The sequence below is a fragment of the Mytilus edulis genome, chromosome 13 (genome assembly GCF_963676685.1).
Source record: "Mytilus edulis chromosome 13, xbMytEdul2.2, whole genome shotgun sequence".
Taxonomy (NCBI): domain Eukaryota; kingdom Metazoa; phylum Mollusca; class Bivalvia; order Mytilida; family Mytilidae; genus Mytilus; species Mytilus edulis.
Genome location: NC_092356.1, coordinates 12,552,366 through 12,624,454, shown reverse-complemented (window position 1 = coordinate 12,624,454; position 72,089 = coordinate 12,552,366). Strand labels below are relative to the sequence as shown.

The window sequence follows — 72,089 nt, the reverse complement described above, 5'->3', positions numbered from 1 at the left end:
ATGACGACAATTTGGTTACGTCGATGGAACTTATCAGTCGTCATCTGGCGAAACAGATATCTCATAATTGTCAACCAACTCGTAGTGGCGTCCATGAAATTTTCAAAGGGCTGATTTCAACTTTGCATTTGAACTCTGGTTAAGAACCATGTTTAAACCACAATTTTTCTTCAAATGTCCTGTACCAAGTCAGGCATATGACAGTTGATATCGAATAATCTGTTTCTTTGTATGTTGGCGTGTGTTTTTTGTAGCAGTTCAGTGTTTCTGTTATATCGTTGTGTTCCTCTTATAGTTGATGCGTTTCCCTAGTTTTTGCTTTGTTACCCGGATTTATTTCAGTTACTAGTAAATCAATTGATCACTATTGAATAGCGGTAAACTATAGTTGACTTTATTTCAGAGGAGTTGCGGCTCAATAAAATCGGTCTCCTCCTTTAGTAGTATAGATATGCAGGCGTTGCTATAATGTTGTTAGATGGAAATGAGAAGTTTATAATTTTGTAGTAAGGGGTGGTTTTATGGGTTGTTTTATGCACATTTCTATTGTCGTAAAACTTTTTCTCAACCAACCCTCATCATCGATTTCAAGATACGTAATGGAGTAAACTATATCTGTTAAGTCTTTTATTTCCAATTTCAATGGATAATACGAGTCCAACATTGTCACAAATTTTGCACTCTTTAGTGAGATGACATCATCTATATAGTGGAAAGTGAAGTTTCAAGATAATGATAGCTTCTTTTCAGTCTTCATTAGAAACTCTTGCATAAAGTCATCCTTGTATGAAAAATTAACTATTCATTCAAGCTATTCAGGAAGTCTAGTTGTAACTAGAACCTTTGCGTATAAATGGATATTTTTTCTTCAAAATTATTCTTATTTTATGAATAAATACATGTAAACAATGAACAACGCAGTTCAAGCAATCAAGAAATCAAGTTTTATAATGTGTTTACTGGTTTTTTGAAATTCTTTGAAATTGGTCTAAATTTTCAATTCACATAAAATAAATAAAAAGGTCTTTTTACTACATCAATATTGATATAAATGAAGCTATAAATGAGACAATTAGAAAAGTCAAAAATATGTTTATTTCAGACTGGTAGTTACAATGCAGATTGCAATCTCTTAGTTTTACCCCCTTTATTTCAAGCAATAAGATGATTTGCGCACATATTTTTTTACTTTAAATTTTTCAGATTCTTAAGAATTTGTTTATTAAATCTTAAATTGACTACATACAATGTTTAAATAGGAAGAAATTCTTAAAAGCAGTGTTTTCGCAGATGGCGTTTTTTTGGGCAACTGTATGAGTTGTTATGATTTGCTGTTTGATTAGAAGTGAGCATACTTTTAGGAAATTTTATGATGTCAAAAACTTCTTTGTTAGTCATTACAGGGTATCACTTAGTTTTAAGTGATTAGCAGTTGCACCAGAAAGAAAAATTTGGGTTTTCACACATTTTGTTAACTTTTACTCGAATTTCAGGAAACATGTGCTTTCTGTCAAAAACACGCTTTAAATATTAAAAAATGCATTTGAATAATGACTGTTAATCGCTCTGGCTAAAAATTGTTTGCATATGTGAATTAAGTATATAAAAGTCATATAATGCAATCAGGCTGAAATCTTCAAAAATATGCACTTATTCGTCCTTGGCCTTTGATCTCGATTTGACGGAAATTGCACCGTACGATTTTTTTACGACCGGGCAAAACAGATAGTACAGATGTGTAGCTTTAAAATGATATATAATTTAGCCGTGTGTTAGGTAGGTGCATTAAAAATTTAATTTTATGGTTAAAGTCACTCGCTTAATAGACATGTTAGATTAATAACTATTATTGACAATTATTGACAATTGAGAGTCGAGAGTCTATAGTTGAGACATCTAAATTATGAATACTTACAAGGAAGCTAATAAACTAAGAATTCCAAATGATAAAATTGAAATCATTCCTTCATAAATTTTATGGATGCCATCACGATTTGATTGACCGTTATTAAAAACTCGTTTCACAGATGATATCGGATATGTTCCAAACGTAGTAACTACAATACCCTTCCCTTCCATGAGTATAAATGATTAAACTAGTGCCTAACTACAGAATAATTCGATAAGAATGGGAAAGACATCATAATAACATGAATAAGGTATCCACAATTGTGAAATACTGTCCCCCTTTTACAAACTGTTTTTGCTTTCAAATAAGAGGGACAGTCGGGAAGAATATTTCAAGAAAACAAGAATGTAATAAAATTAACGGTACCAATTTTCTTACACGAGACAATACATGTCTTTTCCAAAATATCCAAAGCTTTTGTTTGAATGATGAACTCGAGTCCTTTTTTTATACTATTTCAGAAAATATGTCGACAATAGAAGACGCAGATGTCGAAGCTCAAACACCAGGTAGGAATAAACTTGTAACATGCTAACTGTTTTTTGTTTATTTAAAAAAAAAATTACATAACACTATCTTTAAACAATACCTCGAATTAATGCATCCCACGCAACCAAACAAACACAATTGTTACTGCTGGTCTGATGAAGTCCAGGTGACCTCATTCTAAGATGAACATAACTATGATATTCGTTTATCTATAAAAGCAAAACATATTAATTTAGTAAAAAAACAAAGTTTCAAAAAACTAAAATAAGACAGTAAAACCACGGACTGTCATTATGAGGGGTTATCTGTTTATATGTGATATATTGATTGATTGCTGTCATTGTAAATATAACGGAATTTGATAAGACTTTCATCAAAGGGAAAGGTTTAGCGCTATAAAACCAAGTTTTATTCATCATTTTCTACATTTGAAAATGCCTTTACCAAGTCAGGAATATGACAGTTCTTGTCCATTCGTTATTTATCATTTGATGTTGCCATGTGATTATGATCTTTCAGATTAGATTTTCCACTGAGTTCAGTATTTTTATGATTTTACCTTCTGCTTTATTGCTAGAGGCTCTTTTCATTTGACAAGTACTGTACAGATGAGATAAACTAATCAGAAGCCACTCCTATTATACTTTCCGTTCATGATATCATTAGGTATGATTTTGCTTCGCTCTCATAATAGAAAACTGTACACACATAGAATCGATATCGTTTAAAAAAGGTAGTCAGTAATGCTTGAGATCAAAGATTCAATATATCATAGATATCGTGAAAACAAAATATTATGTTAAAATGTGTATGCCCTTTTGTGGTAAACTTCAAAATAATGTAATCAATCAATTTTTTTTTTCAAATACGAAATTCGATGCTTCTTTGTCTGTTTTAGAAAACACATTAACAGCAAAGTTATGTTTAATAACCGTTGAATTTAACTAGCTTTTTTGATAGATTCTTGTAAATTGTTAAATTGCTGTAATACTCTATCTAGTGTATTCCAATTTCAAACACTATAATAAAGGTAATCATGTTAATGTGTTAAGTTGATTAAACATTATAAATATTTACCATTTATCATTTACCTTTCGGTTTCGTTATCGGCTTATTGTAAACATGGCTGTTGGTGTGGTGATAGATTCCCGAAATACATTATATGAATATACTATATTCTTTTCGTGCTATAAGTATTATTTGGAAGTTATATGATACATTGGTTTACTAGTATTCTCCATAAATATAAGAAAATAACATTTTCTTTTTCAATCTTCAAATAGCATAAAGAAAGAAGCTAAGTAACAAAAACCCTATCTCCATGGAAAATTCATTACTGAAAGTCCCAAAATTATAAAAATCAAATTTGACATTCGGTGGTTTCTTTTTCGATCTTCAAATCACATAAAGTAAGAAAATAAGGGAAAAATATAAAAGATTGATAATAATAACGTATTGTCCTTTTTAGATTTATTACCTCTTTATTTTAAGAAAACAAATTTGGGGGTTTATTCTATCAGTCTCGATCATCACTTTGAATCACGCACAGCTAAACGGACATCCGTTTTTCGACCAATTAGACTATTTACCGAGTTTGTAATAACATGAGCAACACGACGTGTGCCAGATGTGGGGCAGGATCTGCTTATCTGTCTAGAGCTCCTGCGATTGCCCCAGGTATTGGTTGAATTCGTGCTCATTAGTCTTTAATTTTCTTTGTTGTGTGTCTTTGTACTATTATTTGATTGTTTGTTTTTTTCTTTGTTAGACATAGATTAACGAATAGAAAACAACTGTCGTATGTAAAGTGTCGTATACAAAATGAGAAAACATCACAACTTTTATTCTGTGATATGAATAAAAAACTAAATTTCCACAACAGATTACTTCTACTGAGTTAAATACTGGTAGAATATAAAACGTAGTAGATTTTCATTTAAAAAGCCTTGCATTAGCATGATTAGATAGTATCAAAGTATTTATTCTAAAAGTAAACATAATGTAAGTTGTATCCATATACAAAAAAAGTCAAATCACAAAAATACTGAACTCAGAGGAAAATCAATACGGAAAGTCCATAATCACATGGCAAAATCAAATAACAAAACGCATCAAAAAACGAATGGACAAGAACTGTCATATTCCTGACTTGGTACAGGCATTTTCAAATGTAGAAAATGGTGGATTGAAAGAACAGACCTTTCAATTGTCAGTTTTTATAACGTGACCATGAATTATAAAATTATATATAAATCCAATTATATATTTTCAAGTGTCAATCTTTAAATACATTTTATAATCACAAGAATTCAAGAAACCATTCAATGTCCAATTTAATATTCATAATTGAGATAAGAAGATAATTGCTTTAAACATCCAAATATTTTTAAGGAGATAAAAACTTCATCGATTATAATAGAATGCGCATTTTAGTTCGGGTAATTAACGTTAAATTCTAAGTTCAAATGGCATTTGTTTTAGTTCCTTATTGGTGAACGGAATCCGTTTATCTTAAACTAATTTAATACCTGAAAAAAATTAATATGGAATAAGAATTTGTAATGATTACATCAAAGAGACAGTTGTACACAAGATTGAACGTATATGCTATAGCTTAGTAGTTCTAATTCATAGCATTGCTTTCAGACCACATTACAAAAAAAGGAAAAAGACCTGAGTTGCTAGATATTTCTCTTAAAAAGTGTACTCTATACTGAAAGCAGATATAAGGTTAATTGGTAAAAACATTGAAATCTACACGTTTAATAATTTCAAACGTCCAAAGCGCTTTTCTGGATTTACCTTCATCAGGAACCCTCAAAGCAAAACATTTGAAATCCAAGGATGTATAAGTACCAAAACAGTTGAAGAGCTTTATGACAAAAATAACTTAAATAAATAGCTGAAACCTTATTTTCTTAATAGGTTCAAAATTTATAAACGGACAATTTTAGAAAAGTTTGTTAAATAAAAGCAACAGTAGTATGCCGCTGTTCAAAAACTCATGAATCCATGGACAAAAAACAAAACCGGGGTAACAAACTAAAACCGAGGGAAACGCGTTAAATATAAGAGTAGAACAACGACATAACACTAAAATGTAACACACACAGAAACGGACTGAGCATCAGACAAAATCCCACGAGAAAAACAAATATAACATGAAAACCAAATATTTCAACATGTTAAATCATGTCAGATCCGTAGTACTGACTACTGAGCTGATTATAACCTCAAATTGTTATTCAAAAATATAAAATGTGTAAATATTTAAATATCAATTTTACTTTAAAGAAGTTTTTGTTTTGTTTTTATTCTGCAAATATTTATGATTTTGAATTTTTCACACTCTTTGAAGATCATACTACATGTAGCTTTATTATAGATAGTTAAAATTTTAGGGGTTCACTGTTGTATAAACACTATGAGGGATGTCAGGATTGATAAATAAAAGACCGACCGAAGGGAGGTCAATCCGTGGGCAATCCTGACACCAGGAATACAACAAGAAACACCTAAAATGTACATAATCTAATTTTATACCGTAAAAATATGACTTTTTGCAAAGATTTCTAGAAATTGAATCGTTCATTCAAAACTGTCCTGTACCAAGTCAGGAATATTGAAATTGTTATCACATATTCTGTTTGTATGTAAAACTATGGTTTTCTTTGGTAGCAGCCCAATGTTTCTCATGTTCCCTTTTGTTTCCTCTTATAGTTGATGTGTTCCCCTAAGTTTTGGTTTCTAACCCGGATTTGTTTCTGTAACATTTAGTTATGACTATTGCCTTAATATACCGATCACTTTGAAGTGGAACAGTCTTTTCTTAAACGTTTCGGTATAACAACGCCCAACGGCTCAGTTTTTACGCGAAATGAGTCTCGCTAATTAATCTAAATAACTGTATAAACGGAAAACGTAATAAATCATTGTTCAGTGACAATATAGATGGTATATACTGTAATTGCATGAAATAGGAAGTACAATGTAATTGAATTGTTAAGATATACGGGGAAAAAAAGACTTCTTTAGTATTTCATCATACATAGTCTATATGAAAGGGGTGCTTTGAGTTTTTTCTCTCTTGTGCAATTTTTTTTATCGTGAAATGGCACATTGTTTTATTGAACAATTTAAAAAAAAAAGCTTCAAAATTTTTTTTCTCTCTTTTGTCTGCCAATACTGTATATTCTTCAAAATTTGGAATCAGGATGCAATATTATAACCACACCCCCTCCCAACCACCATCATTTTCAAAGAACGTTCCCCTGTAGAAAATGGGAATGTTTTGTCATTTTATAGAAGAGAGGGTATTTGTTTAAGCCTAATAGATGGAGGAAAGAATGTAAAAGTGTTGAAGACAGAAAATTGTACAAAATAAAACAAATTGACAACAACACCCGGGTTAGATATTTTAGTGATCTATAGTTCAGTATTTTAATCAGGGAAATAATGACCTGACAAAGATCATTATCGTATGCCTTGAAGCACATTTAAGTGAAACTTGGGGTGCATTTCTTTCTAACACAAACGATGAAAACGGCTAAGCGCGCACATGTTTTAATCATTTCTTTCAAACATACGTTTGCAAAGTTTACATAAACTTTGACAAACTATGCAAACGCTAAAAATGCGTCTGCAGTTTGGCGTATGTCGTTTGTTAGTACAAACGCTGGATTTGTTTCTAACTTCAACCTGATTTAACGAAGTATTTGTTTCTACGTTAGTAAAAAAAGTCTGTTTACCAACAACATGTGCATGCGAGTACATATGTTCAAACTCTTTTAGGTCATTTTTAGTAGCAATAAACAAAAGGACTATGTCAATTGGACATGCTTTGATACTATATATGCGCTTGAATTTTTACTTGATAACATTTTTGTTCGCTTTTGAGATTCCGTATATCGTCAAGTTATTGGAATTCCAATGGGGACTAACTGTGCACCACTTTTTGCGGACCTGTTTTTGTATTGTTATGAGTTACAATTTATGACTAAAATTAGCAAAGACCCATCGAAACAACATTTGATACAAAAATATAACAATACTTTTAGATTTTTGGATGATATATTGGCTCTCAATAATGACGACTTCAGTATGTATACTAAAAATATTTATCCTGTTAAACTTACTTTAAATAAAGCTAATACTAACAATGACCACTGCCCTTTCCTTGATCTTGATATCTATATTTTTAACGGGAAGCTTAATACAAAAAATTATGATAAAAGAGATAATTTTTCATTTCCTATCGTTAATTATCCATTTTTAGATGGTGACGTTCCCTTGTCACCAACTTATGGTGTTTATATATCTCAACTTGTACGATTCGCTCGTGTATGTAACAGCGTATTAGATTTTAGCGAGAGAAATTTATGTATTACTGAAAAATTATTACACCATGGTTTTCGATATCACAAACTGGTCAAAACATTTACTAAATTTTATCATCGGTATAAGGAAATAGTTCGTAAATATAACTCAACATGCAGACATCTTATACGTTCAGGTATTTCATATCCAATCTTTTATGGTAATATTCTTTACAAAGCACAAAAATATCAGTATTCACCTCAAAAGCTTACAAAACCTTTAAACAGACTTATTAAGAAGGGATATAGTTACGATACTGTTGTCAGGTCATTAAAGATGGCATATTTTGGCTTTAATATTGATTCACTTATAGGGTCTTTGCATCGGAACTAAACACATTTATTCAAAAACCAGTTATTGGTATGACACGGGTTATGTTCTTCTCATATATTTTATGATAGTATGAACTAAACCCCTAACGGGAGGGATTGTGCCTGATATTCATATGATGAAGACATAATCTTTCAATCAGTTTAATTGAGGTCTGGAGCTGGCATGTCAGTTAACTGCTAGTAGTCTGTTGTTATTTATGTACTATTGTCATTTTATTCATTTTCTTTTGTTACATCTTTTGACATCGGACTCGGACTTCTCTTGAACTGAATTTTAATGTGCGTATTGTTATGCGTTTACTTTTCTACATTGGATAGAGGTATAGGGGGAGGGTTGAGATCTCATGAACATGTTGAACCCCGCCGCAATTTTGCGCCTGTCCCAAGTCAGGAGCCTCTGGCCTTTGTTAGTCTTGTATGATTTTTAATTTTAGTTTCTTGTGTATAATTCGGAGTTTAGTATGACGTCCATTATCACTGTACAAGTATACATATTTTTAGGGGCCAGCTGAAGGAATCCTCGCTACATTGAAGACCCATTGGTGGCCTTCGGCTGTTGTCTGCTCTATGGTCGGGTTGTTGTCGCTTTGACACATTCCCCATTTCCTTTCTCAATTTTATGATTTATTGAAAGTTCAAACAGGGTCGTTAAAGACTTATTAAACGATGTATTTGTTTCTACTTATGAAGCGTTTAGAAAACAGCAACAAACGCAACACAACGTTTACAAAAATTTGGTTAGAAAGAAATGCTGTCAATGTATCGTTCAGGTTGTTTCTTCAAAAGAATGACCTGTCGTTTTGAAAGGTAATTACTCAATATAATAGGTATATAATCACTGGGATATCATTTCATACTTTATATTTTACAGAAGTATTTTCCGCTCAGGCACATATACCAGGTCCGTTTTCTTTCCAACTTAAACAGAAATTCCAAATTAAAAAGTTAGTGGATAGCTTCATTCTACTTGACTGTGCTACTATCAATAGCCAGGTCATATTCTCCGAAAACAGTGACAAAAGGTTACTTGTGCACAATATCAATGGATCTTTCATTCGAGATTTCAAACTGTCAGAACAACCTTGTTGTATATCATTAATAAATGAAAATTCTGTAGTTGTCACCTTCAATAAATCCCATATGCAGATTATAAATATAGACACCGGACAAGTACAGAATGTTATTAAAACAAGCGGCGATAGCTTCTGGGTATCCTATGAGAATAAACTATTGTATGCTACTATCGATAAGAACAGGATAGATGTTATAACTCTGGAAGGGGAATTAATCCGATCATTTCATTCTCCTGTGTCCCCTATCTGGTACATTGCAGCTGCTACCAATAGTTTATTTCTTACTGATCACTTGCACGATACGTTGTACTGCTGCAACCTGTATGGATCAGTCATATGGAAGTTTACAAACGAGAAGATGAAGCGTCCATATAGTGTCACAAGTGATGGGAAGGGAAATGCGTATGTAGCTTGCGCATTATCCAACAATGTTGTAGTGGTTTCATCTGATGGGAAATACCAAAAGGAAATAGAAATTCAGAAAGAAGATGGTTTGCAGGACCCAACGGGAGTTCATTACGACAAAGCAGGAAACAATCTATGGGTGTTCAATAGGTCGAGTGGTAAAGTGTTGGTCTATGAAATAAAGCATTCAAAGTGAGACTAAGAAAAGCAATATCTAACAGGACATGGCACATATTGCCATATTTACTAGGTACAATTTATGTCTTTTAATGTTTATTTTATCTCGCTAAATTAGTTATTCACGTTTATAGTATTTAACCACAAAAAACATTCCATGAATTAAACAATGAAGTTTTGTAACTAGAAATATATTTTGATATTTTTGTTGTTATAGAAATTTTACTGAAATACTTGTTCAGCGCACTAGAGTCGTCGATTTTTTCTGGAAATAATTTTACAATTAACGTAAGCCTTTTCCACAACTACGAGTAATAAGATAGTAAGGTGCTCGAATACTATAGTTAGCATCTATCATCGATGCTGGTTACACTAAGGTGAATCAATGCATAAATCGTTCTTCGCACCTATTTTGGGATGAAAAGTCAAATATCCCGCTTTTAATTCTAAGCAATGTTTTTAAACTTGGCTAAAAACATGTTTGATAGGCCATGTAAAACAATATAATTGAATTACGGATGGGGGAGGGGGATACAATTCGTACAGAGAAGACAGAGTAAAAGAACTTTCATATCAAATATGCGTTCTAACATATATTTACGGATACAATCATATCAACTTTCGTATAGAGGTACTTTATAATGTTTCAGAATCATGTTTCTTTTACTGATTTTTTTTATATTCTGTTTTTATTTTTTTAAACGATGGTTACTGCGTTTTCTTGCTGTACACAACTCCAAAGGAAAAATTTACATAAGATAAATTTGTCTATTCTGGTTTTTTTTTTTATGTCAAATACCTCCAAACATTGCAGCGTATATACGCATCATTGACTTACAAACATTGATGTTTCAGCATTTTAATAAATGTAAATCCAGACAAGCCCCTCAGACGCACTTAATTTTAGAAGTGTAAAAGCGTAATTACAAAAAGCTCTCCCTATGAGTTTCTTTTGCAGACATTGATTATGATTTATGTTACCATTGAAAAGTCATTTGAATGATGTTATTGTTCTTTTCACCAATTTGTCGCAACACAATTTCCATAGTTTCCACAACACAACCAAAATGTCGAATATATAATGTAATTTGTTTCAAAAGAACAGAATCAACACATTAAAATCCGGCTCAGCGTGTCGGTCAAGTACAGATCAGGATAGCTATTCATATTACATTGATATTTTCTCGTTTTGAATATACATATTATTTACCACTGGACGTTGTGCACTATTCCATTATAATCATCATCAAAAGGTTAGAATCAAATAAAACAAACTTTCCGTCCAATTACGAAAGGCTTATATCAAAAACCTATTGTTGTAACAATTTAACACTTGTCCTCGTCAGACTGCAATAAATTTATGTGAATATTTCATGATACTTTATAATTTGCTATTTTGCTATTGTAATGCACTAAGCAGAACCAATACATATATTAGTCACAGTCTGTATGATTAAATGAAGTTGAATTAAAAAAAATAACATGTTACTTAAGTTATTGTTTTCCAAAACCTTCGTGACCATGACCTAATAAACTAATGAAATAAACTCATCATAGATGCCAGGATTAAAAGTTTATATCAACGCCAGACGCGCGTTTCGTCTACAAAAGACTCATCAGTGACTTTCGAATAAGAAAATGTTAAAAAAGGCCATAAAGGTATGAAGTTGAGGAGCATTGAGACCAAAATTTCCTAAAAGTTTTGCCAAATACAGCTAAGAAAATCTTAAACATTCTTTTATTACAGTCTCAGAGAGCTTTCTTTAGACGTGTCGTATCCGTGTAATTGAACTGATATAGTTGGTATATCAAACAAGATCGAACTGATATATGTCTCATGTAATTATCTGATACCGTAAACAGTTAGGCCGAATAGAATTGAGAATGGAAAAATGTCAAATAGACAAAAACCCGACCGAAGAGCAGAAACAGTCGAAATCCACCAATGGGTGTTCAATGCGTTAAATGTGCCAAAGAGACCAATGCGTGAAAAAACCTCACCCGAAGGTGGTCTGCAGCTGATCCCCAAATAAAATTGCATACTAGTTCAGTTAAAATGAACGGCATGTTAAACTATTAAACATACAAATTAACTAAAATTCAAAAAGCATACAATAAAATTGAGAATGGAAATGGGGAATGTGCCAAAGAGACAAAGGCCAGAGGCTCCTGACTAGGGACAGGCGCAAAGATGTGGCGGAGTTTTACATATTACGTGAAATCTTAATCCCCATACCTTTTAGAATATGAGAAACACACAGCAATACACACAGAAAAACTCAATTCCGAGTTCGAGTCTCATATACAGAAGGATAGACAATACATACGTCAAAGAGAAACACCGATAAGTCGCTGACAACAATACACAAATGACGAACAACACATAAAAAGTCTACGTCCTTGTCTGTTCATCTTTAATTCACTTTTTTTTATATCAATGAATGATTTAAATACATATCATGATCAAATGATATTTGTGATACACGTTTAATAGCATATTAATCTATTGCAATAAAAAATCATAATATCTAATAAAATTTGTAGATTTAGCTAACAAAGTCCTTATATTTGTATAAAGTAACATTCGTTTATAGTGGAAAATTGTTTTAACGTTGAATAAGCTACAATTGAAAATTGCTTGCTGGTCCCTCTCTGTGATTACCATTATATTACGCTGGTTCATTTCCCAATCAATCTGTCACCAAGGGAAGATATAAACATCGATTTTCGTTCATAGTCTTTTTCAAAAATGATGAACGCTTCTTTATCATGTTTATATTGGTATGTAATCATTTTAAACGTTTCAAATTTATGAAATTATATTCGTACATCAATGTTTTTGATACACCAATAACAAAAACTGAAATATATTGAATTGATACATTTTGTAATTATTCAAAATTATATCAGAAACCTAAACTTAATTATAAAATAATGAACCTGTTAAGGGGAGAGAATACTCGCATAACTTTTTCGAATTGGCACATAATACAACGAAATGTCACTCTTGCATACAAATGACTAATTATCTGCGAAATCGTCCACCACCTTCAATGATGATTCTAAATTATAAATATAACCAAAAGTTGTTAATCTATAGATATTTAAGACTAATGAAAGCTAACCCAATGTAAAAATATTTCTTTGCAATTTTTTAAAACTTCCTCAGAAAAATACTCGAGCCACTTGACTTTCATAGCTAAAAATTTACGTTTTTACACAATATTTGAATAAAGTAGTTGAAGATTATTCGCTTCTCAAAGTGTAAGACGCAATAAAAATCGTATGCTTGCACCATCCTACCGAAATACGGATTTAATTAAGTCCTGAACATTTCGACATTTCTTCGTATATTTTAAACAAAACCGGTTTTAACCAAATCACAAGTACGTGTTAAGATCCGACTAAATACCTATTTTCCTATATGGTCAGGTAAAGTTGCTACGTTTAAGTCAACACCCAAACAAAACAAGGACACAAAAAATACCAACTGATCGCGATATCTTAGGAACAGCATACGATGTTTACAGAACGTTATAGTGGAGCCTAAAAGTCTCTTTGTTTTCCTTTTCTCTCTAAATAGTAATGATTTCTTTTTTATGAACAGCGACGTTCTATGCATCAGTTCTTTCATTTGCTTTTCAATTTTCGTTTCAGATGTAACAATTAACAACCCTTACACTATGTTAAAAAGAAAAGCTATCTTAATCATCTACTAATTAGTAAACTTTCATCTTTCTGTAGTTGTGTGCAATAAAATTTTATCTGAACGCTGGATATTAAATAATTTGCGCAAAGACATATCAGTAATTAGACCATGTGTCTTTTATTAAATTGAAAATTAAACACTAACAGTCCTGTATAAAGGGGATTTTTTTTTAATTTGTCTTTAATTTTTGCTTATTTTCTTTACCTATTATGACTATTTCTTGTGTTTACAGATTCTTTTCAATATAATGGAATTGTATGCGACTGTCATACAAGTGAAAAGTTCAGCTAGATCTAAGTTTTATTAAAATTTTCTACATAAATAATGTCTGTACCAAATCAGGTACAGTTGTAATCCATTCTTTTGATGTGTTCAAGCTTTTGAAATGTCTTTTGATTGAGGACTTTCTGTTTTGAATGTTTTTGGAGTTCGGTATTTTTTTTAATTTTGCTAATGGTTTCTCTTGAACTTGTTGGCTACCCTTCTGTATGTGCCGCCTAACAGTTAATTACATGATTCATATATCAATTCGATCCTGTTTAATATACCAGCTAGATCAATTCATTTACAAAGACACGTCCAAAAGAAAGCTTAGCAATTTTCAATTGTCAAATTTTCAGCAGTAATATACCCTCTGCTCCGTCGTATGGTGTTTACATTTCTCTATTAATACGTTATGCTCGTACATGTTCACACAATACGCACCTCATATTCAGAAGTGTGTTGCTTACGCAAAAACTTTTTCAAAAGACTTTTGAGGAGGAAATAATAGTAATGACACTCCGTATATTTTATTGACACCATCACTAATTGGTTGATCTATACGATGCATCGGTGCCTAAACTCACTAATGACATTTTAAAAAAACGTCTTATATTGTGGTTGTACATAAATGTCGTTTGTCGTTAAGAATCGAAAGTGACCTACATGTATTCCCGAGTATGACTGTTTTGTCGAGTATTGCTATACATAGTGTCTCGGTATTTTTATACATCCATCATTCATGTATTTATGTATGATGTAGTCCATCACCTAGTTTTCAAAAGCAATCTAGTTAAGGAGTTTGTGTTACAACCCAGGGTACCTCGAGTGTTTTGATAGAATGCTACTTCATTATCTCATTAATTCATTGATAAATACAAGGTGTTATACGTAAGACAAAGTGTCCAAAAGAGATTTTAAAACGTCCCTTTCAATTGTCTCCTCATTTAACGACTAAGTAATTTTTATTTAAAAATGTTAATATAAAGCGAATAAAAAAATAAAGTATAGGTATAAACAACCAAAATAGATACAAAACTATCATATTTGATGAAACACTGAAGATTTTTATTTTTGAAAACATGTTTATTAACATTACAAACTATCCGATTTTTTTGGGTTAAAGTTAAGGCATATTTTCTCATTTCATAAAAAAAAATCTTAACTCAATTACCCATATTTGTGAATTAAACCTTAGAATTGATCAGTATGCAATGTTTAAACTATTTGAAGTATTCATATATCGTCTAAAATATGAATTATTCAATAAAACATATGTACGTGCAAATAGTCGTGAAATACCGGAAATCATCACATTACCGTCTTCGATTCAGTCGACAATATATTCTTACCTCAGTGCGCACATAAGTACGTTAAGCTTATCAATTTGCAACTGAAAACCATTTTTTTAGACAAATTATTTTATAAAGTAACTGTGTAACGAAATATTTATGAAAAATAACAAATTAAGGTTAAATGTTTACGTTCTGAAAAGGGTGCACTCTTTCGAACTCATTAAAGGTGGGCTGCTTGGTTATATTTTGTGTTTTAGCTATATGGTGATCAAGTTAAGATTGTCTAGTCATTTAATCGACAACCATTGCTGTAACAAAGGTGAAATAGTCAGTTGGGGATTTTTTTCAGACTTTTTACTTTCTTTAGCACAACATTATGTCGATTTCACATACCATCTGGTTACTATGTATTTGCTTTTCGTAATGTATACATTAGTCCTCATTTGATAGTGTTTGTTTTATTATTATTTTCTGTCTCTATTACTTGTATATATTGTTTTACTATTCAATGAATTTACTCTTGTTTTATAAATTTTGTAAATCTTAGCTCAAAATACGAAAAGACGAAATATAACAGCCGACAACTTTAGAACCTTGCTCATGTCACCTTATGTTAGTAAACTATTTGAGGCATTTTGTGTAAACTGCAATGTAAGTGAGGGACCAATAAAAATGGAATTATTACATTTAAATGGTGAAACTTTTATTGTTGTTTACAAAAGCAACAAGGGAAGGTAATTGGGAACTTCATTTGGCATGTTTTTTTGCATATGACCATAAAAACTATTCCGGATATATGTCAATCTATTTGCTTCATATACAAAATCTGCCAAATAACCATACTGATGCCCATGTATATCTTTCATCCGGTGGTTTTTGTGTTCAAAGAGGCTCTTATGGAATTTCTAGATCTCCAGTTGACCAAACAATAGAGCAAACATTGAACAGAGATACCTAACCAAAAGGTGGCATTGTTGGTTTCAGTTTAAATAAAGATTCTGTTAAACGTTGGTTGTTGAGTGCACATGAAAGAGCTTCAATAACACCAAAATGTCGAGATTTGGCAGGAATGTTTTACCCTTAAACATCCGCACAAAAAGAACGTGTTGAAACTCGAATGATGCGAGATGAAACTGACGTTTTAAAATTGGACGGTTCAGACACTGCAAAGCTGAACAAATCCATTTGAAACATCTAAGCAGTTATCTGGCTTGACCTCGGGTACTGTTGCTTCTTCGGAATTAATGACGGTGCGACTTTCTAAACGCGTATTTAAAAGGAAAGTTGGCATTAGAAAATTTCATTACTGAACGGCTTATTTAAAAGTTGAATTAGTTCCTCTTACATGGTTTCTTACAAACGTTGTAGTACACCTGTTAAGACAAATAAATATGTCCTGGTTGGTCTTTTAGAAAAGAGCGTTAAACAAATGCAAACCATTCCTGAGAAAAGCAATTGGATATTTGATGGCAAGTCAGTCATTCAATCCATTACTAGGATACCAAGTCTTTTTTTCTGATTTTGGCAATTGTTGTTTTAAAAACCACCCTTTTAGTTTCAAAAAGAGCTCCCCGCATTTGTATTGTCACTGATCAGTATCCCACAATATCCATAAAAAATTTAGAACGGAACGCTGGTCCTTTGGAGGGCAAATCATTACGATAGTTTCTAAACCATCACATTCGTGTCCTTGGCAATGGAAGAAATTTTTGTTTGATTTATTTGTATCACATGGTATGTGCCACCAAATATTAGTATATATTGAAAATGAAATAGTGATAAGTGTAGAATGCACTGAAATTATAAGCAAACAGGAAGAAGCCGACACAAAAAAATGTTTCTTCGTGCAAAACACGCAGCTGACAAAGGATACGACTCCGTTGTTATAAAATCTTTTGACATTGATGTGGAAGTATTGGCCTGCTATTCTCAGAATTGCATCAGTTCTAATTGAATAAATCTAACATGTACGTCTTCCAAATGCAGATTATTGAATGTGCAATCATTGGGTGCAAAATTTGGTAAGAGTACTGCCAGGATTTCACGCCTTTACCTGTTATGAGTCAGCAAGTGCTTTGTATGATAAGGAAAAAGTAAAGCATTCGGTGTTTTGGCACGTTCTGTTCAGAAGATCTATCCCGTCTTATTGAAACCGGCGAAGAGTTGTTAAAAACACTTCAGAAGTTTTGTATGTGCTATTTGTGGCTACAAAATTAATAACATCGATGAATAAAAGTTCAGAATTGTTTGAAATGCAAACAAAAACTCATTGTCATCTATTGTCCCCTACAAAAGATGCTATGTTAAGGTGAACGAAACGAGCCAACTTTCAGGCAAATATTTGGAAATCTTGAACACAACACTGTTCCGTCGCCAAACAACTGTGGTTGGACTGTAAAGAACGATTTAATCAGTATCATTTGGTAAACCAATCACTAGCGTTAGAGTATAATACATTGTCCTGATGTCATTGTCCTGTATCTAGGATAAATTCAAATATAACAGCATTAAAAGACAGACTTCACATCCATCAGTATGTGATGAGTACAATACATTGTCCTGATGTTATTGTCTTTATTCTATGGTAAATTCAGGTATAACAGCATCAAAAGACAGACGTCACACCCATCAGTATATGATGAGTATAATACATTGTCCTGATGTCATTGTCCTTATTCTAGGGTAAATTCAGGTATAACAGCATTAAAAGACATCAGTATGTGATGAGTTTGATACATTGTCCTGTTGTCATTGTCCTTATTCTAGGATAAATTCAGGTATAACAGCATCAAAAGACAGACGTCACACCCATCAGTTTGTGATGAGTATAATACATTGTCCTGATGTCATTGTCCTTATTCTAGAGTAAATTCAAGTATAACAGCATTAAAAGACAGACGTCACATCCATCAGTATGTGATGAGTATAATACATTGTCCTGATGTCATTGTCCTTATTCTAGGGTAAATTTAAATATATCAGCATCAAAAGACAGACGTCATATCCATCAGTATGTGATGATTATAATACATTGTCCTGATGTCATTGTCCTGTATCTAGGGTAAATTCAGGTATAACAGCATTAAAAGACAGACGTCACACCCATTAGTATGTGATGAGTATAATACATTGTCCTGATGTCATTGTCCTTATTCTAGGGTAAATTTAAATATATCAGCATCAAAAGACAGACGTCATATCCATCAGTATGTGATGAGTATAATACATTGTCCTGATGTCATTGTCCTGTATCTAGGGTAAATTCAAGTATAACAGCATTAAAAGACAGACGTCACACCCATCAGTATATGATGAGTATAATACATTGTCCTGATGTCATTGTCCTGATTCTAGGGTAAATTCAGGTATAACATCATTAAAAGACAGACGTCATACCCACCAGTTTGTGATGAGTATAATACATTGTACTGATGTCATTGTCTTGTTTCTATGGTAAATTCAGGTATAACAGCATCAGAAGACAGACGTCACATTCATCAGTATGTAATGAGTATAATACATTGTCCTGATTCTAGGGTAAATTCGGGTATAACAGCATTAAAAGACAGACGTCACATCCACCAGTTTGTGATGAGTATAATACATTGTTCTAATGTAGTTGTCTTGTTTCTATGGTAAATTCAGGTATAACATCATCAAAAGACAGACGTCACATTCATCAGTATGTGCTGAGTATAATACAGTGTAATGATGTCCATGATGTCATTGTCCTGTTTCTATGAAAAATTCAGGTATTAAATCATCAAAAACCTGAATTTACCCTATATAACACCCATGAGTATGTGATGAGTGTAATACATTGTCCTGATGTCGTTGTCCTGATTCTATGGTAAATCCAGGTATAGCAGCATCAAAAGACAGATGCCACACCCACCAGTATGTGATGAGTATAATACATTGTCCTGATGTCATTGTCCTGTTTCTAGGGCAAATTCAGGTATATCAGCATCAAAACACAGACGTCACAACCATCAATATATGCTGAGGTATAATACATTATCCTGATGTCATTGTCTTGTTTCTAAAGTAAATTCAGGTATAACAGCATCAAAAGACAGACGTCACAACCATCAGTATGTGATGAGTATAATACATTGTCATGATGTCATTGTCTTGTTTCTAGAGTAAATTCAGATATAACAGCATCAAAAGACTGACGTCACACACACCAGTATGTAATGAGTATAATACATTCTCTTGATGTCATTGGCCTGTTTTTAGGGTAAATTCAGGTATATCAGCATTAAAAGAAAGACGTGACACCCACCATTATCTCATGAGTATAATACATTGTCCTGATGGCATTGTCCTGTTTCTAGAGTAAATCTAGGTGCAACAGCATCAAAAGACAGACGTCACAACCATTAGTATGTGATGAGTATTATACATTGTCCTGATGTCATTGTCCTGTTTCTAGGGTAAATTCAGGTATATCAGCATCAAAGGACAGACGTCACATTCATCATTATGTGATGAGTAAAATACATTGCCCTGATGTCATTGTCCTGTTTCTTGGGTAAATTCATGCTTAACAGTATTAAAAGACACGTCACACTCATCAGTATGTGATGAATATAGTACATTGTCCTGATGTCATTGTCCTGTTTCTTGTGTAAATTCATGTAAAACAGCATCTAAAGACAGACATAACACCCATCAGTATGTTATGAGTTTAATACATAGTCCTGGTGTCATTGGCCTGTATCTAGGGTAAATTTAGGTATAACAGCATTAAAAGACAGACGTGACATCCACCAGTATCTCATGAGTATAATACATTGTCCTGATGTCATTGTCTTGTATCTAGGGTAAATTCAGATATAACAGCCTCAAAAGACAGCCGCCACACCCACCAGTATGTGATGAGTATAATACATTGTCCTGATGTTATTTTCCTGTATCTAGAGTAAATTCAGGTATTACAGCATTAAAAGGGAGACGACACAATCATTAGTATTTCATGAGTAAAGTACATTGTCCTGATGTCATTGTCCTGTTTCTAGGGTAAATTCAGGTATATCAGCATTAAAAGACAGACGTCACACCCACCATTATCTCATGAGTATAATACATTGCCCTGATGTCATTGTCTTGTATCTAGGGTAAATTCAGATATAACAGCATTAAAAGACAGACGGTGACACCCACCAGTATCTCATGAGTATAATACATTGTCCTGATGTCATTGGCCTGTTTCTAGGATAAATTCAGGTATAACAGCATTAAAAGACAGAGGTCACACCCATTAGTATGTGATGAGTATAATACATTGTCCTGATGTCATTGTCCTGTTTCTAGGGTAAATTCAGGTATAACAACATCAAAAGACAGACGTCACATTGATCAGTATGTGATTAGTATAATACATTGTCCTGATGTCCTTGTCTTGTTTCTATAGTAAATTCAGGTATAACAGCATTAAAAACAGACGTCACATCCTTCAGTATGTGATGAGTATAACACATTGTCATGATGTCATTGGCCTGTTTTTAGGGTAGATTCAGGTATATCAGCATTAAAAAAAAAAGACGTCACACCCATCAGTATGTCATGAGTATAATACATTGTCCTAATGTCATTGTCTTGTTTCTAGAGTAAATTCAGGTATAACAGCATCAAAAGACAGACGTCACACCCACGAGTATGTAATGAGTAGAATACATTGTCCTGATGTCATTGGCCTGTTTCTAGAGTAAATTCAGGTATAACAGCATCAACAGACAGACTTCACAACCATCAGTATGTGCTGAGTATAATACATTGTCCTGATGTCATTGTCTTGTTTCTAGAGTAAATTCAGGTATAAAAGCATCAAAAGACAGACGTCACAACCATCAGTATATGCTGAGTATAATACATTGTCATGATGTCATTGTCTTGTTTCTAGAGTAAATTCAGGTATAAAAGCATCAAAAGACAGACGTCACAACCATCAGTATATGCTGAGTATAATACATTGTCATGATGTCATTGTCTTGTTTCTAGAGTAAATTCAGGTATAACAGCATCAAAAGACAGGCGTCACACCCACCAGTATGTAATGAGTATAATACATTGTCTTGATGTCATTTGCCTGTTTCTAGGGTAAATTCAAGTATATCAGCATTAAAAGACAGACGTCACACCCACGAGTATGTAATGAGTAGAATACATTGTCCTGATGTCATTGGCCTGTTTCTAGAGTAAATTCAGGTATAACAGCATCAACAGACAGACTTCACAACCATCAGTATGTGCTGAGTATAATACATTGTCCTGATGTCATTGTCTTGTTTCTAGAGTAAATTCAGGTATAAAAGCATCAAAAGACAGACGTCACAACCATCAGTATATGCTGAGTATAATACATTGTCATGATGTCATTGTCTTGTTTCTAGAGTAAATTCAGGTATAACAGCATCAAAAGACAGGCGTCACACCCACCAGTATGTAATGAGTATAATACATTGTCTTGATGTCATTTGCCTGTTTCTAGGGTAAATTCAAGTATATCAGCATTAAAAGACAGACGTCACACCCACGAGTATGTAATGAGTAGAATACATTGTCCTGATGTCATTGGCCTGTTTCTAGAGTAAATTCAGGTATAACAGCATCAACAGACAGACTTCACAACCATCAGTATGTGCTGAGTATAATACATTGTCATGATGTCATTGTCTTGTTTCTAGAGTAAATTCAGGTATAACAGCATCAAAAGCCAGGCGACACACCCACCAGTATGTAATGAGTATAATACATTGTCTTGATGTCATTGGCCTGTTTCTAGGGTAAATTAAATTATATCAGCATTAAAAGACAGACGTGACATCCACCAGTATGTAATGAGTATAATACATTGTCCTGATGTCATTGTCCTGTTTCTAGAGTAAATCCAGGTATAACAGCATCAAAAGACAGACGTCACATTCATCAGTTTGTGATGAGTATAATACATGGTTGTTCTGATGTCATTGTCTTATTTCTATGGTAAATTCAGGTATAACAGCATAAAAAAACAAACGTCACACCCATCAGTATGTCAATAGTATAATAAATTGTCCTGATGTCATTGTCCTGTATATAGGATAAATTAAGCTATAACAGCCTCAAAAGACAGCCGCCACACCCACCAGTATGTGATGAGTATAATACATTGTCCTGATGTTATTTTCCTGTATCTAGACTAAATTCAGGTATTACAGCATTAAAAGGGAGACGACACAATCATTAGTATTTCATGAGTCAAGTACATTGTCCTGGTGTCATTGTCCTGTTTCTAGGGTAAATTCAGGTATATCAGCATTAAAAGACAGACGTCACACCCACCATTATCTCATGAGTATAATGCATTGCCCTGATGTCATTGTCTTGTATCTAGGGTAAATTCAGATATAACAGCATTAAAAGACAGACGGTGACACCCACCAGTATCTCATGAGTATAATACATTGTCCTGATGTCATTGGCCTGTTTCTAGGATAAATTCAGGTATATTAGCATTAAAAGACAGAGGTCACACCCACCAGTATGTGATGAGTATAGTACATTGTCCTGTGTCTAGGGTAAATTAAGGTGTAACAACATCAAAAGACGAAATTGAACTTTAACTAATCCTTTACTCAAATAACATTTCCAAGAAACGACACATGTAAAATGAAAAAACTTTCAATTTACCACTTTATATTAACAAATATAACTGCAAAAAAATGTATATAATATATAAATCTATTGGTATGATCTAATCAATACATCTATATATTAGGAAACATTTTTTTCAATCAAATATATAAATATAAGATAGCGAGTAAAGCAGAGAGAGAGAGAGAGAAATATATATCGAGAGAAAGAGAGTGATAGAGAAAAGTGTGGAGAGTTTTCAATACTATTCATCTTGACATTGAATTCTACCTCAGTATAAATGGTATAGTAAATTTAGGAAAATATCTTATGCACGTATGGCGCAAATGCAAAGTTTGCATCCTGATATCATTTATGATTTTAAAAGTCATACACGGAACAGACAGAACATAATGATTTAAATATTACATGAATATATAGTATTTTGTCTTTTTGAAAGTTAAATCTCTTAGTAAAATCATTTCTCTTCATAGGCTAGTTACTATTTAAACTTTATGAAATATTGTTTTGATAAAATCAATAAGTACACGAAAAAAATCTGGTTCTCGTAACTACAGTTATTTATCAATAGCTTTCTCCTTTGAAAAGTCATTATTACAAATTAAGAGAACAAGCATTGAAGTAACTCAAAAATAACCTATTGTAACATGTGGTTGTTGCAACTATTTGCTATTTGCATAGCGGTAAAGACACATTATCATAAATTATACCTTATAAATGTCTTACCAAACACTTATTAATAGTAATGTCTATTAACATATTTCTTTGTAATTCATTATTTTACAATATACGAGTATGCAGATACGTCATTAACATAAGATTCATACCATTTGAAACCGTATCACGATATCGATTCGGTGTGCTTTTGTCTCCAAATATTGTCTGAACCGCATCAGGTAAATATATCACTATTTTCTTTTATTATACTTGTCTTCACGTTAAATGCCATATTTTGATTGGGTAATACGAGGGTGTTAATTTACTCTATCACATTGGTGAGAGGGTGACATTTTTTTTAAATGTTACCCTCTTGTCCAGACCAATTAAAAATCGATAATTTAAAGGACAATAAATTGAATGTACATCAATTAATTAAATACAATGCTTAAGAGTGCATTTCTTTCTATCACAAACGATGCAACGGGAAAGCGCGCATATGTCATGTATGTTTTGTCTAACTTCAACCTGATTAAACGAAGTATTTGTTTCTACGTTTGTAAAAAGTCTGTTTACCAACAACATGTGCATGCGTTATCGAAAGTTCAAACAGGGTCAGTAAAGACTTATTAAACGATGTATTTGTTTTTACTTTTGTAGCGTTTAGAAAACAACAACAAACGCGACACAGCGTTTACAAAATTTGGTTAGAAAGAAATGCGGCTTAAGTTCTACGTTTCGGGTCAGATTTTATTATTTGACTGTCAAAATAAAAATAATAAAACATTTTGCTTAACTTTTGTTGTTTTTTTTTCCAATAGCCGTAACGTTGTTATCTAAGTGACGTTATATAAAATACTTTAAAAATAAAATTTACTTGTAAAAGACAATAGAATGAAATTCAAAACAGTGTAGCTGTGGCCATTGATTGACACATTAAAATCATCCATTGACTGGGACAATTTACGTGAACGTTTGTCTGTAACGACCACTGTTCACGACGTACCTACGATAGACATTTAAACTGTGGGGTCACCAAAGGTTTCTTAACGCCTTTAATATAAAATAATTCGAAAAATTAATCAGGAATAACCTTTGTGTTTTGATTTATATAATTGATATAAATCAAAATATCGTGTTATTTCTGATTAATTTTTCGAATTACTTTATTTAGGTGTTGAGAACCTTTGGTGACCCCATAGTTTAAGTGTCTTTAAAAAGTACATAGTGAGCATTGGTCGTTACATACAAACGTTCACCTAAATTGTCCCAGTCAATGGATGATTTTAATGTGTCAATCAATGTCCACAGCTACACTGTTTTGAATTTCATTCTAATGATAGGACATTCAGTATAATAAATTAATTAAAATATCACATAACTGAGAGGAAGATAGAGCAGATTTGTACCCATCGAAAAAGCAATGTCAACCTTGTCCGCGGTTGATAATGTATACTCGGGGTAACAATCTACTCTATCACCCTCTCATCTATGTGTTATCTATATAATAGCATGTTTAAAGCCTATAGACTGTCATATTTGTTAAAGTGTGAAGTTCAATAAAAGGCTTTGATTTCCTTTACTTTATACAAAACAAATTTGTTGGTGTGAAAAGATAGAGTTTTATCAAAATCTTTCTTTTTATGGACTACCCCCTTTTTTAAATTTTACTTGGAGTTCGCTACTTTTGTTTAAATGTTCTTAGTTTCCATTTGAATACATTTAAATCTTCACTGAAACTCTGTAAGCATATTTTTTCAGAGAGTTAATGAAGACATTAATTTAAGAATAAGATAATGACACATTCCGAAATCAATACATTATGAAGCCAACTGTCTTTTCACGAAAACTCGTAAATGTTTACCAAAGAAAAGAATAAACAAGCCTTCAACACTCCCTATAGTCAGCTACAAAAGGCCGCCATGCACCATGTGAAAAAAATCAAACGAAAAAACTAACGGTCTATCTTACAAAAAACAAATATGACACATATGTACATGTTGTATACAACGACAACAATTGAACTTCATGCTCCTGACTTTGGGCAGGTGCATAAAGAAAGTGCACGTGGCGGAGTTTAACATGTATGTCAGCGAACATCGGACTGTAACAGTAGTGTAACAGCACAACACGAGAAAACAAATGTAAACTAGACAAAGTGATGCCCCCGCATTACACTCATTTAACCGCTTATACCCCCAAAAAAAAACAAAGTTCGATTTTTCTAAAAAAAGTGAAAAAATAATAAAAAGAAAAAAACCCTGACCACATGCACACATTCCATGCATATACAAACAGTTAGCAGAGTGATAAATTCCTAGCATTCAAACAGTAGGAGGAGTTATCTGGAAACGCCCAACTTATGCAAGTAAATTTCCCAAAAATGACAAAGTTCAACTTTCTCCCAAAAGAGCACATATTAACAAAAATTAAACCCTGACCATATGCAGCGAACCTTCAATATATGTACAAACAGACAGTAAAGAGAAAACTTCCTAGGATTCAAACTGTTGGAGGAGTTATGCAGAATAACTATATACCCATAATGGGATATAGGCGGAAAGAGAAGCATTCAATTCTTAAATGAAACAAACACATCAAGCAGTGTAAAATCGTCAAATTTTGAAACATTATTACGTAATGTTAAAACCATATAAAAAATAGACAAATTATCATTACGAAATAACAAAACCACATCATACATGTAATGCAACAACGACATTACATTAAGTCACATACACATCAAGTAATGTAACTGACTAATGACACAACCATATTAAATTATGGTGAAACCACATCGAGTAATGACAAAACCATATTGAGTTATGACGAAACTATATCAAGTCAGTACGAAGCCATATCGTGTAATATCGATATATCATTAAGTAATGACTATTCCATATTGAGTTTTATCTTACCTCCTATACATTTCTAGGAATGTGATTGGTTAAAAGCGCCCTCGTGGAGACCGTGTATATTTGATATTAGGTTAGTAGGGAGGCGGGTCTTATCTCATACATGGTCAGTAGTGGAGTTACGTCCCTTTATATTCCATATAAGGTAGTAGGGAGGCGGGGCTTATTTCATACACGGTTAGTAGTGGTGTTACGTCCCTTTATAAAAACAAAACGGTACTGAGAAAAAAATCGTAAAGGTTTCAACAGACGAAGAAATTGATGATTAAGATTGAAATAAATTCATATGACACATTCAACCCTCACAAGTTGTTATTGTTGGTATCTGTTTTTGTAGGATCAATGGAAATAGTTTGTTAGTGCTACCAGTATTGAGGACTTGCTCATTTTGATAGGTCTAAATTTCACATGTTGAGATAGTCGGTAAGATAAATTCGTTGCATAGTGTGCTAGTGACCTAATACGGTATATATGGGGTCAGTAAATTCCATATGGGGATTCGAGCTTCGCTCTCACCCCATATTCGCTCTCACCCCATATGGAATTTACTGACCCCATATGTCTACCGTATTAGGTCACTAACACACTATATAACTAATAATATTAAAACATCATTACGTAATGTCAAAACCATATTAAGTAAAGACAAAACAACATAAAGTATTATCAGAGTTCCACAAAAGACAGCTGTGGCGTTCCATATTTTCGAGAAATCTACGTATTAATCAGAAATAGAAGGAATGGAACAGTATTGATATGGAACACGATGTTGATATTATTGCTGAGAACGTAGTAAGATCGCGGTACAAACGTAGTATAATCGTGGTAAGAACGTGCTATAATCGCAGTAGAAGCGTGGAAAGATCGTGATGCAACCGGATAACTTGGGGTATGGTCGTAGTGAGAATGTGATGAGCGTAGTAAGATCATGATAATCTAAGAAAAGGCGTGGTGACAACGTGGTATAATCGTAGCGGGATCGTTGAAGAAGCGTGATACAAACGTAGTATCATCGTGAAAACAACTAAAATTAACATTTTCATGCCTCTCGTTCCGCGACCTCACCACGATCTGAATAAAATTAAGATCGTAGTGAGCGTGATCGTGGTCTAGTTTTAATTTTTTAATTTAAACATATTTATTTATAGTGAGTTGGGAAAAAAGTTTTGCAACTTATATTAATCCCTTACCACTTGAGGTGCGAATGCTGCCTTGTAGCGGCGTTAGACTTCTCTTTTTCGAAATCTACATTATCGTGCAAGAGAACACAGGTCAGCCATGTATCGTCCCCTTTCGACGGACTATCATCGTTTCCGCAAGACCATACTCGCAAATGGTGTCAAGGAAGAGCCGAAAGTTCAGTCCCTGAAATCTTCATCCCGGATCGGGAATCCTTTGTGTTAGAAGTCCGATGGACTAACCACTACACCACGGCTCTCGTCGTCTAGTGTGACTGTGCCTTTATATGGAGGATCACTTCTTGATTGCTTTTCTGAAGCATTGTTAAAATTGCATGAATATTCACTTGCAGGCAGTAGTTTGGCCTTATTCAGAACTTATTTTCTCTTCTACAAAACAAGAAGATACCAAATCAGGTAACCCTTCTTTATCCAAAAATTTAAAAAAACAATGATGTTGTTAAGTATTTCGAAAGGAATACCCGGAGTTAAATTAAACGGTTTGGTACGTTCTCACGAAATGTGCGTCTGGCGTACTTAATTATATTCCTGTTACATTTGATAAATACTTATACGGTTTAGTAAGGTTTACTACGTTTGTTTGATCTGTGGTCAAATTTTGTGCATGTTCAAAAATTGTCAATTGAGAATATACAAGTACTTCTATGTTGTGATGTTTTACTATTGTTTCAAAAAAAGGGAGACGGTTTGGTACCATTAAAACGTTTAATCCCGCTGCAAATGTTTGCACCTGTCCTAGTCAGGAATCTGATGTACAGTAGTTGTCGTTTGTGTATGTAATTTATACGTGTTTCTCGTTTCTCGTTTTATATAGGTTAGACCGTTGGTTTTCCCGTTTGAATGGTTTTACACTTGTAGTTTTGGGGCCCTTTATAGCTTGTTGTTCGGTGTGAGTCAAGGCTCCTTGTTGAAGGCCATACATTGACCTTTAATAATTTACTTTTATATATTGTTATTTGGATGGAGAGTTGTCTCATTGGCACTCATACCACATCTTCCTATATCTAAGTATTACTACGTATGACTACGGATACAATACAGAAATCTACGGACCAATACAGATTGACACGAATGATGCTGGATCGTATCGCATCAAATCCGTAAATGCGTGACTTAAAACCTTAACTACCTGTATTTATTTTTGGAATTAAATCAACCTTAAAATACAAGCAGAGCTGTAAATCTTTCGAATCGATTTTAATTCAGATCCTGTTTTTTTAATCTACGGCATGGTACAATTTTTATAAAATATCCATGCAGATGAATCACGTCGATTATAAATTCAATTGCTACATGTAACCATTAAGGGCATACGATACAGTTACAGGGGAGGTAATGACGTTGCTAACGTAAAATGTTATTTCGCGACGTCAAACTGTGACATATCGGGAAAAGATGCATTTTTCGACTGATTTTTATCATTCAAACTGATTTAATTTGAAAACGAGTACATGGACCCTATTTTTTAAAACAACATTTTGTTTCATTTTCCAGGGAGATTATGTGGACCAAATTTTATAAAACTGTAAATAGTGCTATTTTTTTTATTTTGATAAAAATACAGCAAGAAATGACGTTTTTTTTTCTTAATTCATCACCATTTAATAAATATGAGTTATTTCTGAATAAAAAATGCATAAACTTTTATGACAGTAATAAAATACAGAAATTACAAATTATTTAACAAAAAACAATTTGTGTTTATCTTTTAAAACAAAAAAGTTATGTCTTTCTTTCGAAAAGAAAAATACGACCACAAATCTGAATTTTGAGCAAATATACAAAATTTCGACCTCATTTAACTCAAAAAGTAGCACATGGAGGTATATTTTTTATTACATATTTGATTTAATAAGGCAAAAAATAGCCCATATGGAAATTTTCAGCAAACTCTAAATACAGGATCAAAACTGTATAATACAGTTTCAAGGGAGATAACTCTTGGCGCGACGTTAAGCGTTTGAATTCCCACAAAACGTCACTTTTTGCGGGACGTAATGCGTGTAAATTTCCGTAATAAGAAACGTAATGTGGAATTTCGATGCTCCAATTCCTGTTTCTCCCGCATGCAAACTTCAACGCCATTAATATTAGTGCATTTGATTCTAACAGGATAACAGTCTAATAACATCATACATAAATGTAAGAAATAAAACAAATTACTGTTTCTTTGAGATGTTCAACAAAATATCGTATAGTGAGACATTTTATTACAGCACAGGAAACCAATGATATATTTTAAAACTAATACCGAAAATGTAGAAACAGTCACGCCGCTAATATAAACAATGAAGCAACTTTTATAAAAGAACAAAGTTCTTATTTCTTCCACGTTGCACGTATTTTATCTAACAAAAGGCAATAGCCAACAATATGTTTATACACCCGTAAAAATTTTGACGGGACGTTTTATGATTAATACAAATGCCCGGGTCCGTCTGTCCGTCGTAAACATGGTACAGCATATTATCCAAATTTCATTAAACTGAACATGGTTCTTTTTTCAGTCATGATGGTCAAACGATCTGTTTAATTTTTGATGAACTTTTTGAGTTACAGGACCTTGTAACTAAAACAGGTTTTTTTCACAGTTCGCGCTGTATCTCAAATACGATTTATGACTAGTGCTTAAAAATTTACACACTTCTTAGTTATATTAATCTTATATCTGTATATTTTTATGTGGTGATTCTTTAATTCATTTTTGAGTTCTTGAATTTTTATTGAGCTTCAATTTGGGGATCATATAAAACATGTTGTGATATACAAACTTCCTATTGAGCAAGAATAATGAATGAGTCAAGATATACTTAGCATGACTTCCTGTACAACCGCCGTTTTTTTTTAAACATGAATTATGTTTTTTCATAAGACGACGGGCGTATCATGCGCTCGTAGCGCATCTGTTTATTTTGTTCTTTATATTTTTTATAAATATATTAGAGAAATGACGGAATGACAGTAAATACAATGCAATTTCCAATATAATCAATATTTCCAAATGTCATAACTCAGAATAGTTGATATGCACTGATTTTCGAACGTGTCCATACGATATCAGTTTTATAGAAAGTTAGCAAGAATTGTACACTTGAAAAATGTAATTAACCAGAACGACGGAAGGACAGACAGAGGAATGGACGTGCGATATTTTAAGTACGTGCTAATGGTGAAAAAAAAATATATAGTTATTGACCAATAAGATTACGCTATGAGAGAAGGATTTTAATCGCAACTAATCCAATCGTTTTTGCATAATCAAAAAATTCATTATAGTTTCATTGTTTGGACAAAAGCATTCTTTAGCAAATTGAAGATTCTCCTTTATAAGATTTTGCTTTTGTTTTCTGATGAACGCCATACTTAACTCCAAATTGTACACAAGAAACTAAAATTTAAAATAGTACAAGACTAACAATGGCCAGAAGCTCCTGACAATAAACACTCAACTTTCATTTAAAAAAATGTTTACATTCATACACAAACACTTATAATATAAATATTTCAAATACTCCGACTAGAATGACGGACCACAGTATTGCAGTGTTCTGGGCCATTAATTAATGTCCGGGCAAAGATTCTCAGCTATTAGAAAATAGCTTGTCGACATATAAACCAATGTAATGTTTCATTACCAGGAAAGTCTTTACAATGTTAGCAATCATGTTCCTTGAATAAACTCACAAAATATTGGTGGATATAATATATAAATGTTCATTCTATGCTTAAGTGTTTCCCGAATTTTAAAGAAAATGTTTTACATTTTTGTCACAAAATATAAAATTGATATGTTAAATTTTAATGATGGCTTGAAATATTTGAATATATACACACTCACTCTTACCTTGCAGTGGCGGATCCAGGGGAGGGTTCCTGGAGGTTGGACCCCCCCTTTTTTTGGACGATCAATGCATTTGAATGGGGACATATAGTTGGACCCCCCCCCCTTTGTTCTTGGTTGGGAACTCCCCCTTTTTAAAATGGCTGGATCCGCCCCTGTGGCTTGTATCTGCTTATTAATGCACAATATTTGAACACAATTGTTAGACGTATTAACAAGAGGCTCTCAAGAGCCTGAATCGCTCACCTGGTAAACAATGCCTTCGGCCATGTTTTTTGACGAAATAGAAAATAAAACACAAACTTTATTTTATACACCCTACTGATCATTCAAATGAAGTTTGGTTGAATTTGGTTGAGTAGTTTTAGAGGAGAAAATTTTTTAAAGTTAGCAAATATGATGAACAAATTGTGAAAAATTGTCATTAAAGGACAATAACCCCTTAAGGGGTCAATTGACAATTTTGGTCATATTAACTGATTTGTAGATCTTACTTTGCTGATCATTTTTGCTGTTTACAGTTTATCTTTATCTATAATAATATTCAAGATAATGACCAAAAACTGAAAAATTCCTTTAAAATTACCAATTAAGTGGCAGCAACCCAACAATGGGTTGTTTGATACATCTGAAAATTTCAGGGCTGATAGATCTTGACCTAATGAACATTTTTACTCCCTGTCAGATTTGCTTTAAATGCTTTAGTTTTTGAGATATAAGCCAAAAACTGCATTTGACCCCTATGTTTTATTTTAAGTAACGGCGGCCATTTTGGTTGATTGGCCAGGTCACCGGACACAATTTTCAAACTAGATACCCCAATGATGGTTGTGGCCAAGTTTAAATTAGTTCAATTTGGCCCAGTAGTTTCAGAGGAGAAGATTTTTGTAAAAGATAACTAAGATTCATGAAAAATGGTTAAAAATTGACTATAAAGGGCAATAACTCCTAAAGGGGTCAACTGACCATTTCAGTCATGTTGACTTATTTTTAGGTCTTACTTTGTTTAACATTTTTGCTGTTTACAGTTTATCTCTACCTAAAATAATAGTCATGATAATAACCAAAAACAGAAAAATTTCCTTAAAATTTCCAATTCAGGGGCAGCAACCCAACAACGGGTTGTCCGATTCATCTGAAAATTTCAGGGCAGATAGATCTTGACCTGATAATCAATTTTACTCCCGTCAGATTTGCTCTAACTGCTTCGGTTTTTGAGTTATAAGCCAAAAACTGCATTTGACCCCTATGTTCTATTTTTAGCAATGGCGACCATGTTTGTTGATAGATCAAAAACTTCGGATACAATTTATAAACTAGATACCCTAAGGAACATTCAGTTAAAGATTGGAAGTATTTGGCCACTATAGTAGTTTCAGAGATTCTTGAAATAGTTTACGACGACAGACGACGACAGACGACAACAGACGACGGACGACGACGGACGCAAAGTGATGACATAAGCTCACTTGGCCCTTCGGGCCATGTGAGCTAAAAACTGATTTCCAATTTAAAAATGCGTTTTGCTGGAAAACTCCGTACGAATGTAATAAAAAACAAATATTTCTCTAGTAATTTTAATAGATAATTTGAAGGGTTTAATCAAGACAGCTAAAACTGTTACATAAAGGTCAATCAAGTTAAATAGAATCATATAGAGGAATCTTTAAACGTCTGTTTTGCTTTGATTGCTGATGAATATTTGTATTGAAAGTTGTCATTAATTTTGGTGGTAACATCTTGTTCAGAGTTGAATTCAGTCAAGCAATAAAACATTATTGTAAGTTTTGTTTTGAGTTGCTCATCCTGCCTTTTTCAAATATCACCTTATAGCACCCCCACCCCCTATAAAATCAAATACTAGTAGTAGCTCTCTTATCTCGATAGGGTGATACTTGATATGTTCGTCTGAAAAAAATATAGGCACATATATACAAGTGCTATTTTACCAAATAACAGCTTTAAATATATCGAGAAAATCTAAATTTTAATGAACAATATTGACGAGTGAAAATAGAAAGACAAATCGCCTGTCCTTTGAGACATCGAGCAAATCAAACACGCCTTTTTACCTGCATGCTTTCTAGTTATCGTAATAAAATCCCGTCATACCTGTATACCTGTTTTCAGTCCTTGGAACCTGTGGCTGGGATGCATCATTAGCAATATATATATTTGTAGGTTTGTATTTTCTATAATTTTCTTAGTTTTAAGGTAATATTGTGGATAATGATATTAGCTGTTTACTTTTATTTATTAAAGATTTTTAAGGATTATGTACCCTTGTATTGATTAGTTAATAAACATGGAAATTTTATAGAAAATCCGCAGCCTTTCCCCTTATGACAGATAGAGGATTATTGCATGCAGTGCTAGCATTGATTTCCTTAAAACAAGTTTATTAATGCAGCTATTAGTTTAAACAAATATAAATATGGACCAAATCAAGTACACCTTTTATGGTGCGCTCGACTTTAGTGACTCAGTACGAGGTTTTGTGAAATTAAGGTTGTTTAGAACTTTTTGTAAACAATAAACTCGTGTACACCATAGAAAAGCAAGTGAGTAATGATCTATGTTTAAAATTTTACTACAAAATTCTCAGTATTAAAGGCTGTGTATTTTCTATAAAAATGAGGCTCCTCATGGGGGGGTCCTAGTAATCACATAATCACCATTTTTTTGCCAATATAATCACATAATCATTAAATATTTGCTTATCTTTAGTAATCAAATAATCATAAACTAAAAATACAGTCCTAGGTAATCAAATAATCATGAAATATTTGGCTTAATAATCAAATAATCATTAAAAAAACGGCCAAGTAATCACATAATCAAAAACCCCATGAGGGCCCTCAAAAATCTTGTTTTATTTGCCACAACTTGAAAGTCCCCTTTTTCTATGAAATGCAATAAAACGGTAAATAATTATGTTTTGCAACAAGTGTCCCCATGGTATATGTGTTGTATTAAAATTTTGTCAAAATTTTAATATAACATATGTACAAAAATGGCCTATCTCTATTATTTATTATATTTGTTGTTTTGATATTGTTGTCTGTTACATCTTATAAATTTTATGTTCAGTATATATTCTTGATGTCACGTTCTATTATGTAAGCATAGACATTTTATATCGAGAAGTACACGTGTACATATAGTGTGTTTAGCTGATGAACTATTATTTTATTGTTATCTTTTTTATGAAATTTAGTTCAAATCCTATTGTCAATTGGAATTAAAACTGGTCGGATTAAGTGTGTGTATGTTGTTTTTCTTTGGTTTTGTGGGGTCAGGGGAGGAGGGAACAGACCTCTTTTAGTCTGTTAGTAGACTATTTTTACATACAAAGCTTTTTTCTGATTCTTCTCTGCTGTCCAGTATGTTTTTAACTCCATTTTTTTATTCAATAAACAGCTGCGCAATGGGCATCATTCTCTTATGGCTGTGGCTTATATATATTTCTTGCATGCAAATTATTACATTGTATTTTAATATATACAATGATAGTACAAATAGTATAAATATATACTATTATTAAGGTTCCACTAAAGTCAAAATATAGAACACTACCGAAACATCTAAACTTTGCCTCTATTCCTCAACCTAAAATGAATAAAGTCCTAAACTATGTTTATGCAGTGACTTTAGTTGGACCTTAAGGTTCTTCATAAGGAATTTTTAAAATATGGCCGTGTTTACACCTCAAAATGCACTATGAGTACAGACAAACTGGTACATCTAGGAGAGTTTAAAGCCGTAGCAGGAACTAGATATATATAATAAAAGTTGTCCATTTAGATCAATACTACTCACAACATGTATTATATGAGGGGAGATTCTCAAACCTCTTTCCCAACTTAGTTTATTTTGTCACTTTCTGAAGGAACGAAAAAACTGGATAGCAAAATCTAGTAAAGTTTATAATTTTCTAAAACATAGAATACATTTAGAATTTATATATCCTTTAAAACTTTTGCAGGTGAATAGGTTTGTCTGTTCTCAGAGTATTTGTGGTGTAAATACGGCCATATTATCGAAGAGGTTATAACGAACCTTAATGTTTATGTCCCCTTCTGTAGCCAGTTAAGTACGATCTTTTCAAACTGTAATAGTATATACAAATGAACGATATTTGTTTATATTGATTTATGTATGCCTTCAACCCATATGGGTACAAATGTGCATTATATTCAATAAACTCAATATAAATTTTAGTTAAAGTGCTAGTACACTATTATCAAACAGATAAATGCACTGGTTTCGTGCCTTAAAAAACACATAACTTACACTCTTTTATATTTTATTGTTTTTAAACGTAAATACACTAACATATAACATTTAAGCTATTGGAAATTTGTATAATCACTCGATAAAACACGAGCATACTTCAAAAGCCCGGACTGCTCTCGAAAAGATCCGACCATATAGAAATGAATTTAGAATCAAAATGTCGTTTTCAATGCAATAACAAGAAATTTTGTAAAGTGTCTATTTATCCAAGGAAATATTGATTCCATGTATGAATTTTCATCGACATTTGCATTGGTATGTGTATAAAAATGCCTGTATTCTACATTTTTTTTAATAAAAGCATTGCAAAGCTATATTCAACTTTTTTAACGAAAAAAAGTGTCGGATTGATAATATTTTTATTATCTCAAATAATAACACACCTTGTATATCCTTGTATATTAAACTCAAGCTTCTATATCACGTCTTGTCAGAAAGGAAGTTTGTTTGTTTACACATGTTACATTTATGATCATATTCACTCGAAAAAAAACCGACACCTGATCAAATCACTCGAAAACCCAAGATCCTTGTCGGACACTACCTATCGTGATTCATTATTCCCTTTTCGGGCCTCCGTGTAACGGTCATCGCTCGTCGAGGATGGTAAACAACAGTCCCATATTACTGTAACAGCAATATTTTCCTCTTTGTTTTATTTCAGTGAAATTTATAATTTGTTTAAAAGCAAGCGACTATTTTTCTTTAAATTGTTAGCTAACATGGTAAAAAGTTAACCAATTTTAATCCTAGCATTGTCCATTTCTTGTTATCATATATATTATGTTTTTGATTATGTTATTTGTTTGTAGTAATTACGCTACAAATTTCATTAATACATGCAGTTATGATTAAGTAAGACTACATAAATCGTTTTAAATCGTTTAAATGCGAATGGTCAGTTGGACACCGGCGGTCAAGCTGTACGAACACCGTGCATTTACAGTGACATTCATTTTATTTATTATAAAACATTTATTACAATTACCATTTGTTTTATCTTCTTGAAATATTTATAGTTGAACTTTTATTATGATTATTGCATTATTGAGGAAGTTATATATAAAAAAAAATGTAAAGCTGAACTCAGTTTTGTTGACTTTCGGCATTGAGTTACCCCCCCCCCCCCTTTTTTTTTACCCCTTATTCTTAATATAAGAGGAACGACGAAAACCCCTGTTATATTACTCAGAACTCAATTCCGATAGCTCTTAACAATTGTTTAATTGTATGAAAACTCCAATGTTCACCGTAGACGTAGACAGTTTTTTTTATTCTGTTTTGGTTTTAACATTCATGGTCAACCCGTTGTGTATTTTGCCTCATTAATTGTTAGTGTAATTGATGATGCATTTTCCAGAAACAAATTTTTCTAGACTAAAATAAGTATCGTACGTTTTTTTCTAGATATTACATGTACATATACATATTAATTCAAAATGTCATGATTTTAGTATGTTCTTTTTATTTTTCTAAAGGTATTTTCGCACACGAAGAAACATGCATAGTAACATGCTTAGGACATCTGCACGCAAAGTTTCTTTCTGTGCTATTTTATGCTGTCTGTTTATTTCATTCGTACGTGTAGACCATTTGTATCCGATTATAAGAATAAGTGGAAATATTCAAAACATCATTTACGAGAGTGTAACTGAGACAGCATTTGTTAAATATTCTACCGTTTCGACAGTTTCGAAAAATACACTTTTAAGTTTCAATAGACCAGACGGCCACAATAAAAAACTAAATATTTCAAAACTATCCCGAAAAGTTGTTCCACAACTAACAAAAGTAGAACTGCGACAGATCAAACGATATACTCATTATTCTTCGCCTATTGTTGTAAGTAAATACAAACTGATATTCTTCTGGAACGAAAAGGTTGGCTGTACGTACTGGAAAAGCCTACTTCAGTTTATACAGGGAATAAAAAATAAAGAGGTTCATGATCCCAGACGTAATGGACTCACTTATCTGATACAGTTTAAAGATAATGATGTAACAGATATGATGTTTAATGAGGCTTGGATAAAAGCAGTATTTGTGAGAGAACCGAGGGAGCGAGTATTGTCTGCTTTCTTAGATAAAGGATTAAACAACTCCCTTATGATGGACTTGTGTGGAAGGCCCTCCGTAAAATCATTCCCAGAATTCCTCGCGGTAATAAAACTTTGTAAAGACGTTCACTGGAGTTCACAGGTAAAGTTACCAAGACATTTATACAAAAATACTATGATAGGTAAAATGCCAGATATAGATAAATTTACTGAAAATCTTTTAACAAAAATCGGAGCTTGGAATGATACTGTAAAAGACTGGCTACATTCGAAAGAACAGTTTGGGAGAGCAAGACCTCATGCTACAAGTGCCCGCCAGAAACTGTTGCAATATTACAATGATACCAAGTCTCAAGACATTATTTTTGAAATGTATACTGATGATTATAAAGTGTTTAATTTTGATAAGAAATACTTCAATTAAACAAATTCTGCGCTTCTGATAATAAATTTTCATATTTTTGACTTATCATTTTTTATCATGAAATAAGCAGACACAACACAATACCGTAGTAAACTCTGCCATACGTTACGGTAGTTCAGGAACTGGTATCCTAAAACAATATTAGTGCTTGAGACGCCTTAAAAATTATCTTATCTGCTAAGACTGTCTCTTGAAGTAATCTTAGAATGATTGACAACCCTTTAAATTCATTTTGCACTCGCAACCCTAAGCGTAGTCTCTTTAACCTTATCGGAATGTTCTTTTTGTTTTAATCTTTTATATCGACTGAGTATAACGTCGATAAGCAACTTAAGATCGTCTCTAATTACTCTCTGCAAATTTTTAATGTTTCAGCTTTCTTTTTTATTACTGAAAACTTAACAGATACAAATGTATGTCCCAAGAGTGCGTGATCAGCGGCATCCCTTTCTCTCTCTTAGCTGATAAATGGCGCTTGCAATGTTCTTGCATGTATGTTGAAGAAAGCAAAATAGGTTATCTATAAGGATATTCAGAGATTGAACAAATTCATTGATTTTTTAAAACGGCCGTAGTATTGTCCGTTATTAGGGAGCTGCCATTAATTTGATATTTATGAGGGGTAGGATGAAAAAATTTGTCCTGCATTTTTTCTTATTTGTAATCCCTGTCCTGCTTTTTTTATTTGTCATTCTATACGGTCCTGCTTTTTAAAGTTTATCCAGACGTTTTTTGCATAAATTGTCATCCTGCCTTTTGTATCCTAGCCCCCTAAGAATTAAATGGTAGCTCCGTTTCAGGGATTAAACATGTTTGTGAGCGCTGAACCTTCCCATAAAGACCTGGGACAGTGGACTCATAACACAACATAAGAGCTACCTATAAAGTTCAGTTGGAAAGTAATTAATTCATTAGATTTGTACAAAACGGAGAACAAAAGCACAAAACCGAACGTGGCAAAAGGATTGATAATGTCAGATTTAAGGACCACCATTACAAGGTAATTGGACATATACCGTCAGATTCATGGACCGTCTTAACAAGATAATGGAACTTAAAGGTGTCAGACCACCAATTAACTATCCCAATGTGTTCGTAATTTTCACAGCTTTCTACATATTTTACCTTAGTTAAACTTCATAGAAACCAGGTATATCCTGACATGTACATGTATTAGCTTTCTGCATTCCAATTTTCAACGTACATTTAAAGCCTTCTAAGAAAAAAAATGACCTTCAAAAAGAGGTACTCGAAAAATAACCCCTGGTTTTATGGAAATCTTAAATTAGTATACTGTGGTGGGCATTAATCTTCAATTTTTAATGCAGACCCATAGACAAGTAACTTTTGGTTCAAAATGGTCTAAATATATTTCTCTTTCACCAAAAGTTTCATTTCTTCAAATTTGATGGTAAATTAAATTAAACAAGGACATCAAAAGCAATACTTTGTGTCAGAGTAAGGCTACTTTTACATACGTTCTAAATTGGAGGGATTAATTGGTGGTCTGACACCTATGATATACCGTCAGATTTATGGACCGTGATTAGGCCAAATAAAATAGTTTGTGTGTTCTAGTTAAGAAAAAAAGTTAGGGTAGGAAGGTAGGGATTTTTATTTTTATTTTATGTTGTTTTTTTAACATTGTGTCTTAGGGAGCAACATTCTGACTTTAACCGTGCTTAATGAGACTCAAACCAAAAATATTTATGGTAGACTATTATTAAGACTTAAAAGTAGGTTAGGTAGGGAAACTAGAACCACACATATATTTTTATTTGGCCTTATAAGGTTACGGGACTGTCTGATTAAAGGACGCTAATACAGGTTAGGTAGGAAAACTGGAACCACACATATATTTTTATTTGGCCGTATAAGGTTATGGGATTGTCTGATTAAAGGACGCCAATACAGAGTTATGGGACTTGTACCAGTCATTAAAACGTTCCACTGTCGATATAAATCAAGATTTAATATTGCTCTTCGAACAGGGCCAATACGGAAAAAAACAGGGCCAATACAGAAAAAAGCGGGAAAAAAGCTGTATTAGCCCTAGGGCTAATACAGGACGTTCACTTCCGGTTTTCAATTTTCTTACGCCATTACTTAACTCTGGAAGTATCGTTATGCATAAAAACATTGGTATAATATTTTTTAAATTAAAGTCATAAAATAAACAGGTTAAATGATGTGCAATGTTTTGTAATGTCTTAAAGTTTTGAAACGGAAAAAACAGGGCCAATACAGAAAAAAGCGGGAAAAAAGCTGTATTGGCCCATGGGCTAATACAGGACGTTCACTTCCGGTTTTTAATTCTCTTATAATCATTTAATAAAAGTGTTATGAACTGGCTGTTTCTATATTGGCACTGGTATAGATTCTCGGTCAGCTGTACGGGTCTCGAGGCCAATACAGCAAACCTTGAATCTATACCAGTGCCAATACAGAAACAGCCAGTTAATAACACTATATTACAAGTTTAAAGTTATTTGGCCCTCAAACTTAAAGACTGTCTTTATTAGGTTATGTGGCCGTCGAGTTTAAGAACCGTCATTACGAGGTTGTGAGACTTATACTGTCAGATATAGAAACTTCATTTATTTACAAGGTCATGGGGCCGTCAAATTTAAGAACCGTCATTACAAGGCTATGGGACATATACCGTCAGATTTATGAACCGTCATTATAAGGTTATGTTTATTATGCCGTCTGATTTAAAGACCGTGATTATAAAGTTATGGGACTTGTGTTGTCAGCTTTTAAGACCGTGTTTATAAAGTTATGGGACTTGTGTTGTCAGCTTTAAAGACCGTGATTATAAAGTTATGGGACTTGTTGTTGTCAGCTTTAAAGACAGTGATTATAAGGTTATGGAACTAATACTGTCTGATTTAAAGACCATGATTATAAAGTTATGGGACTTATACAGTCAGATTTAAGGACCGTCATTACAAGGTTAAGGAAACTTGCATTATTTAGCAATTTTCAATATTAAGTGTCTGCTTAATCTGATAAAAACTACATATTACAATAGAAAACAATACCGGTATTTTCTGTCTATGCATCCTTGTTACCGACCCTTTTCATGCCCTGTCCACTAGATCATGGTCCAACGACTTTGAATCAGTAGGCAATGTTGCTGTCCATCAGATTGTCTTTTTCAGAATTTTATGCAGACAGGCAAGACAAATATCTGTGTCAACAGTTTATCACTAATAAAAATCAGTTATTCTTTTATAGCACGTTGTTGATTGTTTCTTTATTAGCTCACAATCTTTTTTTAACTTGTCACATAGACAATAGAAACTGTTGTATGATATATGGAAGATTTCAATTATAATTAAAACAAATAAGTAGAGGTGAAATGATTGCCAATGAGGATAATTTCCACCAGAGACCAAATGACATTAAAGTCTCAGCATTTAAAGGTCATAGTAGGACCTTCAAAATTTCGCACGCATTTAGAGGTAGAGGGAACGGAAACCCTAATTACATGTACATGTACTAAATACTGCACACAATGGAGAATGAGGGAGTGGAATACCCTGTTACTAAAAATCGCACGCCTTACCAGAAGAGAAAATGGAATACTCAATAATTATTAACCGCTTTTTATAGAAACGGGGCTGGGCAGGCCTTATTTAGTATTTTTAGGGTAAAAAAAGGTTAGAGTATACATTGAATGTGACTTACCGAATTAGAATTATCACCGGCTTTGTATTTACTAGAGCAACATGACGAGTGCCACATGTGGAGCAGGATCTTCTAACTCTATAGGAGCACTTGAGATCACCCCAAGTTTTTCAGTTACTGACGGGTGATGTATCGTGGGTCGTTTAACAATTATTTGACTGACTGACGGGCGGTGAATTGCGTGTCGTTTAAGAATTATTTGACTAACTGACGGGTGTTGAATCACATGTCGTATATGAATTCTTAGACTTACCGACGGGCGATGAACCGTGATTTATTTGATTCACTGGCAGGCGATTAACCACATGTCGTATAAGAATTATTCGAATTAATGACGGGCGGTGAATCGTGTACTTCGTATTAATTATTTTGACTAACTTACGGACGATGAATCGTGTGCCACAAATTTATTATTTGACTAACAGACGGGCGTTGAATCACATGTCGTTTATGAATTTTTAGACTTACTGACGGGCGATGAACCGTGATTTATTTGATTCACTGGCAGGCGATTAACCACATGTCGTATAAGAATTATTCGAATTAATGGCGGGCGGTGAATCGTGTGCTTCGTATTAATTATTTAAATAACTTACAGACGGTGAATCGTGTGCCACAAATTAATTATTTGACTTACTGACGGGCGTTGAATCATATGTCGTATATGAATTCTTAGACTTACTGCATGAAAGGCGATGCATGAATCGTGTGCCACATATGAATTACTAGAACGTACTGACAGGCAATGAACCACATGTCGTATAAGAATTATTTGACTAACTGACAGGCGATGAACCACATGTCGTATTTAAGAATTATTTGACTTACTGACGGATGTTGAATCCCATGTCGTATAAGAATTATTTAACTGACTGACACGTGTTGAATTTTGTGCTGTATCTTTAGTTATCTATGTTGTTTTTGTTATACTGTTTTTGTTAAGTTTTCTATGTTATGTTTCGTCTACTGTTGTTTTTCTTTATTTTTAATGTTGTGTTTTATTTACTATATTGTTTTTCTTTAGTTTTTCCAAATTGTGTTTTGTATACTGTTGTAAATTAAGTTGTTTTCTTGTGTTTTTTATGTTGTGTTGTATTGTATTGTGTTTTGTAAAGTATTGTTTAACTTTAATTTTGTATATTGTGTTTTGAATACTGTTGTTTTGTCGTTAGTTTTCTATGTGTGTTTTCAATACCGTTGTTTGTCTTTATTTTTCTATGTGTGTTTTCAATACCGTTGTTTGTCTTTATTTTTCTATGTGTGTCTTGTATATTGCTGTCTGTCTATAGTTTTAGTTGATGTATAATTGTATACTGTTGTTACTTTTTTATTCTATGCTGTGTTTTGTATACTGATATATCTTAAAGTTTTGATGTTGTGTTTTGTATTGTTGCTTTTCCTAAGTTTTCTATATTTGGTTTGTATACTGTTGCTTGTCTTTAGTTTTTCTATGTTGTGTTTTGTTTACTGTTGTTTTTCATATTTTTTATTTTGTGTTTTGTATGTTGTTGATTGCCTTAAGGTTTCCGAATCGTGTTTTTAAACTGTTGTTTGTCTTTTTATGTTTTTTTTTTGTGTTTTGCAAAGCCATCAATTTATCAGCGATTTCAAGTTTTAGATTATTCTTTTGCGATATTCCTTTTTTTTTTGCCTACTTTCTCTGTCCATATCTGTTGGGATAAAACGTTCCCCAAAGATATAGTATTTGCATGTGGTTTCCTTTGTCTTAATTTTTCTGAAATTGATTTTTATCCATGTTGTCACCTTGAACCAAATTTATACAAATTTGACTTCAGTTTGGTTTGATGGTAAAATGAGTATGTTTAAAGCCCATTGGCATATCAAATGAATCTTCCCGATGAAGACATTTTAATGTGATCTGCAAATGAATACCGTTTTAAGCTCAATGGGGCCCTTTGGGCCCCTTGTTAGCTTATGCCATTACTTGGCATTTGTCGTCGCCGGTCGTCGTAAACTATTAAAAAAAAATCTTATCCGAAATGTTGATCCATCGACAAACATTGCCGCTATGGCAAAAAATAGAACATGGGGGCAATTGCAGTTTTTGGCTTATATCTCAAAAACTAAAGCTCTTAGAGCAAATCTAACATGGAAAACCTTTTTTGATTGGTCAACATCTATCAGCCCTGAAATTTTCAGACAAATCGAACAATTCATTGTTGGGTTGCTGCCACTAAATTGGTTATTTTAAGGAAATTTTGCAGTTTTTGGTTATTATCTTGAATATTATTGAAAATAAAGATAAACTGTAGACCGCCGTAAAAATGTTCAGCAAAGTAAGATCTACAAAAAAAAGTTTTATATAACCAAAATTGTCAATTGACCCCTTAAGGAGTTATTGCCCTTTAGGACAATTTTACATAAGTTGTTTATGTTTTTTTTAACTTTAAAAATCTTCTCAAATGAGTCTTGTATAAATTTTGTGTGTTATTTCCTTGTACGTCAAGAAACATAGACACTATAGCTAAAAATGGAACATATGGACAAATGCATGTATTTGCTTTAATAATAATTTGAAGAAATATGACAGATACAAGGAACATTTAGATGGCATCTTTAAGCCATTTGCTAATATATATTGAATAACAATTGATGAAAGATTTAAGCAAAAAAATAGTTGGTGGGCGATTCAGGCTCTTGAGAACCTCTTGTTTAATTGTCTGTACGCTGAACCAGGGTTTGACGTGCTACTTCAAAAGATAACAGACTTTGGAAAGACATATCGCTGGTAAAGTTATCGCTCCTTTAAATTAACTTATCCTAAAAGGTTACCAATTCAACACTGTAATATGATCATTGAATACTGTTTCTATTGGTATAAATATTGATTTTGTTATCAGTAAATTAAAAGCAAACAAAATATTACTAGTATGTTATATATACATATACACGTTCATAAATCTACACTCTGTCGATACCTGTATCTTGGCATTGCACAAGGTGATATGATTGTTAATCAGAGAACTATCCACTAGAGACCAAATGAAGAAACCTATAGGTCAACATATTGCCTCCAACAATGATCAACACCTATACCGCATAGTAACCATCCTTTTAATGGTTCGTAATTTTAATTGTTTTGACAGATTTGTGTTCTCACACGGATATAAATGTTTCAGAAACGATATGACAATATTAATGGATCATAGCATTAACAACTATGACTGACAGATGTTTCCATGACTGGAGACATCATTAGCACATCTCTGTCTTCCTGTCCATTCGTTTTTGATGTGTTTTGTTATTTAATTTTGCCATGTGATTATGGACTTTCTGAATTGATTTTCTTCTAAGTTCAGTATGTTTGTGATTTTACTTTTTTCTAACCTTATAAAGAGAACATTTTAGCTTAATTTAAAAAAAAAGAATCTGCGTGTCTCTTCAAGACAGAAAATACCGAATGTCAATAATAAAACAGAAATCTCAAACCCTCGCTCACTCGAACATGTACAATGAACATGAGTAACAAAATCACAAAAACAAACTATATTTCAATTAGATTGCCAAATCCTAAGTGGAAGACAAACCAACAGCGCACACTGTAAGTCGAAATAAAAATGAGAAAGGAAAACGAAGAAAAGACGAGACTAAAACATACGGCACTGCAAAACTAGGGATCATCAACCAACCAAAACAGAATAAAACATACGGCACTGCAAAACTAGAGAATCATCAACAAACCAAAACCGACTAAAACATACGGCACTGCAAAACTAGGGATCATCAACCAACCAAAACAGAATAAAACATACGGCACTGAAACACTAGAGAATCATCAACAAACCAAAACCGACTAAAACATACGGCACTGCAAAACTAGAGAATCATCAACCAACCAAAACCGATTAAAACATACGGCACTGCAAAACTAGAGAATCATCAACCAACCAAAACTGACTAAAACATACGGCACTGCAAAACTAGGGATCATCAACCAACCAAAACCGATTAAAACATACGGCACTGAAACACTAGGGATCATCAACCAACCAAAACCGACTAAAACATACGGCACTGCAAAACTAGGGATCATCAACCAACCAAAACCGATTAAAACATACGGCACTGCAAAACTAGAGAATCATCAACAAACCAAAACCGACTAAAACATACGGCACTGAAACACTAGAGAATCATCAACAAACCAAAACCGACTAAAACATACGGCACTGCAAAACTAGGGATCATCAACCAACCAAAACAGAATAAAACATACGGCACTGAAACACTAGAGAATCATCAACAAACCAAAACCGACTAAAACATACGGCACTGCAAAACTAGAGAATCATCAACCAACCAAAACCGATTAAAACATACGGCACTGCAAAACTAGAGAATCATCAACCAACCAAAACCGACTAAAACATACGGCACTGCAAAACTAGGGATCATCAACCAACCAAAACCGATTAAAACATACGGCACTGAAACACTAGGGATCATCAACCAACCAAAACCGACTAAAACATACGGCACTGCAAAACTAGGGATCATCAACCAACCAAAACCGATTAAAACATACGGCACTGCAAAACTAGAGAATCATCAACAAACCAAAACCGACTAAAACATACGGCACTGCAAAACTAGAGAATCATCAACCAACCAAAACCGACTAAAACATACGGCACTGCAAAACTAGAGAATCATCAACCAACCAAAACCGACTAAAACATACGGCATTGCAACACTAGAGAATCATCAACCAACCAAAACCGACTAAAACATACGGCACTGCAAAACTAGAGAATCATCAACAAACCAAAACCGACTAAAACATACGGCACTGCAAAACTAGAGAATCATCAACAAACCAAACTAAAACATACGGCACTGCAAAACTAGAGAATCACCACCAAACAAAACCGACTAAAACATACGGCACTGCAAAACTAGGGATCATCAACCAACCAAAACCGACTAAAACATACGGCACTGAAACACTAGAGAATCATCAACAAACCAAAACCGACTAAAACATACGGCACTGCAAAACTAGGGATCATCAACCAACCAAAACAGAATAAAACATACGGCACTGAAACACTAGAGAATCATCAACAAACCAAAACCGACTAAAACATACGGCACTGCAAAACTAGAGAATCATCAACCAACCAAAACCGATTAAAACATACGGCACTGCAAAACTAGAGAATCATCAACCAACCAAAACCGACTAAAACATACGGCACTGCAAAACTAGGGATCATCAACCAACCAAAACCGATTAAAACATACGGCACTGAAACACTAGGGATCATCAACCAACCAAAACCGACTAAAACATACGGCACTGCAAAACTAGGGATCATCAACCAACCAAAACCGATTAAAACATACGGCACTGCAAAACTAGAGAATCATCAACAAACCAAAACCGACTAAAACATACGGCACTGCAAAACTAGAGAATCATCAACCAACCAAAACCGACTAAAACATACGGCACTGCAAAACTAGAGAATCATCAACCAACCAAAACCGACTAAAACATACGGCACTGCAACACTAGAGAATCATCAACCAACCAAAACCGACTAAAACATACGGCACTGCAAAACTAGAGAATCATCAACAAACCAAAACCGACTAAAACATACGGCACTGCAAAACTAGAGAATCATCAACAAACCAAACTAAAACATACGGCACTGCAAAACTAGAGAATCACCACCAAACAAAACCGACTAAAACATACGGCACTGAAACACTAGAGAATCATCAACAAACCAAACTAAAACATACGGCACTGCAAAACTAGAGAATCACCACCAAACAAAACCGACTAAAACATACGGCACTGCAAAACTAGAGAATCATCAACAAACCAAAACAGAATAAAACATACGGCACTGCAACACTAGAGAATCATCAACAAACCAAAACCGACTAAAACATACGGCACTGGAACACTAGAGAATCATCAACAAACCAAAACAGAATAAAACATACGGCACTGCAACACTAGAGAATCATGAACAAACAAAAACCGACTAAAACATACGGCACTACAAAACTAGACAATCATCAACAAACCAAAACCGACTAAAACATACGGCACTACAAAATTAGAGAATCATCAACAAACCAAAACCGACGAAAACATACGGCACTACAAAACTAGAGAATCATTAACAAACCAAAACCGACTAAAACATACGGCACTGCAACACTAGAGAATCATCAACAAACCAAAACCGACTAAAACATACGGCACTGCAAAACTAGAGAATCATCAACAAACCAAAACAGAATAAAACATACGGCACTGCAACACTAGAGAATCACCACTAAACGAAACCGACTAAAACATACGGCACTGAAACACTAGAGAATCATCAACAAACCAAAATCGACTAAAACATACGGCACTGCAAAACTAGAGAATCATCAACAAACCAAAACCGAATAAAACATACGGCACTGCAACATTAGAGAATCATCAACAAACCAAAACAGAATAAAACATACGGCACTGCAACACTAGAGAATCATCAACAAACCAAAACCGACTAAAACATACGGCACTGGAACACTAGAGAATCATCAACAAACCAAAACCGACTAAAACATACGGCACTGGAACACTAGAGAATCATCAACAAACCAAAACCGACTAAAACATACGGCACTGGAACACTAGAGAATCATCAACAAACCAAAACAGAATAAAACATACGGCACTGCAACACTAGAGAATCATGAACAAACCAAAACCGACTAAAACATACGGCACTACAAAACTAGCGAATCATCAACAAACCAAAACCGACTAAAACATACGGCACTACAAAATTAGAGAATCATCAACAAACCAAAACCGACGAAAACATACAGCACTACAAAACTAGAGAATCATCAACAAACCAAAACCGACTAAAACATACGGCACTGCAACACTAGAGAATCATCAACAAACCAAAACCGACTAAAACATACGGCACTGCAACACTAGAGAATCATCAACAAACCAAAACCGACTAAAACATACGGCACTGCAACACTAGAGAATCATCAACAAACCAAAACCGACTAAAACATACGGCACTGCAACACTAGAGAATCATCAACAAACCAAACTAAAACATACGGCACTGCAAAACTAGAGAATCACCACCAAACAAAACCGACTAAAACATACGGCACTGCAAAACTAGAGAATCATCAACAAACCAAAACCGACTAAAACATACGGCACTGCAAAACTAGAGAATCATCAACAAACCAAAACCGACTAAAACATACGGCACTGCAACACTAGAGAATCATCAACAAACCAAACTAAAACATACGGCACTGCAAACCTAGAGAATCACCACCAAACAAAACCGACTAAAACATACGGCACTGCAAAACTAGAGAATCATCAACAAACCAAAACCGACTAAAACATACGGCACTGCAAAACTAGAGAATCATCACAAAACCAAGCCGACTAGAACATACGGCACTGCAAAACTAGAGAATCATCAAAAACCAAAACCGGGGATGATCGCATGTGCTTCGGAAAGGTACGATCAAGTTTTAAGAGTTTAGTATATCATATTTGTATCTTATAAGTTATGTGATTTCTGTGCTTGTTTTGTATATAGTTACTGACATAAATGCGTTCCTTCAAAGTCACGACCTAATCAGATCTTGATATAGTGTTTACTGTGTGAAGTGGTTGTAAATAAGTTTACTAATATGTTTAGCATTGTACCATGTGTACATAATAGTACTCATAAGCATTCTCAAGGTAGACATTCAAAATCATTCAAATCTTATTTCACATAATATTGTCTATAATATTAAAATATTTTTACAGAGATGTAATAAGGGCGATAACTCTTATATAATCATCTGATATCTAAAGTATAGGTGTCACATTGACAATCATTTAACTTAATGGTCTTTTATTTTAGTAAATCAAGCATATAAAAATTATACATACATTTATGCATATTTATTTCAGGTTTAATAAATTGTGTTTTTTATATAGACTGTGTGTTATGTCATATATTGGGTTCCCTTCCTGAGTCACTTCGTGCATTAATATAAGTACTTGGTCATATTTTTGTTTACACATGGTTTCTATAAGTTCTTTTCTGCTTGGCAACATAAAAGTGACAAATCCCGCCATTTTTTGAACGATCCACGGATGATGATTGGCTAGTGTTCTTTTGTAAACTGTGTGCGCAATATATGAACTTTTATCTTCGTCCTCACTCATACTCATTTCGTCTATAAACCTTAATATAAATTCCAATGCTCTTTGTAATCTAAGCAATGTCCTTGAACCTGACGGCACACGACCTCTGAAGGTCGTTAGTCCATACTCGACTTCGTATTTGATCATAGACTGAACGGATTTATAATTGTCACAAGTATCACAACGACGCCATGTTTCGAGAATGCCAATCTTTTCTTCTAAATCTTTTGCCACAAAGCCAAATAATCTTCCTTGAAGTCGAAAAAATCTGAAAAAGAGCATATATTAGGGTTTTTTTCAAATCTTTTGCGTTTGTATAAATCAATTATATTTGATATGATTAGTGAAACGTAAAACAACCAAATAAAAAATTCGAGTCTTTATCGGGTGTCCTAACATTTATTCTTTAATTTTTTAAACCATTTTTCTCTATCCTTTGTTGAATCTTACACTTTTTTACACCCCATAAAAATCTAATTGCTTTCCATATTCTTTTCTTGATATTTATACAATTACACTCAAGGTAAAATAGAATCTGGTAAAAATTTTCATAAACTTAAAGAAAGTAACCCACGCAACATGCAAGTAAAAAGTACTCCCCTTTGTGAATTTTATTTTTAGTTATTATGTCTGTATTTATCAACGGAAAACAGAAGAAAGCAAGGCGAAAAAAGGTATATTATAAATTACGGAGCTACATGTGTATGGTTAATGAGGAAAACTTTTTACATATTGCCTATCTCCCCCTTTTTCACCTTTTCAAAATCTTAGATCCGTATCTGGCTAGAAAAGTAAGGTAAAACAAACTCTAAGAGTTCGGTATTTTTTTTACTTTTTTTTTACTTTTTTCCAAATTTGCGAGTTCGAAGCGTTTTTCAATTACAGATGCCACAATCTGCGTTGCTTTGTTTTAGTGCCTAGGCTTTTCTCATGATTTATCATTATCATAATGCGTGAAATAAATGAATCACTTTGTCATTGAAGTTAATTGTACTTAAATCTACCCATCAAGTATCATGAGTGATAATCGATAAAGTATCATGATTAGTATCTAAATCATAAGAAGTACTTGTGACGCACTTTGATCTACACACAATTGTGTATAATGTGTATAAACCCCTACCTACACCCTCACCAATAAGGATATACCATCATCAATAATTCTTCCGTGTTAATAGGATGTTTTTTCTTTCTTTTACTTTTTACGACAAGAACAATAACCTAGTCGATGTCAATGGTTTATCACTATTTATTCATTTTAATCTCTTAAATGAATTAGATTTTTTTAGTCGAATAGAAATATAACATTAGGATGACAAGTACATTAAAAAAAAAGACAATAACAAACGAACAGAAAGAAAAATTCTTAAAAATAAGATAGTTTAACTTTTTTTGTATCCTTTTTAAAGAAATGCGCATTTACGAGTTGAAAGCAATACTGTTGAACAATTGTCCTAGCTGATATAATAGGGGGATTTGTAAACTAAACTGTTGATCGAAATTTATATAGTTTAGTCCTAAAACATTTGACATCGCATTTTTTTTTTTTTTTTTTGCTTTTCTACTTTTTCATTTGTGGTTGATCGAAATGTGGAAATCGTGGATCAGCTTTCAAAAGTAATGCGGAAATGAACGTTATAAGCAAGGTGTTACTTATATGAATGTTAACCGAAACCAAGGGGTTTGCTGCCGTATCGCATGTCTGTTCCGAGTAGCCTGGATTTGCAGATATATAGTTCTTGGTTGCTGTCAGTCATAACTGTTTAACAGTTTCTTGTTTAATGTTATTTCATTTTTTTTTCATTGTTTCACATGCTCAAGCTACAATGTTTCAAATGTTTTGGTCATTGATAAAGACAACAAAGTTACCCGTTACGTGGTTACCTTTCGGTCTTTTGAGGGTATAGATGTCGCATTGTTAATCATACAACACCTCTTTCCTTTGATATCAAGGGTACATGCAAGACATCTGACATAAATTCCTACATGTTTAAATTTGGTACATGATATCAGCATTTCATTCCTAATAAATATGCTGTTTGAAGCTGATATTTGTATTTAAATTAGTGACTAAATTAGCAATCTGTTTCGAAATATTGTTTTCAATATTAAAAATAAACATATTCTTCAAAACATCATGTATAAAGAAATAGTATGACTGATTCAAATTTCTATATACATGGATTTTAAAATACTACACTATGCATGTATATATGCTTAACTTTCGCGTTTATGTAAACATAATGTAGTAACACGTGATTTTATTTACCTGCATAATTCTCTGTAAGCTTTTATGTAATATTCCAATAAAATAGTATCATCATCTAATTTGCATTTTTTCAATAATTCTAAAACTTTCTCCAAATCAAAATCTTTCTGTTCTGTGTCGAACATAATATCCTTGTTCATTCTGTCTGTCAATAAATGTAATGTCACCTGTTGTATGTTTACCTTCTTATACCATGCATACGTCAGTATACCCCAGTCTATTTTTAACCTTTGTCACAATGAGGTCATGGATAACCTTTAACGGATTACAGACAGAGGTGATTTAAACAGGAAAAACGTACCGAATGAGCTTTGTTTGTTACGTGTATGTCCTCGATATAAGAAAAACATTTTTAAGTACATCCGTTCTAACGGACGTAGACGTCGTTATATATAACTGTATGTTTGAGGGATAGATATGGTTTGCTAATTTTAGTACAGAAAAGAAAATAACACATAAAACGGACACATAATTAGTTAAAAAAAAGACGAAGTACGAATTTAAAAAACAGGCAAAATGTAGATGAATAATTAAGCAAGTATAGAGCTGAGATAAATAGATAAGATATATAATGATTGGCAAAGTAATTAAATAATTAAGAACGATGATTTAAAAAGCAAGAAAAAGAGAAATGAAGGACCCCGGTTTTTTTCACAACAGTGACCGAAATTTTTATTGCGAAAAAAAATCACAAATCGTGCACAGAAGACTAAGAGCACTCCGGTGTTGACATGAATACTAACTAAATCGTAATTTCATTGATATCCTGTTACAATTCAATTCAATTCAAATCTTTATTGCCATAAAACTACATATTTATAGTATATGTATGTGACACAACATAACAAAATGAAAAAAAAATAAAAATAACAACGAGATCATTATACAAAACTTTGAAGTTTTCGTAAAATTAAGAATTTCTTATGCCAGGAATAGATTACCTTAGCAGTATTTGGCACAAACTTTTGGAAATTTGGGTCCTTCATGCTCTTCAACTTTGTTTTGCTTTATAACTTTTTTTATCTGAGCGTCACTGATGAGCTCGAGTCTTATAAAGACGAAACGCGCGTCTGGCGTAATAAATATAGAACAATAGGTAGTTGAGCATGAGGTTTTAATACTGACTATATCATGTTGAATATTCCACATGATATAGTCAGTATAAAAAAAAAAGATAATTCGGTAATTGTAACGTCACACAATGTATTGCCTATTATTGAATAGCAATATATTATTTCCCACAGAAAGTAACCAAAAGTTAACGTGCAATAAATTCTAATATTGCACTAGTGCAATAAATCTCCAAAATTCATGACGTCATCAACGACAAAATCTTAGTTTAAACCAAATTTTACTTTCAAATATTATACTGCTATACAATAAAAGGGTTATTGCATGAATATTGGGGAATATTGTCCCTCGTAGAACATATATTGCACTCGCAAGCTCGTGCAATATAAAATTTTACTCGGGACAATATTCCCCAATATTCATGCAATAACCCTATAATATTTTCAGTGATACAGCCAGTACGTTGATACTCGAAAATATTAGGCAGTAACATCAAAGGGAAAAATATACTAATTACCTATAAATTATAATCTTGAACCCTTTGATATCTATTTTATGATATGCATGTACATTTTTATGCATTGGTTCAAGAATTGAATTACCATTATTTTCACCGGTCACTCGTTTCATATGACTTTAAATAGAGATTCATTCGAAGAAACGGATATTGTGGCTTAAAAGTAAATTCATCGCTTTTGTGGCACACTCTTTAATGACTCTTCATTCTTTGGTGATGACAGCTATACTTACTGTGGGTCCTTTTTATGTGTTAACTACTAGTCTAGTTTTCGAAATTTTTAAAATCAGAGTTGGTTTAACTGAAATAAATAACAAAGTATAAAAAAAAGCATGCGTACTTTGTTATAGGTACATGTGTTCTCATTAACAGATACACTATGATACACAATCATATGGGTGTACACATTGTGTACAAGGTCGTGACGAGAAGATAATTTAGATAAAATTCAAATAAACAAGATCAAAATCAGAACATTGACTTCATGTTACATGGCGTTTATTAGAGATGACCAGGATATTGACGAACGAACGTACGAAAGCGTAACTTTACGAATCGTACGAAACGGGAGCGGTAGTTCATACATATTAATGAATTAATCCAACATAAAATCGTAGAAGTGACAGAAATTGCATGGTTCTGCATGTAGTTTAAAGAAATGTTACCTGTTTATTAGCCTTCTCCAAGCATTAATAATTAAATGTTTGATACAAAAGAAAAAGGTGCACTCGATATGCAAGACTCTGTTTTAAATTTGAGGTCCTGAAAGTGTTTTAAAGGGGTATAAAAGGGTGAAAGCATATATAAATGTATCAAAGTTTACCATATTGATGTAATTCATTTTTTATTTTAAATCTTGTTTTCTTTTCCGAAATTTATATATCTTCGTTGGCTTATGCCTCCAGACAAGCCAGATTAGGCTGATTACAAGGAACCCTGATCAAATAAAAGAAATAATTTCCTAAATATTTTGCATGTCTTAGAAAAGGGATGCTATAAATATAAGTGTTGAAGTTTAGTACTAGTAGTATATTTATTCTTTTGATAATCAAATTGCAGTTGCATCTTTTATGGTTATTACATTTCCCGCTCATTTAATTAGTTTATTCATTATTATTGCAAATGTTTACGAACATAAATAAGTTTACAGACTGCTATTATCCAATATAACTCAGCATAGGAGGTGCATACTGGTGGAGGTCCAATTTTTATAAGGGATATAACCCTAGAAAAATTGGACAAGAGCATCCAACCCAAACACACAGATGGACCTAAAGTACGTTTAAACTGGCCGAGTATCACATTATGGCATAAACAAAATAGACAATATATAAAACATCATTTTGAACTGCTATTGCTTCATGTGAAAATCGAAAATTTAGGACAAAGCTCTATTTTTTTTTATTAACATGTAATTATCGGAATTTATAAGTTATTTTATACCTATTTTTCTACACTAAATCAATTGGTATATTACTAACGAAATCCTTCCACATTTCAAACGTCAAAAAATGACCTATGGACTTGTAAGACTTATCATTGGGGAGAACCGAAATGCATTGTTTTCTCGCCGAAACTCCTAAGTGAAGACAAGTTACTTTTGGAAAATTGATGGACTGCAATATAATTCCTCCGTGTAGGTGTGTAAACGAGGATCTACCCGCCAACAAACTTTTACGTGTATCTGAAATCAAATTTAAGGAGTTGCGATGCTAAGGTTTACATTGGATAGAGTAAAACTCCACAGTGCAATAACGATTATAAAATATTTTCCCAAAGTGACTTGTCTTTGGAACTTTGGAGTATCTGTGACAAGGTGCGTAATATATACAGTCATTTTTTTTTAATTTCAAAGGGCCTCTAAGAGATCTCAATGAACCGGAGCATCCTATCTACATTGAAGTTTCACATCATTATCAGGAGCTGTATAAAGTTAAGACAAAATACACAGGCAGTTGGAAGGGACAAACAGATACAAAAACCGACAAACATACGGGGCGGGGCGATTCCTATCCTATATACACAATACTGTTTGCATGGGGAGATGGGTTCATAATTTGCGAATGACATACACTTGTACTTCATGCCTCATCCGCACTTTCTGATTTCAAATCGTTTATTGTATTTCCGTTAGTTCTACCATTGGTGTCCAGGATCATAACCAAAATTCTTAAACGAAATTTCATTCCATGAGGACCATTTCAACAAAACTACATTGGCTAGAGGTATAAGGTAGGGTTGATATCTCACAAACATGTTAAACCTAGCAGCATGATTGCGCCTGTCCCAAGTCTCTGGCCTTTGTTAGTCTTGTATGTATTTTTAAATTTTAGTTCATTTGTATGTGTTGGTGTCTACTGTGACGTCCTTTTTCACTGAACTAGTGCATAATTTTAAAGGGGCCAGCTGAGGCCAACCTCAAAATGCGGGATTTCTCGCGAAGTTGAAGACATTTGGTGGACTTCGGCTGTTATCTGCTCTTTGGTCGGGTTGTTGTCTGTTAGACATATTCCCCATTTCCATTCTGAATTTTATTTAGAAATAGTTTTTACTGATTTCATTTTGTAACACCGGTCCAGGATTTTGTCTAATATTGAAAGGAGAATATGTCACGAAATCACAATAAGGCTTGCTATTTTAACTTAAGGGACCATTTTGATTATTTTTTGTATTGTTATTTTGCGATAATTTAAAAGAATTACAGCAGATTGCATTGAGTGTGTAGGTAAAGGTAGAGTATTTGGTTAGCTGGCTTGATAGCTAAACAATGAATTCATTATTATTTAAGGTATAATACCCTCCTTTCGAAGTAGCCTAGTCCTTGAGACAGATAGATTGGTGATCTGTAGGACAAGTCTACTCTGGAGTTTACCTAACCTAATAATGACTTCACAGTTCAGCTAGCAAACAAGTTAACCATACATACTATCTTTACCTTCACCCTCAATGAAATCGACTGTAATATAAGATCGAGACCAGAGTCATTCAAAATTTGGACAATTCATAGAAAAAACCTCAAGAACCATTCCACCAACGTTTGAATTTGATTGACTAAATTGCTTCAGAGGATTTGATAAAAACGTGAAAAATTCATTTCATTTTTAGGCGGGAGGGGGGGGGGGGCTAGGATAAAATTTGAAAAAGGCAGGACATGAGTGTTGGGTAAAAAAAGGCGGATACAACGATAGACAATTCATGTAAAAAAAGTCAGGACAAACTTATATAAAAAGGCAGGACCGAATAGAGAGAAAAATAAAAAGGACAGAGATCACTCTAAATAAAATACAGGAGAACATTTTACATACTAGCCTTTCAACCCCCCTCTTTCTTTAAAAAAAATCATTTTTGAACGGGTTATAAAGAGATATATTTTTTTATAATAAACTGATCGACGAGATTTCATATAAAACTTGAATACCCAATTAAAATGACAGATAAAGAAACAATCCCTCAACATTACATTTACATATTGTTTCAGAGCATCTAAATTATGCATTCATATCTGTATGAGTATAGTAAAAGTTGTCGGTGTACTCGAATACTCTTGTGCGTAATGTACATTTCATTATGCGTTCAACATCTATATGATATCGTAACATACGTAACACTTTTATACGTCTTTTATCGATAAATCATATAAACCATTTAAAATTGGTATATTTAATGCATTTCTCTCTATTATCGTTATTGCATCCGAATATAACTCAAACATATTAACCATTACATAGCAACACCTTTTGGTTTAAAGTACGTTTGTAAACATACAATTACCGCTCCTAATACGTTCGTTCGTCGAGATAGGTTCGTTCGTCAATATCCTGGTCATCTCTACTATGAATTTGTTCGAGGTCCTGTTATAATCCTGTTATACAGTTATACACTTCGGACACTCGGACTTCTTCCACCAATTATACTGACCGGCATGGCATATCTAGCCTCTAGGTGGATTTAAACACAAACCACTAAGTTAAACTAAATAAATGTTACTACGGATTATATTAAGGCCCGGTTTTGGCCCAAGAAAGTAAAATGTTTTACAACTATTTCAAATTGGCAAATAATATTTGAAAATGCACCCTGGAAAGTATCCCAATAACGTACAAGTGTACAATGTATACTAGTACATGTTATTACAGCCTGCGGCAATAAGGCTCTTATTTGGCCCAAACATAACTGCAAATTTAAAAGTTATCATACATATCTTTAATTTTGTCCAAACTAGACTAACTCAAAGGTACAAGGTATTTAGAAAAAATACAGAATTTATGCAGTTTAATTACTGTTTTATGATTTCCATTGTAGAAACATCCTACGCAGACAAGAAACAACAAAATAATTTAAGAAAAGCTTTGTTATAACGTTTCACGTAATCTCAGCAAATATAAAGTTATTTCTTGGCTGCGCACATACATTTCAAATCAAAATTATACTTAAAAGGAGTAGGTCCAGTAGCCCCAAAATATAGCAGTTTTACAAAATTGTTTTAAAAATGTAAACTTTTAGTTATTCATTGAACAGTAGAATGCTTCTGCTACATAAATTTGAGCTGATTGTGACAAACAATGCACGTATATCGGGTACTAGCACCAGTAAGTCATGCTAAATTGCTGCAATCTTCACAATTCTAGCATTTTAGTTAAATTTTAGACGGTTTTCGTATAAAACCAAAGTAGCCGCATTCGTGTTCATCCTTAATATTTAAATTTAAGCTGTATTTTATGATAATTCATAACATATGTTAAGGTTGAGGATGAACACGGATGCGGCCACTTTCATTTTTGACAAAAATCATCTGAAAAATGACATTTTTCGGCATATTTGGAAGATGTTTCATATTTCAGCTTGAATTGGTACGTTTTGTATGACTCAATCAGTTAAAGTCTTTCAAATAAACTAATTGATTCAAATAAAATAAAAATTTAAGTGTTTAAAAAGTGGTCAAAATCTTTCGTCAGATAAACATGAAATTTGAGGCCAAAATCGGTCCTTACCTACAACAGTCTCCGGGACAAGTTTGCAATTCCGCTGAGTGCAAAAGTTGTCACCTTAATTTTTGGAGTTAAGTCAAAACAAAGTTGATAACTTGGTTGGTATTGGTTCTCTGATATTTGTCCTAAAATTTTTTGGATCTAGCACCACTGTTGAAAAAGTTATGCCCCTTTTTTCAACAATTTCCTCAGAGGAAAAGTACTTTTCCTCAAGGGAAATCAAATTTCCCTGAAGGAAAAAGATTTTTCCTCAAGGGAAATTGTTTTTTCCTCAAGGGAAAAAGATTTCCCTTAGGGAATTTGCTGCATAATTATTTCCTTTGAGGAAATTCTATTTCCTTTGAGGAAATTCTATTTCCTTTGAGGAAATTCTATTTCCTTAGAGGAAATTCTTTTTTCTTTGAGGAAATTTGCAGCTTCAAATTTTCCTTGGAGGAAATACTTTTTCCTGTGAGGAAATTTGTAGCTTCAAATTTTCCTTGGAGGAAATACTTTTTCCTGTGAGGAAATTTTTGACAAACACTTTTCCTTGGAGGAAAATTCAAGACAACAAATTTCCTCTAAGGAAATCATTGATCTTCAAATTTCCTCTAGGGAAATTTCTGAACATCAAATTTCCCTTAAGGAAATGTTTTTCCTCTATGGAAATTTCATAACAGTACAAACAGTATTAATATATTTTCTCCTAGACTGAATTATTGATACAAAAGATAATTAAAACTTTAATACTGTAATACAAATTTTCATGGTGAGTATTAAACATACAAAAACAAAAGGCTGACTGTTTAACATGTTTAAGACAATACAATAATAAGCAAAATGCTATGAATATCATACCATTTGTGATGTTATTAATATTGTGCTCATATTTGCATATTAAATAAAATAAACACTTTTCATGTCAAATTAACTTGTCTTCTGTTTCAGCTGCTGTATATTCGACCCCCTACATAACAGTTCAGTGCATAAATAATTCAATCCACAAGACATCTTCCTTCAATTGGTTGAATAAATTTTGGCAACGTATGTTCTTCAAACATCTTCTTTGTATATTTGATATGATGGAGCCATGTACATGAATTGATAAAGCAGGTGTTTATTTCGACAACAAACATGACAAAGATACTATTTTTTTTCTTAATTTCTCCATAATCCATCAGTTAATATGAATGTAGGTTGTTACATTTTACACAATTGTGTTCTTTGATAGTACTCCATTTTGTTTATAGCAATTTTGTAGGATTTTTTCTATTTCTTTTTCCAGAAAAACACACAGTTGAGTTCATGTCACATTAATAATCCAATTAGCACATTATGTAGAAAATTATTAACAATTAAGTTTCCTCTTCAGTATAGACCTGCAGGACCTGTTGATGATCATAAAAACCAAGATATCTGACCTATAAATACACAAAATAAAAAAAAAATGTTATAAATGGAGAAAAAAACAGCAATATAAATAAGCTTATTTTATCATGTTTTAATGAACATTTTGAGAAACTTTCATTTGATATTCTTACTTGTCATGCTTATGAGTTCTCTTATTTCAGTGCTTTGTGTCCAAGATTTAATATTCGTTGTTTAGTGCCTTGCAGTGATATTTAAAGTTGAGCCACTTGCAATAGTTGTTATAGAATGTTCATATGTTGTGTTAATATTTGAACCACTGTCCTATATTATGGTCAGGTTGAGTGCTCACAGACATGAGGCCTAAATTAATATATTGTTTGTTTCCCTAATCCCTATTCTGACAAGCCAGGTGTGGGTAGGTAGGTAGGTAAATAATTTTATTTTCCCCAAAAGCCTGAATATTATCGGATGATCCGGCAAGCCCGAAAATCAGAAATGAATAAAATAATATTTGGCTTAGTTTTGACAATAAAATTTTATGAGTAGGGCCATTTTTGCAGGGTCGGTCAGGATTGGAGAAACAAACAATATTTTATATTAGGCATGATTTTTTTTTATTAATTGTTATTGACTTTGAACATGTTGAACTAAGTTGGATTGTTTTAATCTTTATATGTCATGTATGTTGAGATCTTTAATGGATGACCTATAAAGGAAGTGTTTTCTCATTATTGAAGGCAGGCCCATGATTGGCCTTTAATTTCTTGCATCCGCTTCATTGAACTCTGGTGGATAAGTCACTCATTTACCATACCACATTTTTTTATTTTTATATGAGTCATCATTCAAAGGCAATTTCTTTTATTACTGTAATTCAGAAATTATCGAAACTTTTTAGTAATGCGAATAATGTGACAGACTGGGTGAGTATCGCAAAAATAAGAAATCATATTTTGATAACAGAAACATATATATATATATATCATGTAACTATATAGATCTTTATGCAGATTTTTTTTGTAATCACAATAAGTTGTCCCTTCCCTGAAAAATCTGAATTTACAGTATATAGAAGTGGTCTTACCATTTAGGCCTTGTTGTATTCTGTTTATCTTGTTTTGCGCTCATTTCTATTGTTACTGTTTATATTTTTCATCATTTTTCTATATTTCTTGTCCTATAAAACATAAAAAGGGTAAAAACTATTATAAAACATCAGTTTGTGTTTTTCTTTATATTCAGTTATATTTAAAAAGAATGGAATATTTGTGCTATTTCATTTCACAAACTTTTTGCCAGTCATGACTTTCAAAGACTTTCACCCTGGTCAATAGTTTAAAAAACAAACATTCCCATACTTTTTCTTTGTGTTCGTACTAATTTTTCATTTGACAACAAAGACATGATTCAACTATTCTTCTAAAATTTGTTTCGCTTGACTACGTTAAACTCTGAAATATTGTTAACAGTATAATCTGTATGTGTCTCACTTGTCAAAATTTCAAATTAATATATAAATCAGATAAAAATGCTATGCATGGCTCAGCTTGATACAAACGTACAGGTTGAACCCAGAACAGTTGGGGCAAGTATGGACACAACATTCAAGCTCGATACAACTCTGAATTTTAAATTTGGATTGTGATTCAATAGTTGATGCAGCATAGGTTTCTGACACAGAATGAATGCGGTCCAAGTACTTAAAAAATTTAAATTGACAATTAACCTCTAAAATGGTCCAATATTCAAAATCTCAATACATGGTTAGATGCAGCATATCAACATGATCAAAGAACCCCAATAATTCATTTTTTGGTGAAATCAAATAAAGTTAAATTTTGGACCTTTTAGAACTCAATGTGGACCAATTTGATAATGGGTCAAAATATCAAAAATCTTAATGAATGGTTAGATTCAGCATATCAAAGAGCCCCATATAATCAATTTTTGTTGAAATCAAACAAAGTAAAATTTTGGACCCCGATTTGGATCAACTTGAATTTGGGCCCATAATAAAAAAATCTAAGTAAATATTCAGATTCAGCATATTAATCTGAACACCAAGAATTTAAATATTGTTAAAATCAAAATAAGTTTAATTTTGGACCCTTTGGACCTTAAGGTAGACCAATTTAAACAGGACCAAAAAACTAGGAATCTAAATACACAGTTAGATTTGGCATATCAAAGAACTCCAATAATTCAATTTTCTATAAAATCAAACAAAGTTTAATATTGGCCCCTATTGGCCCCTAATTCATGTAATTCCTAAACTCTGAACAAAAACTCTGGTCACAAACCTTGTGTTTGAATTTCATAGATTTCTATTACTTGTACTAAAGTTATTAAGCGAAAACTAAATGTCCTGGGACAACGACGACTACATGATAAAATTGAGAATGGAAAAAGGGAATGTGTCAAAGAGACAACAACCTGACCATAGATTTGAGGGTTGGAATCCTTTTCTTTTACCGAGCAATGCATTTGAATGGGAGATATAGTTGGAACCCCTCTTTGCTCTTGGTTGGGACCCCCCTTTTAAAATGGCTGGATCCGCCCCTGAGAAGCATTATAGAAAAATCTATAAGCTTTAACTCAAAATAAGGATAATTTTATTTTTAAAGGGCAGGCACAGATCCAGAGGGGGGTTCAAGGGATTGGAACCCCCCTTTTTTTGAATAATCAATGCATTTGAATAGGGACATGTAATTGGACCCCCCCTCCCCCCCCTTTCCCCTTTTGTCCTGGGTTAGAATCCCACCCCCACCCCTTTTTAAAATGACTGGATCCGCCCCTTAAGGGTCTATAATTAAGTTTGACAACATCAGACGACATACTACTTTATCAAAAAAAAAATGCCACATTTCATCCGATTTAATTTCATCCCTTTAATACTTGCTACATGTATTTCATCCATAATATTTAAAGAAATAAATTTGGGAGGAGTATGATTTTAATTCATTTGTAATTTGCAAGTTATTAACTATCCAAACTAGAGACCTAATAGAGTAGATATACTTGACTAATTTAAATCAAACTTGGGGTGACTGGGAACAAAGATTTAAGGGAATAGATGACAGTTCACCTACAATGACCTAGTTTCATAGCAATAGCATACATTAATAAAGACTACATGGTCATTCTTATGTTTAAACGTGGTTTAAACTTTGGGTGTTCATTTTTTAATGTTTAACATGTTTAAAGCTAACAATTTCAACTACATACATGTATCAAGATTTGATCCTACATTATTTAAATATTGAAAAAAATAGCTTTTTAAATTTGGATCTATATATAATTGTGAATGTCACATGGATGTATTTTAATGTAAAGCATCTGAAAAATCATTAGCCGTCTCATATTTATTTCAGTTCTTCAAAAGGCAAATTTATATGAGCTTATGCTGAAAATAGAGATTTCTTATTAAGGAGAAATCCCTGCCCCCCTTTTTGTGTGAAAAATTTTGTTGATTATATAGGGAATCACAGAAACATGACTGAGGCAAGCATCCCCCATCTGAACCCCCACATGAATATGTTTTTTTAGCTTGTGTAGGTGTAAGTCAGTAAGGAGGCAACCATTTGATTTGTAGGCCGGGTGAAAAATGTGATTAATCTTGCTTTGTAAACTTGTGCTATAAATAAAAATTACCAATCCATTAAAAAATCCGTGAGCCCAATCTCATCCAGTGAAATAGATTATAGTCTGTTTTCGAAGTTATATGGAAGTAAGTTAGTAGTCCAGATAATTATGACGCATTGCAAGGCATTTTTTCTAAGGAGAAGTGTAGAATGGGGGAATGGAACCAATAAATTGATCGGATCCGAAATGTTCTTCCCAGTAAAGGAGCACCTATTATTTTGTAGGTAATTATTATTAGTGTCAGTGGTCTCACAAGTAAATCAGAGTGAATATTGCATGCACATTAAAATTAGCAGAGAAGAGACAATTATCAACTTGTGTATTATTCATTTTCTCGCAGTTATTTACGGTAAATCGTGGGTAAATCAGCTATATAGACATAGGAAGATGTGGTGTATGTATATATATATATCCGAAAACAGGTGTTCGGTTCTAGTACTATATAGTGGCTATAGTATATGACTTTTAAATAACAATTATCAATTATATCTGTATTCTGTGGCGGGTCGAAGGGGATGGAATCCGGGGTTGGCCTCCCCTAGCATTTTGTGAGCAATCATTGCATAAATGATAATCTCGGGAATCCTCTCAAGTTCCTATAATACAAGGTGATGGGACGTTCCGTTGGAATAGGTTACCTGTGCATCAGGAAAAGTTTTAAGGCATAGCGTGAAAAGGTAACCTATTCCAACGGAACCGAACGTCCTATCACCTTGTATATAGGAACCTTAAAAATATGTGAATAGGTCGGGAAAAACTCTCTTTTGACACTTAGGTATTGCACTGTTGCATTACACTCCAATCAAAACGCAAACAATATGGGAAAAGATAACATTTTAACCTACACAATATATGAATAAGGTATACACTTTTGAAATCTAAATTATATGAAAAGGGTGGGGTAACAGAAAACCAGCGGCAACGACACCCCTTATTTAATGGAGACATGTAGTTGGAACCCCCTTTATCATGGCTGGATCCGCCCATGATTTTACATGTAAATCAAGCCCCGGGTATTTGTTGGCATAACGGTAACCACGAAAAGGGGGGGGGGGGGCTAATTAAAAGCACGAGGAATTATAAATATACAATTCAACAGGGGTAGAGTGCATCGAGGAATGGGAATTAAAATTGTCTCTTCACGATGATCGAAAAAAGTATCTTGCACGTTATTTTCATCATCTTGTCTGAAACACTCTGAATAATGAGCTTCAAGGCGAAAACAAGGCATGTGAAATACTAATAACATACACTTCTTTTTTTATACGTTGTATGGAAAACCCATAAATCCCTCAACAAAAATTGCTTGATTCAAGTCATATCAAATAAATTACAGCGCGGAAAGGTAACTTTAATTTAATATCAAAACTAAATTTTTGTTATATTTTTCAATAAATTTATAAATCTTAATTAGGCATGCGTTGCGTGAGTTCCATTTCATGAGACCTACACAGATTTCTATAAAACAAATCAAAAATTATAAATACAGTTTATCAATTCTTTCCGGCATAGATAAAAAAAAATGTATATAATCTATATACGATTTGGTTGAATTATTTCACTTCATTTTAATGATAAATCCTTTAGTTCTTAAATTTTTAATTAAAATGAATTTATCATTTTGATATCTAACGATAAACTTTTTAAATTGAAGTGACATGGTCAGTAACCTAATTAGTTGCATGGCTGATTACCATCTTACAGGTGACCCAGTAATTTTCCATATGACAGTAGCGTGTACCCTCGGGGTTATATTGGGGTGTGTATAACTTATTTTCTGGGGAACATCCTGTCCACGTGTAGTACTTAGCATATATTGCAACAGATGACATTAAACAAATTTTCTTTGTAGCATCGGAGGCAATTTCATGTTCGACCACACAAAATATTTCACAAAAAAGATATGATAAAATCAAAAGATAAAGATAAAGAAATATTAACAAATAAAGGTGGAATTGAGTAAACGGGGATTCGTGTATTTATGAGCTTATGTTCAGTGGACAACAACAAATGGAAGTTTTTAACGACCTTGTGTGACCTATAGTTGTTAATGTTTGTGTCATTTTGGTCTTTTGTGGATAGTTGTCTCATTGGCAATCATACCACATCTTTTTGACTGGCTATATACATGATATAATATATATAGCACTTACACGGTCGGTCCAGTGGACATATTTCATACTAGATAACTTATACAGTAATTCTTTTTATATATATGAAAATTATTGTCCGATCTGATACACGTACCTTTAATGTACAGAAATTTGAACAGCTTCAAATATATGGGGTCCGTAGAAACACCGCAAAGGACCTCCTTAGTGCACTAAGAACAAAAATGTGCACTAAGGACCTACTCCTTTCATAATTTTAAATTATATTTTTTCTAATGTTTTCTCGACACGTGCCTCAAAAAGTTGATTGTCACCTTTAGTATAATCGATAGCAATTCATGTTCGCTCAACCTTGGCCCGTGAATAATCTACTAGTATACTGATTAAACATGTATATGGTATTTCAAATTGTTCTCTATTTTTTTTTCATTTGTTTGTTTCTGTCGTATTTATTCTGTCTGCTATATTTTTTACTTCTAAAGTAATAGCGTATTTTCAACTCTTTTCAGTTTGGGATTTTTCATCCTTTTAATTTTAAAAAGACAAATAATTGTGAACACTTCACGGAAAAGTGAGGATTGATATTTGGTTGCTTAACGTCCAGTTGCCAATACTTCATTCATTTTTCTAATGTTAAGAACTATGCCATTTATCAATATTTCGATTTGAGCGTTACTGATGAGTCTTGTGTAGACGAAACGCGCGTCTGGCATACTAAATTATAATCCTGGTACTTTTGATAACTATCACAGCAATGTTTTTAAACATGTTTAGGAAAAGAACATATTTCTGATTCGATGTTTATATACAAATGCATTACAAGTATAAATATGTATAGGTTGATGTTTAGTCCCTTCGATGTTTTAGACTGTAAATAAATTATGACCAATTTATTTCTGACATCTTCTTCATTTTTAACTTTTGTGGATAGGTGTTTCATTGACAGCCGTACCACATCTCCTTTCGCTTATTTTTGTTGTATATATTTTTTAATTCACTTTCCTTGTCTTTTAAAATATATTTATTCCATTATTTTTATTTGATGCCGAAAATAAGAATACGAAGTTATTTGTTAAATGCTATAAATAAGCGAAGTAAAACAACCGTTAATAATTATGTATATGAGCATTATATCTATTTATCTATTTATAAAATATTTTAAATACAAGCAGACATACCATTTGTGACAACAATTTCATTTATTTCCAAATCTTAAAATCATACATTTCCGTTCTTTAGCGTTTCTTAATAATGGCAGAACGGGCTCAAGAGTCATATGATTAAGTTAACTAAATAATTTAGTTTTCCCACATCATTAGCGGATTTAGGGGGTTAAAGCGAGCCCCCACCCCCGGTTGAAAATCTTAAAATATTTTTTGTATTAACCATTTCTTGTTTTAATGTTATCTTTACTATAATTTGAATATCTAGCACTGAATAGGGTGACACGTTGTCGCTACACTTCTTTAAATATACACAAGTCATAATAACATTGGCCAGAGGGTAACTTGATAATTAGAGGACCAAAGGATTTAATTAAGACAATCCAAGGCTGCTATCTCTATATTTTATTATATATATCTTTATTAGCCTCCCTTAGAGTGATACAACAATTGCAAAACGGGTAGATACGATCTGTAATCAAATAATTAACCTTATAAAATTAATACTTATATTTTATTTAGAGTAACCATATGCCGGATGAACAAAAAGTGTGCCATTTATTGAAAAACATATGGTTTGGTATAACATGAAAACTTCTCTAGTGTTTTAAACATTTCTCACATAACCCCTCCCCCAAACCCCCACTTCAAGCTCTGGATCCGCGCCTGCCCATAGTGCTTATTACATTATAAAATAAAATGGTATTCATCTTCAATTGTTGAAATAAAGATGAATTGTTAAAAAAAAAAGCATTGACACCAGTTTAAAGTTATCGTTCATAGAAGACAGTTATGATTTATTCTATAATTCTCTTTTTAAAACGTAATATAATTTTACCTCTTGGAGTTTTTCTATATGTTACTTCTGTAATCGGATTTTGAAGAACCCCATGGACACCACATACTCTCAAATGTCTTTCAAGGAATAATGATAGTATGTAAACTCTTGTGTTGTTAGTAAGGAAATGAAATATCAAAAGCATTTGTTTCTCAATTTTTATCTCAAAATAGGGTTCTTTCAATAAAAAAAAAGCTTGCATAGCAATTTCCTTAAAAACTAAATATATATAACAAAGGCAAAGTTTTAAAACACAAAATTTATTTTTTATTTTTCTTTCATAAACTTGAATTTATACCACGCTAAACCGTTAGGTTAACAACCATTGATTAATCAATAAGTAACGATCAAAAGACAATTGTTTATCGGATTAGGTTGATTGAACATGATGATTCGGGAATCTGCAATAAACCGTTGGTCACGTGGCGAGTGGCAGGCGTTGATTAAAAAGTCATTTAACTTCAAAATTACAAAATCTATTGATACCTAACTTTATAGATTTGAGGTATTTAATCATATCCTCTTATATTCATGTTCGCTGTGATCTTAAAACATCGTTTTAGTGTCCTTAATGCAAAAACTTTCTTCTTAGTGCACTAAGAAGTCTTTTGCGGTATTTCTACACACCGAAATATATGGCCTTATTATTGGTAATATACCATATTAGTGTCACTAATGGCTTAACGTGTTACCAAATTAAAAAGAAGAAATAGGCTCAAAACCGCATTTTTAACTTTAGATTTTTTTTTTCAATCCCAAAATAGAGAAGAGGTCCGGTATACAGACTTATTAAAAAGTCCAGATGAGAAGTTTAACTTGCTTTTCTATTCCCGGCACTTTTAACTTAACGCATGCAAAAAAAAAATGCAGTACCTGGTTACAGTTGCGCATTGACAAATTATAATCTTTCGATTAAATGATCTTAAATCTATATGGTCTTTATTTTAAAAGTTATAAAATCTAAATGTAAAGTGATCTAAAATGTTCAATATAATGAGTATTTTCGCTGTGAAATGAAGTTAAGGTCGTCTAAAAGTGTATACATGTGTATTTGACCCGACTACTGACTACATAGTAAACTATTCATTATGTACCTATAAGGGGGGTCTGAGCGGGACTCGGGATTGTCGAGGCGTATTTTTTGTAAACGTGACACATGAAAATCAAATTATGAGGGAGGGTAGGAGGGGTACTGATCCCGAAATCCCGAGCTTAAAAACACGAAATCCCGAAATCCCGGGCTTAAAAAAACACGAAATCCAGAGGTCCCGAAATTCGAAAAAAGAATTATCGTATCCCGAAAGGGTCAATCCCGAAATCCAGAGCTTAAAAACACCCGATCCCGCAGTCGGGGTGAGTCCCGATAAAGGTCCTATCCTCCCTCAAATTATTGTGCCGTGAAAACGCGAAATGAAGTTTAGCGGGACATGGGAAATTACAAAAATAGCAGAATTGTTCACTTACATAGTGTACGCGGGATGGCATCATGCGAGAATCTAAAAAAATAAGTAGTAACTAAGCGGGATCCGTGAACAGAACCCCCAATGAGACCCCCATTAGTTGTGGCTTATTTGGGTCTTTTTAGTTAGTTTCTTTCCCCTACATTACTTGACCGTTTTTGTAAAACAACAGCACTCGAGGTCTGACGGTATTTTACCAAGAAATGCACAAAATAATCAAAAAGAAGGCCTAGAAAATTTAAATATTGGTATGCACACATACTCCCCTATCAGCACAGACAATTATATTTTTGTAAAGGCGCCAAACTCGTTTCTAATATTTATAATAGAACCGAAAAGAAAATGGAAATGGAAATGGGGAATGTATCAAAGAGATAACAACATGACCAAAGAGCAGATAACAGCCATAGGTCACCGATGGGTCTTCATTGCAACGAGAAAATCCCGCAACCTGAGACTGGGGTGGATCTAGTCTTATAAAGGAGGGGTTCCTAACCCAGGACAATTTTTTTTTTTTGGGGGGGGGAGGGGTGTCCAACTACATGTCCCCATTCAAATGCATTGATCGTCCAATAAAGAAAGGGGGGTTCCAACATGTCCAACCTTCAGCCCCCCCCCCCTGGATCCGTGCCTGTGAGGCATGCTTTAGCTTGCCATTAAACAAAAATGTATACTAGTTGAGTGATAATGGACGTCATACTAAACTCTTCAATATAAAAAAAAGAAACTAAAATAAAAATCATACAAAGGTCACAAAGGCCATAACTTCTGGCTCCTGAATTAGGAAAAGTGCAAAATGCAGTGAGGATAAAAGCCTTTACTGTAAATTCCTGAAATTACAATTATATAAATCATCTCACATCTTTGTGCATTTCTTGAAATTGGTCATATTAATAAATGCATGCAATATTTTCAGAAAATTTCAATATATAGGCTTTTAAAAGTCAATCTTGTGCATGATTATCAATGATTATACTCGCACAATTAACACATGTGGTTCTCAAAACTCAGAGGTGTCTATGCTATTTATGACAACATTTTAATCAAGTATAAATTTACAAAATATGTTAAGAACTATATGATTTTTAGGGTTTTAAGCATAGATATAGTAGGTCAGGATCTGCGAACTCTCACTGACTGACTGAGCACATGAATTCAACACTAGTTTTTTGGTGATGTTGGTGTTGCTTAGTGTTTTGTTTTGTTTTTCTTTTCTGCATCTTATGTTTTGCCTTGGCATTGTCAGTTTCTCTTTCATTGCCTTTGGTTTTTTTTGTTATGTTAAATAACAAGTCACAAGAGAGAAAAAACAAAAAAAATATGTGAAAAAATGGCTTAGTTCAGTATAAATTAAGGACAGAGATAACAAATAGCTAAATAAGAAAAAAGAAAAAAGAAAATTCCTTTTCTATGTACAGTCAATTGTCTGATAATCTAGAAGATAGCCTGATTTGGTCTAATTCTCCTGAATTCTAGCAGGTACTTTATTCCAACTTTTTTAATTCAAACAAACCATGTCTTAGATAGTCTTGGAATTAGAATACATTAATCATAAAATTTTCATAATACTTTGGTGAATTATCTATTGATATAATCATGATAATTAAGCTCCTTTTCAATTTTTAGGGATTTTAAATTTTTAATTTAAAGTTAGGGATTTTATTCATAAAAGGGGGGATTTTTCCAGTACGTATACTATTAATAATGCTTTGAGCAATTTTCATGAAACTTTTTTTTTTTTTGTATAACATAAACATGATAATTTTCCTTTTAATTTAAAAAAAAATCTGATTTATGTCATTGTACTATCATGACTTGGGATTAGGATAGTCTCAAGAATGCTTTCACAAATTTTTATGAAACTTTGGTTAATTGTTTTTATATCTTGACAAACTCCCTTTTTATTGTTATGACCCAAAGTGGAGGGGGCATAATGTTTAACACTTGTCAGATCGTTTGTCCGTCTGTCCCAAAGTTGTTTTTTGTTCTCTGACAGTACTTTAGTTTGCCTCAACCAAATTCAATTAAACTTTTACAAAAGCTTGTTATCACAATTCTCATATCAAGTTTGAATTTTGGTGATGTCAGTGTTACTGTACTAGAGTATCAGAGTTATGCCCCTTTAGAAATGGGGAAAATATGCTGAATTTTTGGTTTCCTGTTCTCTAAAATTTAGTTTGTCTCAACCAAATGTTATGAAATCAATACACAATGCTTATCATCACAAAATACAGATTAAGTTTGAATTTTGGTAGTGTCTCTTTTACTAAATTCTATAGTTATGTTCTTTAAAAATGGAAAAAAATGTTTCGGCCTTCTAACTTAAGTTTCCCTCAACCAAATTTTATTAAACTTTAAAAAAATACTTTTTATCACAATTTTAATCAGATCAATTTCAAATTTTGGTAGTAAAACTTTTACCGTTCTTCAGTTATGTTCCTTTAAAACTTTGAATAATATGCAAGCTGGAGTATCATTCCCTATTTATCATGTATATTTTTTTATACGACCGCAAAATTTGAAAAATTTTTCGTCGTATATTGCTATCACGTTGGCGTCGGCGTCGTCGTCGTCGTCGTCGTCGTCCGGCGTCCGAATACTTTTAGTTTTCGCACTCTAACTTTAGTAAAAGTGAATGGAAATCTATGAAATTTTAACACAAGGTTTATGACCACAAAAGGAAGGTTGGTATTGATTTTGGGAGTTTTGGTCC

The 72,089-nt window shown here is 33.0% G+C and overlaps 3 protein-coding genes and 2 long non-coding RNA genes across 6 annotated transcripts in view; 3 read left to right on the top strand and 2 right to left on the bottom strand.

Annotated features, from left to right (window-relative positions):
- The first annotated feature begins 2,375 nt into the window (after positions 1-2,375).
- On the top strand, positions 2,376-9,780 carry LOC139500112 (uncharacterized). The gene is made up of 2 exons (XM_071288851.1): positions 2,376-2,418; positions 8,978-9,780. The coding sequence occupies exons 1-2, from the start codon at positions 2,376-2,378 to the stop codon at positions 9,778-9,780; spliced, it is 846 nt and encodes a 281-aa protein (XP_071144952.1).
- A 27,307-nt stretch (positions 9,781-37,087) lies between these two features.
- On the top strand, positions 37,088-38,056 carry LOC139500111 (carbohydrate sulfotransferase 9-like). Its single transcript, XM_071288850.1, has one exon. The coding sequence runs from the start codon at positions 37,088-37,090 to the stop codon at positions 38,054-38,056; it is 969 nt and encodes a 322-aa protein (XP_071144951.1).
- An 11,598-nt stretch (positions 38,057-49,654) lies between these two features.
- Positions 49,655-52,597, bottom strand: LOC139500594 (ceramide-1-phosphate transfer protein-like). Its single transcript, XM_071289349.1, has 2 exons — positions 52,237-52,597; positions 49,655-50,235 (listed from the first exon to the last, which is right to left on the bottom strand). The coding sequence occupies exons 1-2, from the start codon at positions 52,374-52,376 to the stop codon at positions 49,722-49,724; spliced, it is 654 nt and encodes a 217-aa protein (XP_071145450.1). The 5' UTR covers positions 52,377-52,597; the 3' UTR covers positions 49,655-49,721.
- A 7,542-nt stretch (positions 52,598-60,139) lies between these two features.
- On the bottom strand, positions 60,140-64,034 carry LOC139500916 (uncharacterized). The gene is made up of 3 exons (XR_011658404.1): positions 63,814-64,034; positions 61,247-61,339; positions 60,140-60,212 (listed from the first exon to the last, which is right to left on the bottom strand). It is a non-coding gene; the product is annotated as an uncharacterized lncRNA (long non-coding RNA).
- A 5,479-nt stretch (positions 64,035-69,513) lies between these two features.
- The window catches only part of LOC139501346 (uncharacterized), a 6,513-nt gene continuing 3,937 nt past the window's right edge, over positions 69,514-72,089 (top strand). The window contains exon 1 of one of the 2 annotated variants that reach the window (XR_011658523.1): positions 69,514-69,556. This is a non-coding gene — a long non-coding RNA (uncharacterized lncRNA). The other variant, XR_011658524.1, reaches the window with a different exon arrangement.

Coding starts and splice junctions, on each gene's coding strand:
- LOC139500112 (XM_071288851.1), top strand. CDS start 2,376: ATGTCGACAATAGAAGACGCAGATGTCGAAGCTCAAACACCAG. Junction 2,419..8,977: donor TGTCGAAGCTCAAACACCAG/GTAGGAATAAAC, acceptor TATATTTTACAG/AAGTATTTTCCGCTCAGGCA.
- LOC139500111 (XM_071288850.1), top strand. CDS start 37,088: ATGCTTAGGACATCTGCACGCAAAGTTTCTTTCTGTGCTATTTTATGC.
- LOC139500594 (XM_071289349.1), bottom strand. CDS start 52,376: ATGAACAAGGATATTATGTTCGACACAGAACAGAAAGATTTTGATTTG. Junction 50,236..52,236: donor GCTTACAGAGAATTATGCAG/GTAAATAAAATC, acceptor GCTCTTTTTCAG/ATTTTTTCGACTTCAAGGAA.